General features: G+C 42.7%; 1 protein-coding gene and 2 long non-coding RNA genes across 3 annotated transcripts; 2 read left to right on the forward strand and 1 right to left on the reverse strand.

Moving 5' to 3' along the window:
• The first annotated feature begins 11926 nt into the window (after nt 1-11926).
• LOC309710586 lies at nt 11927-51558 on the forward strand. The gene is made up of 2 exons (XR_014277757.1): nt 11927-12107; nt 50250-51558. It is a non-coding gene; the product is annotated as an uncharacterized lncRNA (long non-coding RNA).
• Nucleotides 13586-25354, reverse strand: LOC309710587. Its single transcript, XR_014277758.1, has 3 exons — nt 25318-25354; nt 16066-16153; nt 13586-13894 (listed from the first exon to the last, which is right to left on the reverse strand). It is a non-coding gene; the product is annotated as an uncharacterized lncRNA (long non-coding RNA).
• LOC309710569 (zinc finger protein 277-like) lies at nt 45193-48971 on the forward strand. Its single transcript, XM_082540165.1, has 8 exons — nt 45193-45356; nt 45631-45719; nt 45833-45915; nt 46151-46242; nt 46599-46695; nt 47769-47811; nt 47897-48071; nt 48266-48971. Exons 1-8 carry the CDS (start codon nt 45304-45306, stop codon nt 48453-48455), a joined length of 822 nt encoding a protein of 273 aa, XP_082396291.1. The 5' UTR covers nt 45193-45303; the 3' UTR covers nt 48456-48971.
• Nucleotides 51559-56998: the final 5440 nt, after the last annotated feature.

Consider the following 56998-nt stretch of genomic DNA (forward strand, 5'->3'; position numbering starts at 1 on the left):
TCTGTCACCGTTTTAGGGAACATATTTAGTTTTAAAGTAAGTTTCCGGGCTTTTCCTGCCTTTCTGGAGGGATTATATTTCACTAAAAAACGATCTAATATGCATGTCCACATAATTATGCATTATTACAATATATTAAAACACACGCTGTATTTTAAAGAACATGCATTAAGAAGCAGATTATATTAGATTTATATTTTAAATAAGACAAAATTTGGATTTTACAGCAGTAAAATGATTGTATCTCTACAGTTTAAACATGTAATAAGCTTTGCCCTGCACAGAGTGGATAGTGAAACAAATGGAATCATCATAAATACCATCCATCCATCCTTTCGCTTCCACTTATCCTTTTCAGGGTCGCGGGGGGCGCTGGAGCCTATCCCAGCTGTCATAGGGCGAGAGGCGGGGTACACCCTGGACAGGTCGCCAGTCTGTCGCAGGGCCGACACACAGGGACAAACAACCATTTGCACTCACATTCACACCTAGTGACAATTTGGATTATCCAATTAACCTATCCCCTCAAGCTGCATGTCTTTGGACGGTGGGAGGAAGCCAGAGTACCCGGAGAGAACCCACGCAAACACGGGGAGAACATGCAAACTCCACACAGAAAGACCCGGCCTGATGTTGGAATTGAACTCAGGACCTTCTTGCTGTGCGGCAACAGTGCTAACCACCGTGCCACCGTGCTGCCCTCATCATAAATACATTATTTCATATTTATTACTTCCCCCTCCTCATTGCTTTATTATTGTAGCTCTAGTAATAAATAATAATGTAAGGATTCTGGATCAGCACCATGATGCCCATAGTATATACAGTATTCTGAAGAAGGTCTAAAATGTCATTGTGTGTGCATGTGTGTGTTTTATTTAGATGGATTTTTAAAAAAAATATTACTCATGATATAACATTGTCCAGACATGCCTGGTAAGGACATGAGGAGGAAACAGTAGGAGCTGTGTGAGGCTACTAAAGGCAGTGCTATAACATTTTTCTGTCATCATTTTATTATAGATTAAGTGCTGGAGTTGTTAGGTGTGGATAATTAGATTATAGTTTATTGCAATAGCAAGTTGTGCCTTGTTCTCAGATAGACAGCAAGTGGAGAGTGATATATGAAATGATGGAAGGAAGGAAGAAGAGAAGCAAAGAGTGATTCACAGGCAGAGCCTAAATTATTTCTCACAGTTTTTTGTTGCCTTATGGTTCCAAGCGCTGTCACCAATCTTTGCATTTTGTTATTATCTCATGACACAGCTACCATCTCTCCTATGGACTTTTTAATGTTTACAGTCTCAGATCAACACAGCCCTGCCCTCCAGCACTATCCACAGCACCCTCAACAGCAACATTGTACCCATCAGGTAAAGCATCGGCTACGTTTGCTTTGCCTTGTTGCCCATATTAGATTCTTGATGAATGTGTGTTGTTGTTATTCAGCCTGGTTCAATGTGCCCCTTTTTAACTTTGAGCACCTGCCCCTTTAAACCTCTCTGCATAGCCCTGGTTAAATGTCACCGTTATTATTAGCCGGCCCGGAAACAGCGTATTTTATTTATTGTATCTCAAATTATAGCGTCATAATGATTACAGGACATCAGATTACTTGTTCTTATCACTTAATAATGCAGAGCTCATCATATAGAAATAAAAAAACTGAAGTTGTGCGCTATTTGAACACCTTGCCTGCCTGCAGCACTAAAGGACTCCATGAGAGACGTCTGTCTCGCCCTAGCAGCACCTGTCCTGTCCTCCTCTTCAGTTCGTCTCAACATACACTCGTCATATTCTGTGATATGATTTACTCTGAGGTGTTTGACAAGGTTAGTGATATTGCCACAACCATACATGCCAACCCTCTCGATTTTTCCGGGAGAATCCCGGAGCCACCATTCTCCCGAATTTCCACCTGGACAACAAAATTGAAAAACCATATCGCAGAATTCATAGCGCCGCCGAGCCAATTCCAGTTTCCAACAATGGCGGCAGCTACTTAGTTTTAATATCACTCTTATTTCTCTTTCTGGGTCGCAAAAAGAAAAAAACAACTTTTGACATATTTTCAGGTGAGAATGTAGCTGTGTAAACTTCAAATATCTGAGCCGACACATCGTCTTCAAACCCCCGCGGTCTTTCACTACTCGGGTTAAACATGATATATAAGTCACTTTGATAACTTAAAAATGTTATTGTTTGGCTTTTTCAGTGTTTTATTTGTTCGTGAGTAAATCTGTTTGGCTGAGATTAAAGTTATTAGATTAGATTAAATTAAACTTTATTAATCCCTCGGGTGGGTTCCTCCGGGGTTTTCACACAGCTGAATAAACATCAAACAGAAAACTAATTAAAGAAAGTGTGAGACGGTCGAGAGTTTACGTCAGCGCCCGGTTATATTTTAGATAGCAAGGAACAGACGGCAGAGTTTCACTCCACCGAGGGAACTCGTGACGTACTACCTGGCTTTCTTTAGACCGCGAAGGCCGGGTCCTCAGGTGGAAGCAGCCTCTGAATTTGGACACCCCCGCTGTTTCGGTGATGGTGACATTTAACGTATTTTATCCGATAAATAAACACTGTAAAATGTGCCCTTTTGATTGTCTCCCTAATTCTGAGGTCTCAAGGTTGGGAAAGTATAGCCACAACACCTCACTCGTGGAGCACTTTTTTGCCACATGTATCCAAACCACGTCTCAGCTGTTTGTGGAGGTAAAATACGTCCGCACAATTAGGCTCAGCCATTGTTGTGAGTGCGCGCGCCAAGGGGCTGCGAGACATTTATACAGCCGTATTTCGCACATGACTATGAAAGGCGGAAGAGCAAGTAGATCCTTTTCTCTGGTCCCCTCCCCAATCAGACCAGGAGTGACATGTTTAGCCGCATGTTCTCCTTAAATTGCTGGCTGTCTGAGTGGTGTCCCAGAAACGATGTGGGCTTCATAGATAATTGGCAAACCTTCTGGAGGAAACCTGGTCTTGTTAGGAGAGACGGCATCCATCCCACTTTGGATGGAGCAGCTCTCATTTCTAGAAATATGGACAAATTTATTAAACCCCCCAAAATATGACTATCCAGAGTTGGGACCAGGAAGCAGAGTTGCAGTCTTACACGCTTCTCTGCAGCTTCTCTCCTCCTGCTACCCCCCCAAAAACCCATCTCCATAGAGACTGTGTCAGCTTCCAAACAGACAAAAAACAAACTAAAAACCAGCAACAAACAACTTAAACATAAACAATCACAAAGAAAGAACAATACAGTATCCACATCTGAACCAAAGAGTAAAACAGTGAAATGTGGATTATTAAATATTAGGTCTCTCTCCTCCAAGTCTCTGTTAGTACATGACTTAATAATTGATCAACAAATTGATTTACTCTGCCTTACAGAAACCTGGTTGCAGCAGGATGATTATGTTAGTTTAAATGAATCAACACCCCCGAGCCATTCTAACTACCAGAAATCTCGAAGCACAGGCCGGGGGGGCGGTGTGGCAGCAATTTTTCACACCAGCCTATTAATTAATGAAAGACCAAGACAGACTTTTAATTCATTTGAAAGCCTGATGCTTAACATTGTCCACCCCAGCTGTGAAACTCAGAAACCAGTCTTACTTGTTATCATCTATCGTCCACCTGGGCCTTACACAGAGTTTCTGTCTGATTTCTCAGAGTTTTTATCTAATTTAGTTCTGAGCTCAGATAAAATAATTATTGTGGGTGATTTTAACATCCATGTAGATGCTAAAAATGACAGCCTCAACATGGCATTTAATCTGTTATTAGACTCAATTGGCTTCTCTCAAAATGTAAAAGAACCCACCCACCACTTTAATCACACTCTAGATCTTGTTTTAACATATGGCATCGAACCTGAACATTTAACAGTGTTTCCTGAAAACCCTCTCCTGTCTGATCATTTCCTGATAACATTTACTTTTACAATAATTGATTACACAGCGGTGAAGAGTAGACTTTATCAAAGTAGATGTCTTTCTGAAAGCACTGTAACTAAGTTTAAGAATATAATCCACCCACTGTTATCATCTTCAATGCCCTGTACCAACACAGAGCAAAGCAGCTATCTGAACGCTACCCCAACAGAGGTCGATTATCTTGTTAATAATTTCACCTCCTCACTACGTACGACTCTGGATACTGTAGCTCCTGTGAAAACTAAGGCCTCAAATCAGAAGTACCTGACTCCGTGGTATAATTCTGAAACACGTACCCTAAAGCAGATGACTCGTAATCTGGAGAGGAAATGGCGTGTCACAAATCTAGAGGATCATCATTTAGCCTGGAGAAATAGTTTGCTGCTTTATAAGAAAGCCCTCCGCAAAGCCAGAACATCTTACTATTCATCACTGATTGAAGAAAATAAGAACAACCCTAGGTTTCTCTTCAGCACTGTAGCCAGGCTGACAAAAAGTCAGAGCTCTTTTGAGCCAACCATCCCTTTAACGTTAACTAGTAATGACTTCATGAACTTCTTCACAAATAAAATTTTTATCATTAGAGAAAAAATTACCAATAATCATCCCACAGATGTAATATTATCTACAGCTACTCTTAGTACCATTGATATTAAGTTAGACTCTTTTTCTCCAATTGATCTTTCTGAGTTAACTTCAATAATTACTTCCTCCAAACCATCAACGTGTCTTTTAGACCCCATTCCTACAAAACTGCTCAAAGAAGTCCTGCCATTAATTAATTCTTCGATCTTAAATATGATCAACCTATCTCTAATAATCGGCTATGTACCACAGGCCTTCAAGCTGGCTGTAGTTAAACCTTTACTCAAAAAGCCATCTCTAGACCCAGCAGTCTTAGCTAATTATAGGCCAATCTCCAACCTTCCTTTCATATCAAAAATCCTTGAAAGAGTAGTTGTCAAACAGCTAACAGATCATCTGCAGAGGAATGGTTTATTTGAAGAGTTTCAGTCAGGTTTCAGAGCTCAGCACAGCACAGAAACAGCTTTAGTGAAGGTTACAAATGATCTTCTTATGGCCTCTGACAGTGGACTCATCTCTGTGCTTGTCCTGCTAGACCTCAGTGCAGCGTTCGATACTGTTGATCATAATATCCTATTAGAGCGATTAGAACATGCTGTAGGTATTACAAGTACTGCGCTGCAGTGGTTTGTATCATATCTATCTAACAGACTCCAATTCGTGCATGTAAATGGAGAGTCCTCTTCACACACTGAGGTTAATTATGGAGTTCCACAGGGTTCAGTGCTAGGACCAATTCTGTTTACATTATACATGCTTCCCTTAGGCAGTATCATTAGAAGACATAGCATACATTTTCACTGCTATGCAGATGACACCCAGCTCTATCTGTCCATGAAGCCAGATAACACACACCAATTAGTTAAACTGCAGGAATGTCTTAAAGACATAAAGACCTGGATGGCCGCTAACTTTCTGCTTCTTAATTCAGATAAAACTGAGGTTATTGTACTCGGCCCTGAAAATCTTAGAAATATGGTATCTAATCAGATTCTTACTCTGGATGGCATTACCTTGGCCTCCAGTAACGCTGTGAGGAACCTTGGAGTCATTTTTGACCAGGACATGTCCTTCAACGCACATATTAAACAAATATGTAAGACTGCTTTCTTCCATTTGCGCAACATCTCTAAAATTAGAAATATCCTGTCTCAGAGTGACGCTGAAAAACTAGTTTATGCATTTATTACTTCCAGGCTGGACTACTGTAATTCATTATTATCAGGATGTCCAAAAAACTCACTGAAAAGCCTTCAGCTAATCCAAAATGCTGCAGCAAGAGTCCTGACAGGGACCAGAAAGAGAGAGCATATTTCTCCTGTTTTGGCTTCCCTTCATTGGCTTCCTGTTAAATCCAGAATTGAATTCAAAATCCTGCTCCTCACATACAAGGTCTTAAATAATCAGGCCCCATCTTATCTTAATGACCTTGTAGTACCATATCACCCTATTAGAGCGCTCCGCTCTCGCTCTGCAGGCCTACTTGTTGTTCCTAGAGTATTTAAAAGTAGAATGGGAGGGAGAGCCTTCAGTTTTCAGGCCCCTCTTCTGTGGAACCAGCTTCCAGTTTGGATTCGGGAGACAGACACTATCTCTACTTTTAAGATTAGGCTTAAAACTTTCCTTTTTTCTAAAGCATATAGTTAGGGCTGGACCAGGTGACCCTGAATCCTCCCTTTGTTATGCTGCAATAGATGTAGGCTGCCGGGGGATTCCCATGATGCATTGAGTTTTTCCTTTCCAGTCACCTTTCTCACTCACTATGTATTAATAGACCTCTCTGCATTGAATCATATCTGTTATTAACCTCTGTCTCTCTTCCACAGCATGTCTTTATCCTGTCTTCCTTCTCTCACCCCAACCGGTCGCAGCAGATGGCCGCCCCTCCCTGAGCCTGGTTCTGCCGGAGGTTTCTTCCTGTTAAAAGGGAGTTTTTCCTTCCCACTGTCGCCAAAGTGCTTGCTCATAGGGGGTCATATGATTGTTGGGTTTTTCTCTGTATCTATGAAGCGCCTTGAGGCGACTTTTGTTGTGATTTGGCGCTATATAAATAAAATTGAATTGAATTGAATTGAATCCTTTGAATGTAGACAGTCCGAATGTTATAGTTTCTTTCCACTACGTTGCTGTTAATGATAAACTACAAATTAACCCTAAATTACTAAAAAATATCGATATTTTAATGTGAGAATCGATTCTACAACATAAATGACTGGTATCGGAGGAATCGATATTTCAGGATCAATCCGCACATCACTAATACTAATCATCCACAACTATTTTCAGTTGCAGATGATAAAGGATTCAGAAAGTTTATTCATGCGGGCCCATATGACAGAGAAGGTGAATGTTCTTTTTGTTTTCATATTTTAATTTATATTTAATTATATTGTGTTGTTTCACTTTAAATTTGTAAAAGGAAAAAGCTGAAAATTTAAATAGTTAAAAGTTGAAATGTTGGTTTTTGTATTATATGATTTATTTATTACATTTTATGTGGAGTGAATAAATAAAAGTATATTTACGGTGGCCCCTAGAGACAAAGCATGTACAAACTCCAAAACACGGAAAAACTCGAAAAAACGTAAAAACTCCATAGCACGTACAAACTCCAAAACACAGGAAAAACTCAGAAGCACGTAAAAACTAAAAACACGTACAAAAGACAACAGAAGTGCTCCAGGATGCTCGTGCGCAGTGTTGAACTTTTGTTACCTAGAGGCTACACAAGCCAGGAAGTACCAACGACCAGATTTGGTGTGTGGTAGTAACAGGTAAATGAACATTTGTTTTAAATTATCTGAATGAGTGCTTGTGTATAAATACACAAACAATACACACATGCTTTCAATTGTGTAATTTAACTGATCTAGGTAGCTCTGTTTTGGAAGTTCAGTTAACGCTAAAAATGTGTTTTGGAGTTTGTACGTGTTTTGTCTCTAGGGGCCACCACATATATTTATATATAAACATATATAAATAAAACCACTTTTTTGTTTACCATTAGTAACTCCTTTTGTGCATAATTTTATATTATTGTTAATAATAAATTATTTAAAGCAACAAAACAACCTGAAGAGCCGGTTGGGAGCCAAAAGAGCCGGCTCTTTTTAGTGAGCCGAGCCGAAAAAGCCGGTTCTCTAAAAAGAGCCGGAAATCCCATCACTAGTTCCCACCTGTGCGTCCAAACTGCAAATGAACCGCGCATGAGCGAAGCCGCTGCTCCCACACTGACTGTAACACAGTCAATTCTTCCTTTACTCTTATGTTGTTTTGTGGATCACAAGGTTTAAAAACACACACACACACAAAGTAACTCCACCAGAGTGCCTATTTCGGGTCACTTTTGCCAGTCCAACACAGATGAAGGAGTAGGGATGGAATTGTGACATAAAAAAAAACCCAAATAAAAACCAATAATCACTAAAAAAAAATTTAATTTGTAGTTCTAAGTCACTTCTAAATGCATTTAGGGCATTTTTTACTCACTTTATGTCTCTTCTTTTTTTTTCTCACCTACAACGTGGAAAAATTAGGCGATGGTGTCTTTTAGCAACTTCTAGAGACTTTTAGGAAAGCCAATAGCGATTTTCCTAACCGAGGAGTTGGCAACACTGGCCAGGGGCTGCAACACTAGGTCCCCTAACTTTCAGAAGCTGTTGAAAGGATAAAGTTGTGGTATATCAGTGGTTAGAAATACCATTACTACTTTAGGATTAGTGTAACACAAAGTCAGGGCTGACCTGGGACCATGTCTGTGAGTCACAGTGCGCAGCATGTGCTGCTAATGCTAACTGCTAACTAAAAGCCAAAAATCCAGAATTTGTTACGCTGGCTGCTGGGCTCAGTGGGTTTTTGCAGCAGCTCTACCTGTACTAGATGCACCTGCTCCTTGTCGTTTCTATCTCTGACTTCATGTCCTCTACAAGAGTTTTTTTTTTTTAATCTTCAAATGTTCAATAAAAACATGTATCACTAATTCATAACGAAGAAAGCTTTGTAACTATCCCCACTGGTGAAGACTGTGTCATTTCCACAATACTGCCCTCACAAACGATTGGCTCCTGGGAAGTCGTGCAGGCCCTGAGATGTCGATTTGAATGTGCCAGTCCTCATAGAGTAGGAAAGAAGTAACTTAGCAGGAATATTGGAAAGTCAATATTCCCAGCTGGAAAAGCTAACCAAAGGTAAAATTCACTCAAAATTACTTGTTGCGCTACTAAGGCAAAGTGGCACAAACTTTAGAAAAACAAGAAAGAACACCCGGCAGAAACACAAAATTATAAACACACACACACAAAGAGGTGCTTCTGTAAAGTTATTAGAAGTTCAAAAACTTTTTCAAATACTGACTTCAGCTTCTTCAGCTATTTTCAGCTTTATGTTTTCAGCTGTATCTATGGCAGTCAAACAGCCTGGATTTGCTCAATTTGAATCCACCAATCAGAGCTGCTGCTTCTGTCTGCTTCATCAGGCTGTGTAGTTGTTCCTGTCAATGCAGCTGCATCCCTTGCTCAGTCAGTGCTCACACAGAAAGAGACACAGGCTGTCTGCAAAGTCATGACATGGAGCGTTAACATAAAATGTTAGGAAAAATTTTGTGACTTAAGACAAACGTAATAACTTAGCAGAAATACTATTATTTGGCAGAAATACTATGATTTGGTTGAAATACTATGATTTAGCAGAAATACGGTATTTAGCACAAATCCTTTAAAGTAGCAGAAATACTATGATTTAGCAGAAACACTATAATTAAGCAGAAATACTATATTTAGCACAAATCCTACAAAGTAACAGAAATAGTATAATTTAGCAGAAATACGGTATTTAGCACAAAAATTAAAAAATAGCAGAAATTCTATGATTTAGCAGAAATGCTATATTTAGCAAAAATCCTATAAAGTAGCTGAAATGCTATGATTTGGCAGAAACTATAATTACGCAGAAGTAGTATGATTTAGCAGAAATACGGTATTAAGCACAAAAATATAAAAGTAGCAGAAATGCTATGATTTGGTCGAAATACTTTAATTTAGCAGAAATACTATATTTAGCACAAATCCTATAAAGTAACAGAAATAGTATAATTTAACAGAAACACTATAATTAAGCAGAAATAGTATGATTTAGCAGAAATAGGGTATTTAGCACAAAAATTTTAAAGTAGCAGAAATTCCATGATTTAGCAGAAATACTGTATTAAGTAGAAATACTATATTTAGCACAAATCCTATAAAGTGTAACAGAAATAGAATAATTTAATAAAAACACTATAATTAAGCAGAAATAGTATGTTTCAGCAGAAATACGGTATTTAGCACAAAAATTTTAAAGTAGCAGAAATGCTATGATTTAGCAGGAATACTATGATTTTGTAGAAATACTTTAATTTAGCAGAAATACTATATTTAGCACAAATCCTATTAAGGAAACAGAATAAGAATAATTTAACAAAAACACTATAATTAAGCAGAAATAGTATGTTTCAGCAGAAATACGGTATTTAGCACAAAAATTTTAAAGTAGCAGAAATGCTATGATTTAGCAGGAATACTATTATTCAGCAGAAATACAGTATTTTACACAGGCATTAAAAAGTAGCAGAAATACTATGATTTGGTAGAAATACTTTAATTTAGTAGAAATCCTATATTTAGCACAAATCCTATAAAGTAACAGAAATAGAATAATTTAACAAAAACAACTATAATTAAGCAGAAATAGTATGTTTTAGCAGAAATACGGTACTTAGCACAAAAATTTAAAAGTAGCAAAAATACTATGATTTTGTAGAAATACTGTATTCATTACAAATCCTATAAAGTAACAGAAATAGAATAATTTAACAAAAAGACTATAATTAAGCAGAAATAGTATGATTTAGCAGAAATACGGTATTTAGCACAAAAATTTTAAAGTAGCAGAAATTCCATGATTTAGCAGAAATACTGTATTAAGTAGAAATACTATATTTAGCACAAATCCTATAAAGTGTAACAGAAATAGAATAATTTAATAAAAACACTATAATTAAGCAGAAATAGTATGTTTCAGCAGAAATACGGTATTTAGCACAAAAATTTTAAAGTAGCAGAAATGCTATGATTTAGCAGGAATACTATGATTTTGTAGAAATACTTTAATTTGCAGAAATACTATATTTAGCACAAATCCTATTAAGGAAACAGAATAAGAATAATTTAACAAAAACACTATAATTAAGCAGAAATAGTATGTTTCAGCAGAAATACGGTATTTAGCACAAAAATTTTAAAGTAGCAGAAATGCTATGATTTAGCAGGAATACTATTATTCAGCAGAAATACAGTATTTTACACAGGCATTAAAAAGTAGCAGAAATACTATGATTTGGTAGAAATACTTTAATTTAGTAGAAATCCTATATTTAGCACAAATCCTATTAAGGAAACAGAATAAGAATAATTTAACAAAAACACTATAATTAAGCAGAAATAGTATGTTTCAGCAGAAATACGGTATTTAGCACAAAAATTTTAAAGTAGCAGAAATGCTATGATTTAGCAGGAATACTATTATTCAGCAGAAATACAGTATTTTACACAGGCATTAAAAAGTAGCAGAAATACTATGATTTGGTAGAAATACTTTAATTTAGTAGAAATCCTATATTTAGCACAAATCCTATAAAGTAACAGAAATAGAATAATTTAACAAAAACAACTATAATTAAGCAGAAATAGTATGTTTTAGCAGAAATACGGTACTTAGCACAAAAATTTAAAAGTAGCAAAAATACTATGATTTTGTAGAAATACTGTATTCATCACAAATCCTATAAAGTAACAGAAATAGAATAATTTAACAAAAAGACTATAATTAAGCAGAAATAGTATGATTTAGCAGAAATACGGTATTTAGCACAGACCGTGGGGATGAAGGGGAATGAGGACCCAGGTGCGGAGCTTTGTGTGCAAACAGTGCGTTTATTTACAGTGACGAAACTGATACACAACAATACATTCCCGTGTGTTCCCAACTCGTTAGCAACCTCAATTACACTGGTAAGCTCACACTCACAAACAGACCAGCTCGAGAACTGACAGGAAGTCCCACACAATGATCCTGCGTTGGTGGGAGCTCAATCGGATTCTTAAATAGCTCCCCGACGAGCCTGATCAGCAGCAGGTGTGTGTGGGGCTTCAGGCGTGGCCAATCCTCTAGTGGGACCACACCCATCAGGCCTGCAGGTGCTTGACATCCACACACATATACGCACACATACAGACACCCTGTCTACACACACAATAAGTGGAACACCAAACAGAAGCATAGAATAACAAATACATAACACAATATAGTTCATAACTGCTCGGGGACCCTGGGTCACTCCAACTCAGGACCCTGACAGACTGGTGTTTTCTTGACCGAGTTGTGTGACATCGTGACTGAATTCTGTGCACATTTCAGTCACTCGTGCGTGTTCTTCGATGAGTCGTGTGTTTTGTTCAATGAGTCGTGCGTTTTGATGCCGGAGTTGCTCTCTCGTACGCTGCAGTGGGTTTGACCGATCTCCCTGTGACATTTTTGTAAAGGGTTAAAGCTCAAAGGGTAGCTGTGTCTCAAACAACTGTCTCTTTCTGCTGTAAACTGTTGAACGAGCTCCTATTTATAGACTCGGTGGGCGTGGCAGAGAATGCGATGTCGCTGTGACAAAACAATGATCCTTTGATCTTCTCAAAGGATCATTGTGATGTCGCCGTGACCTCACGATGATCGTTCGAGAAGATCAAAGGAGCGCTGTGGATCATTCTGCGCATGCTCAGATCAATGAACGGGAGAATTATTTGTAAATACTTTGCTAGCTAACAAAGGTGCTTTTAGCAACAGCTGGTGGTGGTTCGTCGCTATCAACCCTTAAACTCGTGAACTGGCTCTCTAGCTTTTCGATTGCTACTGTTGTCTATCACATATGTATTATTTGGAACCCAGCTTACCTGTAAAAACAGACACACAGCAGGTAACAGGAACTACTCGGTGCGCCAGCTCGGCACCACTAGGCTGTGTCCCAATTCAGGGTCTGCACGCTTGAAGTACGCGCACTACGCACGGTGCGTACTATAAGTATGAGAAGTGCGGAAGTGAGAGGCTTGTGAAATAGGACGGTCTTGCCTTCGTCGCGCTGTTCAGGTTGCCTAGCAACCATGATACTAACCGCGAGAAACGTGTCATACAGCTTTGTGTGACAGAAACGAAGGAGAACATGTTTTGTTCATTTGAGACCAAAGGACCGTAAAACATGATTGTTGGGCTTCATTCCTGTGCTGAACAGTCATTTAAGATTAGCTAGTAAATAACAATTAGCTGATGTTGGTCATGAGACTAAAGTCATCTCACTGTGGTAATGTAAATATAATATGGCCAATATTAAAGTTATAGTCAGATTATTATGATATATTACAGCAGTGAGCTTGAACAGTTGTTTATATGTCCTATCACCTTAAATCTTCACTCAAAGACGAGTATCTGTGACAGTGTGTATACAGATGTGTTATATATAAGAGACAAATATTGTTCGTTTAATACGTTGGCATTATTACATTTGGCTCAATGCTTACATATGTGTATAAAGCAAATGTACGAGCTGTGATAACTGTGTCTGATAGAATGAAGAGTAGACTGATATATGAAATATTCCTTTATTGGGTGAGAAAATCAGACCATGTCATAACTGCTGTAAGTCACACAGAATAGACATCAGAGCCTTAAACAGGCTGACGTCTGCTAAATGGGTCAAACTGGGCAGAAAGTCTACAAACACATAACATCCTTATAGAATATGATGTAACACTATAGATCAACTTAGCTCAGAATAAATAAAGCATATAAACAGTTACAGCAATATGATGCAACAAACACAGCAGCTACTGATCCAAAATACTCAAAGCTTCATAGAACTGAAACCAACATTTATTTTAGCTCCATTCTGCTGCTGATACAGACTTTAGGTTTCTGAACATTAAACTTGTTGCCGCCTTTCATGGTGTGTAACTTGAAGGCCCTGAGTACCCTGAGTACTTTCTCCCACACTGGAAACACTGGGATGATCACATTATGTGAACATTACCTAATAAGACTGATTCAGTACAGACAGTTCTGTTAAACTTTCCTAGCAGTCCTTCACAAACAGGGAACAGTCTGTCTATTCTCTCCATCTGTCAGCTGCTGCTGGCTCTTCCTCCTCCTCTTCCTCACACACTGCCGAGTTTGTCCTGGTGGATCATCAGGGGTGCAAAGCCTCACAGATGATGTGCAGCAGTGTGTCCCTCAGTCTGTCCTCACTCTGGACACTTGCAGTCGTCACACATGGACATCAAATGTGTGATAAGCTGCAGGATTCAAACACAAGTGTAACTTATAAACACATGTTCATACTTTTATTCCACAATCAGAGAGAAAGAAACAGAGAGAGAGTGCAGGACAGACAGACAGGTGACAGTCTCAGGTGTACACACTGCTACACAACAGCACAGAGAAGCAGGATTTAGTGTTTGTGTTATTACGAGTGTAAACAAGAAGAGTTCCAGATGGTGCAGTGGACACATGTGTGACTGCTGTGATTAAAGCATCTTTCTTTCAGCTTAACGAGTGAACCGTCAGCTCGTTCAAACACACGTTAAAGTCCGTTTGGCTCGACACCACCGAACAGAGGCAGCAATATAACACAGCTCACATTAACAGTGCAGTGGATCCTGCTTGTGCCGTGATATTCAGGACTGCAAACCGAGCAGCATCACTGACTTTCAGCTTGTTGTGTTTGTGGATATATGACTGACTTTAATTATCCACAAAATCATCAGATTCTCTGCAAGATTAAGGTCGACTATATATATATTTATATATGGGGCGATCGTGGCTCGACCCTATATTATCACGCCCAAACCTCGCAATAATAGCGGTGTAACAACTTGTTCTTTGTGACAAGATAAACATGTCTCCTATACAAGATAAACACACCTTTACAATATTGACCACAGAAATGTACAATCAAGAACATTTTAACTGCTGGAACCATCTATTAAACTTCTTTATACATAAGCCATTTCTGTGACACTTACAGTATGTCTCTACCAGCTTTGCACATCTACAGACTGAAATCCTTGCGCATTCTTCTTTGCAAAACAGCTCCACAACTGCTCTGTGATGGCCTCAGAGGAGAATATTGGGAGCAACAACACCATGAAGTCCAAAGAACACCCCAGACAGGTCAAGGATAAAATTATTGAGAAATTTAAAGCAGGCTTAGGCTACAAAAAGATTTCCCAAGCCTTGAACATCCCACGGAGCACTGTTCAAGCCATCATTCAGAAATGGAAGGAGTATGGCACAACTGTAAACCTACCAAGACAAGGCCGTCCACCTAAACTCACAGGCCGAACACGGAGAGCGCTGATCAGAAATGCAGCCAAGAGGCCCATGGTGACTCTGGACGAGCTGCAGAGATCTACAGCTCAGGTGGGGGAATCTGTCCACAGGACAACTATTAGTCGTGCACTGCACAAAGTTGGCCTTTATGGAAGAGTGGCAAGAAGAAAGCCATTGTTAACAGAAAACCAGAAGAAGTCCCGTTTGCAGTTTGCCCCAAGCCATGTGGGGACACAGCAAACATGTGGAAGAAGCTGCTCTGGTCAGATGAGACCAAAATGCAAAACGCTGTGTGTGGAAAACTAACACTGCACATCACTCTGAACACACCATCCCCACTGTCAGATATGGTGGTGGCAGCATCATGCTCTGGGGGGGCTTCTCTTCAGCAGGGACAGGGAAGCTGGTCAGAGTTGATGGGAAGATGGATGGAGCCAAATACAGGGCAATCTTGGAAGAAAACCTCTTGGAGTCTGCAAAAGACTTGAGACTGGGGCGGAGGTTCAGCTTCCAGCAGGACAACGACCCTGAACATAAAGCCAGGAAACAATGGGATGGTTTAAAACAAAACACATCCATGTGTTAGACTGGCCCAGTCAAAGTCCAGATCTAAATCCAATCCAGAATCTGTGGCAAGATCTGAAAACTGCTGTTCACAAACGCTGCCCATCTAATCTGACTGAGCTGGAGCTGTTTTACAAAGAAGAATGGGCAAAGATTTCAGTCTGTAGATGTGCAAAGCTGGTAGAGACAGACCCTAAAAGACTGGCAGCTGTAACTGCAGCAAAAGCTGGTTCTACAAAGTATCGACTCAGGGGCTGAATAATTACGCACACCCCACTTTGCAGTTATTTATTTGTAAAAAATGTTTGGAATCATGTATGATTTTCGTTCCACTTCTCACGTGTGCACCACTTTGTGTTGGTCTTTCACGTGGAATTCCAATAATATTGATTCATGTTTGTGGCTGTAATGTGACAAAATGTGGGAAAGTTCAAGGGGGCCAAATACTTTTGCAAGCCACTGTACATGCCAGCCGAGCAGCCTCAGGTAGTTCTCTAAAACATTTTAAATTATAAAGCTGGGTTTCACTACACCCTGAGAGGTCAGTGAAGGCAGCAGCGAGCTCATTTACCATCTTACAGTCTTCCAGTTTGATCTTCAGACACTCTGTCACCTGTCCCGACTGCTCCTGAGCTGCTGCCTCTTCTGGACACAGCACGCTGATCTTCACACACACACACACACACACACACACACACACACACACACACACACACACACACACACACACACACACACACACACACACACACACACACACACAGGTGAAATCTCTGGTATCTGAGGCACACAGTTGATGTAAAGGTAGGTTGGCTGTAAAAGGGGAGGAGCTAAAACATATTTGAACTGTGATTCATGCAAAGCTACTCTAGTGGAGCAGAAGTAGAAACCCTTGATGTAATTCCTGTCTTCATGCGAACGTGCTATAATTCAGTCCGCACACAAATGTCCCCATGTCTGCTGACCTTGCAGACTTTTGTAAAAACTTGTGCTGTCAGCGTTAATCTCGTTAAAATGATGCTAACGCCATAACCGCATTAACACGGCAAATCTGCCTTAGCGAGTTATCGCGGATCGCCCCGTGCGTGGGGCTACATGGCACTAACGCGTTAATGAGCTAACCGTGCTAACGCATTGCAGCCCACGCTAACATACATATATACATATATATACGTGTATGTATATATATATACACAAGGAGTGCAGAATTATTAGGCAAATGAGTATTTTGTCCACATCATCCTCTTCATGCATGTTGTCTTACTCCAAGCTGTATAGGCTCGAAAGCCTACTACCAATTAAGCATATTAGGTGATGTGCATCTCAAAAAATGAGAAGGGGTGTGGTCTAATGACATCAACACCCTATATCAGGTGTGCATAATTATTAGGCAACGTCCTTTCCTTTGGCAAAATGGGTCAAAAGAAGGACTTGACAGGCTCAGAAAAGTCAAAAATAGTGAGATATCTTGCAGAGGGATGCAGCAGTCTCAAAATTGCAAAGCTTCTGAAGCGTGATCATCGAACAATCAAGCGTTTCATTCAAAATAGTCAACAGGGTCGCAAGAAGCGTGTGGAAAAACCAAGGCGCAAAATAACTGCCCATGAACTGAGAAAAGTCAAGCGTGCAGCTGCCAAGATGCCACTTGCCACCAGTTTGGCCATATTTCAGAGCTGCAACATCACTGGAGTGCCCAAAAGCACAAGGTGTGCAATACTCAGAGACATGGCCAAGGTAAGAAAGGCTGAAAGACGACCACCACTGAACAAGACACACAAGCTGAAACGTCAAGACTGGGCCAAGAAATATCTCAAGACTGGTTTTTCTAAGGTTTTATGGACTGATGAAATGAGAGTGAGTCTTGATGGGCCAGATGGATGGGCCCCTGGCTGGATTGGTAAAGGGCAGAGAGCTCCAGTCCGACTCAGACGCCAGCAAGGTGGAGGTGGAGTACTGGTTTGGGCTGGTATTCAATTCAATTCAATTCAATTTTATTTATATAGCGCCAAATCACAACAAAAGTCGCCTCAAGGCGCTTCATAGATACAGAGAAAAACCCAACAATCATATGACCCCCTATGAGCAGCACTTTGGCGACAGTGGGAAGGAAAAACTCCCTTTTAACAGGAAGAAACCTCCGGCAGAACCAGGCTCAGGGAGGGGCGGCCATCTGCTGCGACCGGTTGGGGTGAGAGAAGGAAGACAGGATAAAGACATGCTGTGGAAGAGAGACAGAGATTAATAACAGATATGATTCAATGCAGAGAGGTCTGTTAATACATAGTGAGTGAGAAAGGTGACTGGAAAGGAAAAACTCAATGCATCATGGGAATCCCCCGGCAGTCTACGTCTATTGCAGCATAACTAAGGGAGGATTCAGGGTCACCTGGTCCAGCCCTAACTATATGCTTTAGCAAAAAGGAAAGTTTGAAGCCTAATCTTGAAAGTAGAGATAGTGTCTGTCTCCTGAATCCAAACTGGAAGCTGGTTCCACAGAAGAGGGGCCTGAAAACTGAAGGCTCTGCCTCCCATTCTACTTTTAAATACTCTAGGAACAACAAGTAGGCCTGCAGAGCGAGAGCGAAGTGCTCTAATAGGGTGATATGGTACTACAAGGTCATTAAGATAAGATGGGGCCTGATTATTTAAGACCTTGTATGTGAGGAGCAGGATTTTGAATTCAATTCTGGATTTAACAGGAAGCCAATGAAGGGGAAATCTGCTCTCTCTTTCTAGTCCCTGTCAGGACTCTTGCTGCAGCATTTTGGATTAGTTGAAGGCTTTTCAGCGAGTTTTTTGGACTTCCTGATAATAATGAATTACAGTCGTCCAGCCTGGAAGTAATAAATGCATGAACTAGTTTTTCAGCGTCACTCTGAGACAGGATATTTCTAATTTTAGAGATGTTGCACAAATGGAAGAAAGCAGTCTTACATATTTGTTTAATATGTGCGTTGAAGGACATGTCCTGGTAAAAAATAATGGATTGGATTTATATAGCGCTTTTCAAGGCACCCAAAGCGCTTTACAATACCACTATTCATTCACTCTCACATTCATACACTGGTGGAAGCAAGCTACAGTTGTAGCCACAGCTGCCCTGGGGCAGACTGACAGAAGCGAGGCTGCCATATCGCGCCATCGGCCCCTCTGGCCAACACCAGTAGGCATGTAGGGTAAAGTGTCTTGCCCAGGGACACAACGACCAGGACAGAGAGCCCAGGGATCGAACCGGCGACCTTCCGGTTACAGATGCGATTCCCAACCCCCTGAGCCACGGTCGCCCAATAAAAAAATGACTCCAAGGTTCCTCACAGTGTTACTGGAGGCCAAGGTAATGCCATCCAGGGTAAGAATCTGGTTAGATACCATATTTCTAAGATTTTCAGGGCCGAGTATCATCAAAGATGAGCTTGTGGGGCCTTTTCGGGTTGAGGATGGAGTCAAGCTCAACTCCCAGTCCTACTGCCAGTTTCTGGAAGACACCTTCTTCAAGCAGTGGTACAGGAAGAAGTCTGCATCCTTCAAGAAAAACATGATTGTCATGCAGGACAATGCTCCATCACATGCGTCCAAGTACTCCACAGCATGGCTGGCAAGAAAGGGTATAAAAGAAGACAAACTAATGACATGGCCTCCTTGTTCACCTGATCTGAACCCCATTGAGAACCTGTGGTCCATCATCAAATGTGAGATTTAAAGGAGGGAAAACAGTACACCTCTCTGAACAGTGTCTGGGAGGCTGTGGTTGCTGCTGCACACAATGTTGATGGTGAACAGATCAAAACACTGACAGAATCCATGGATGGCAGGCTTTTGAGTGTCCTTGCAAAGAAAGGTGGCTATATTGGTCGCTGATTTGTTTTGTTTTTGAATGTCAGAAATGTATATTTGTGAATGTGGAGATGTTATATTGGTTTCACTGGTAAAAATAAATTGGGGTACTGGAACAAGAAGGCATCGGTGGGCAAGGGACGAAAACAGGGCGTTGTTGGAATGCTACTACGCAAGTAACCCCGGCGGAAGGGGCTACATGAATAGGATGAGGGACCTATGGATTCTTCGATACCCAACATCCACAATGACGGCGAAACAACTAGTAGCTCAGTGTTCCAACATTCGAAAGAAGGGACTGCTCTCACAGCTAGAGATTGACGAGGTACAACACAAATGCTACGGCAAGGAGGAGTCAGGACGCCAGGTCAGGGGGGAGATATCATCACCCCCACCCGAGATTGGGTACATAGCCCCAAGTGCGATAGGAGAAGGATCGTTGAGTGCGAGAGGAACTGACCTGAAAAATAGGATCATGGCCAAGCTTGAAACCTGGATCCCCCGTAGCCGGTTACCAAGATTACGTGAAGTACCCTCAGAAGGTCTGCTAGATGATGTTAATGCAGCACTACGGGCAATACCTACAACCACGATTACCGACACTAACAAGCTGATCTACAATACGGGATCAGTGAGATGCTTGGCTACAAGTTGAACAGCCACAAGGGGCAGTACCCTCCATGGAGAAGGAGGCTAGAGGGCAAGATCAAAGTAGCACGGAGGGAGGTTAGCCAACTAACGGAGTTGCAGAAAGGTGCGACAAATAAGGTGCCTAAGAAATACAGCAAGCTGTCCATACCTGAGGCCTTGGAAACTGCCAAGCAAAGACTCACAGCCTTGGCCAGCCGCTTGAGGAGGTACACCAGAGAGATAGAAGGCAGGAGAATAAACCAGCTGTTCTCCACAGAACCAGCAAAGGTGTACTCTCAGTGGCAAGGGAACAATAAGAGAACAGCACCACCAAGGCTGGAGACGGAGCAATACTAGAAGAGCATATGGGAGAAGGATACAACCCATAACGGCAATGCTCAGTGGCTAGAGGATCTGAGGGCAGACCACAGCGACCTCCCTGAACAGGGTCCAGTAACCATCACAGTGGCAGATATCCAAGAAAGGGTCTCCAGTATGAAGAGTTGGACAGCACCAGGGCCCGACATGGTTCACGCCTACTGGCTGAAGAAGCTAACTGCACTCCACGAGCGTCTGGCAGCACAAATGAACCAGCTGCTAGTTAACGAAAGACACCCGGAATGGCTAACTGAAGGCCGGACGGTCCTGATCCCCAAGGACCCCAAGAAGGGACCGGTCCCCTCCAACTACCGACCAATAACCTGCCTCAGTACTACATGGAAGCTCCTGTCAGGCATCATATCGGCTAAGATGAACAGGCACATGGGTCAATACATGAGCGGGACACAGAAAGGAATTGGCAAGAATACCAGAGGTGCAAAACACCAGCTACTGGTAGACAGAACAATCAGCCGAGACTGCAAGACCAGACTGACCAACCTGTGCACTGCCTGGATTGATTACAAGAAGGCCTATGACTCAATGCCCCACAGCTGGATACTGGAATGCCTAGAATTGTACAAGATCAATGGGACCCTAAGAGCCTTCATCAGGAACTCAATGGGGATGTGGCGTACAACACTAGAGGCCAACTCCAAGCCCATAGCACAAGTTACCATCAAGTGCGGGATCTACCAAGGAGATGCTCTGTCCCCACTGCTGTTCTGCATAGGCCTGAACCCCCTCAGTGAGATCATTAACAAGACTGGCTACGGATACCGACTACGGAACGGAGCAGTTGTCAGCCACCTCCTGTACATGGATGACATCAAGCTGTATGCCAAGAGTGAACGAGACATCGATTCACTCATCCACACTACCAGGCTATACAGCAATGACATTGGAATGTCGTTCGGACTGGAGAAGTGTAGTCGGATGGTAACAAAGAGAGGGAAGGTAGTCAGAACTGAGGGGATTGAACTACCAGAAGGCGACATAGAGGACAGTTACAAGTACCTGGGGATCCCGCAGGCAAATGGGAACCATGAAGAGGCCGCTAGAAAGGCTGCAACCACCAAGTACCTGCAGAGGGTCAGGCAAGTCCTGAGGAGTCAGCTGAATGGTAAGAACAAGATCCGGGCCATCAACACATACGCCCTGCCCGTGATCAGGTACCCTGCTGGGGTAATAAGCTGGCCAAAGGAGGAGATAGAAGCCACTGACATAAAGACAAGAAAGCTCCTTACCATGCATGGAGGGTTTCACCCCAAGTCCAGCACCCTGAGGCTGTACGCTAAGCGGAAGGAAGGGGGCCGGGGACTGGTGAGTGTCAGCACCACAGTCCAGGATGAGACAACGAACATCCAAGAATACATTGGGAAGATGGCCCCAACTGACCGAGTGCTCAGTGAATACCTCAGGCAGCAGAAACCCAAGAAAGAGGAGGGAGACGAGGAACCATCATGGAAGGACAGGCCCCTGCACGGTATGTACCACCGGCAGATAGAGGAGGTGGCTGATATCCAGAAATCCTACCAGTGGCTGGACAAAGCTGGACTGAAAGACAGCACAGAGGCACTAATCATGGCAGCACAAGAACAAGCTCTGAGCACAAGATCCATTGAGGCTGGGGTCTATCACACCAGGCAAGACCCCAGGTGCAGGCTGTGTAAAGATGCCCCAGAGACAATCCAGCACATAACAGCAGGGTGCAAGATGCTAGCAGGCAAGGCATACATGGAACGCCATAACCAAGTGGCCGGCATACTGTACAGAAACATCTGTGCCGAGTATAACCTGGAAGTCCCGAGGTCAAAATGGGAGATGCCCCCAAGGGTGGTGGAGAATGACCGAGCTAAGATCCTGTGGGACTTCCAGATACAGACAAAATGGTGGTGGCTAACCAACCGGACATAGTGGTGGTAGACAAACAGAAGCAGACGGCCGTAGTGATCGATGTAGCGGTTCCGAATGACAGCAATATCAGGAAGAAGGAACACGAGAAGCTGGAGAAATACCAAGGGCTCAGAGAAGAGCTCGAGAGGATGTGGAGGGTGAAGGTAACGGTGGTCCCCATGGTAATCGGAGCACTAGGTGCGGTGACTCCCAAGCTAGGCGAGTGGCTCCAGCAGATCCCGGGAATAACATCGGAGATCTCTGTCCAGAAGAGCGCAGTCCTGGGAACAGCTAAGATACTGCGCAGGACCCTCAAGCTCCCAGGCCTCTGGTAGAGGACCCGAGCTTCAAGGACAAACCGCCCGCAGGGGCGTGCTGGGTGTTTTATTTATATATAAATAAAAGAATTGGGAGAATTTAACAATACATACATACATACATACATACACACACAGACATATATATATATATATATATATATATATATATATATGTCTGTGTGTGTATATAATCGATGTATAAATGCTCAATCAACAATCCTTTATTCCATACAATTCAACACTTTAAGAGCACAAACCCTCCGGATGGGGAGACATGCATGCAGAGTGACACAGCAAATCTCAAACTGGTGGAGTGTTACTCAAGCTCTTATAGCCTCTAATGGGCAACACCTAGTCGTAAAGGCCTAAACATTCACATTCTTTCTCTCACACGGCGCCCAAGTTATGACCTCGGCTCATTGTTTTTCCTGCTCCCAACAAGGTGGTGGGGTGAACCTCCTGTGGAATGTGCTCTGTCTCCTCTGCTATCAGAACAGCAAGGCCCTGACTCTCTGCACACAATATTCTCTTCTTAACTCAGCAGTATAGTGCATCATAAAACAATATCATCATCATAATGTTCTAATATATGGTATACATATACATATGTGTATGTATGTGTATATATATGTATGTTTGTCATTGTTAACGTCACACCTAAAAACATAGCTTTTACTTTACGGTACAACAGGTATCATTTACCGTAATACCTGTTATATGCACGCGTGATACACAATAATAACACATAATAACCAATCAGACAGATTCATCAGGTAACATGAGAACATTCACTGCCTGGAACAGCGTATGGATGCTAGGGCTCCGGTGCACCGTCAGCCTCAGAATCTCCAGCTACTGGCTGCTGTGCTGCTGTAGATGGAGGGCAACCAGCTATGTGATGGTGATTAACTTATTCACCACAAGGTGTCACTGCTGTGCTTCCCAACAACACTCACGCTACAAGGTAAGAGTCCCCTTTGTTGTGTCAGTTAGTGATGGAGACATATACAGGTATTTGCAGCAAACTATAATTGATTGTTCTTCTCTCCTAACTTCAGTGCAGCTTGTAGAATAAAAATATAAATGAAACTGTTAACATTAAAGCTAACAGCTGGCTGCTTTCACCTTTACTTTGTGCTACATTCCTGTTCATCAAAACATCATTGCAGACAAATAAGGTCTCCATGTACCTGACCTGAGTGCATCTCTTAGAAACAAAATATCACCTCTCATTCTATTGGCTGTACCTTCCAGTGTTGGGTAAGTTACTTTAAATTAGTAACTTAGTTACATTACTAGTTACTTCTATCAAAAGTAACTCAGTTACTTCAAGTTACTCGTTACTTTCAGAGTAACTAGTTACTAGGGAAAGTAACTTTGGTTTTACTCAGAATTCTCTTGTTAATGTGTTGCTTCCGTAACTGGATACCCAGCCAGACTGTCAGTCTTCTAGCTTGCTTACTTGCCACAGTGCACTGTGCCACCTACCAATAGAAAGGAAAAAAATAATGTGCACATTTCCACGAGAGAAATCCCACGCCTGATTCTATCCTATCCTGCTTTTTACATCCAACACAAAAACTGCAGTCGTGGTGCTTTCGATTGTACTCAGAACTCGGAAATTCTGCCTTCTGAATAGGAAGATGTAGGTAACACCAGACTGCAGATGAGCTGCTTACAGGGCTGGACTGGGACAAAAAATCGGCCCGGGGAATTTGACTAGAGACCGGCCCGCCATTATAGGAAAAATCATAAAGCCTTTGAATGAAAATAAACCCTGTTGTGACAGTGATGTACACTGTTCTGATGGTATATATGCATCAATCTATCAATCGTTTGTTGTAAGACTCAGATAATTATTTTTTTAAAAGCGAGACATTTTAAATGATAATAAGAAAGAAAAGTATTTCTTTGTGCCCCCCTCTCCCTGTTAATGCCCTACATGGCCCCCTGGCAACACTTTGCTAGACCCGCCCCTGCACAGTTACCAGCTGTCAGCTACTTAGAAAAGGATCCTGGTGTTATTTGTCTCTCAGAAACAGTTCATAACTTCAACTCATTCATGTCACCTAAAAGGTAAACCTGTTTCTCCATCACCTGTTCAGCTCTGATGGTTCAGTAAGGACATCTCCTGGTTTCATCTTCATGTTTCCCTCTCACCACATAACCAAACCATATCATGACCAGCAGCTTTACAGCTGTGGCTCCAGCAAACATCAGCTGATACTAGAAAGTAATATTAAATAAATTCTAACAACAGCTGATCAAGCTTGAACGTGCTGCTGTTGTTTATCCACTGGTTTCCTCTTTCTGGCACAAAGTGGGCGATAAACAAACAACAGAGAAAAGCCGATCAGCTGATCATTGATCAGTTTCATGATTGAAGTAGAAACAGGAGAGGGAGGGGGGAGAATGAAAGAAGAAGAGGCAGCTGTGCAGCAAAGACACAGAATAACTGCAGCTTTGTCTTTTTCATTGTAGCTGAATTACGGGACAAACTGTTCCTTTTCACCTCAATAAGAAACGCGTAATATTTTCTCTGAATACCAGACGATTCTGTTTTTTACGGGACGGTTGGCAACTCTAATAATTAATCTTATGAACAAAATAAAGTTCAACATCAGTAACATAGCACCACCCAGCTGTATAGAAACCCTGTCATGCTAGCTAGCACGCAGTACGAAAAAGTCAGCACAGCTAAAATAAACTCCACCTAAACTTGGTTCATATCTGACCCAGAGAGACTGCAGGTCATAACCTCTTACCTGAAGTTCAGTTCACCTGACACTCTCGGACCAGCGGCTGCTTCGGGTCTCTCCTCCTGTCTCCCCTTTCCCTCCTCCACCTGCTGCCTCCACCACTTGCTAATGTTATTGAATCTGTGGAAGCTCCGCGATGCCACCACACGAAAGAATAACGTGCCTATCTAAATCCCAGTAACGAGTAACGCGTTCCTGGTTTTGGCATAATAACTAGTTACCGTGCTACTTACCACAATAATAACGTAGTTACTGTAACGCGTTACTTAATAACGCGTTAGTCCCAACACTGGTACCTTCATGATGTAAACAATGACGTGCATGCAGCGCAGGTATCGCCTCCAACTGTGCAGCCTTACTGGGTTTGCTGTGAAATATTTAAAGAGATCAAATATTTGCCGCTCACATCAAACTGGACTCTATGAACTAGAATTAGTTCAAAAACAATTGGTTAACATTTCTGTTTTTACATTTACGATTACCAACACACACCACAGAAACGTCTTTTCACAGAGGGCCACTTCCTGTGTGGATGAAGCAAACCGACAGCAGGCAGTTGTGATTCGCTGGCTGTGACTCACCTGAAGCGTTACAGGCCTCTCTGCTTGGACTGTTGGGCTGAGGCTCACCTGGGTCAGGATTGGACCGTCTGTGCTCAGAACATCGGCTCACTCTGATTCAATTCATGTCAGAACAAAACCAAGAACAGCTGGGTGGTAACTAAGTACAAAATACTTAAGCATTCCAGGTATCCGTGCTTTACTTTGAAGTATTCTGCTGATAATAAACGGGGCTAACGCAGATCGTTGTGTCTGTTGCTGTACGTCAGCACAGAGATGTTTCAGATAAATCACCTAAAAAACTCACAAGAATGAAATTGACATTCATTTTCCTCAACACCTGAGCAGCAACACTTGTGACCTCCACTGACTGGTAAATACCCAAACTCTTTACTCCTCTGCTCCTGTACGATGGGAGATTTTACCCTGGAGTCATCTTTGTTAAAACCAGCAGCAGTTTAATATTTTTAACTATGCTTTGAAAGTGTTTTCTTCAAATGGGAATTTAGAGTTGAAACGTGTTGTATTCAGCAGCCAGAGGCTAAATCCTGCCCTTCACTAACTTTAATACATTTTGACCTGCCAGGTTGTAGCTGTGGTCCGGTGCACAGAAGAGTGCACCTCTGCTGCATTTGCAATAAAAAGCTGACCAACGCAGAATGAAACTTAAAGGGAAGTTGGTGCCGGAGACAAAGAGAAACCTGTGCATGGATCTTCTCTCTTGATTTGTTGCAGGGAGGCTGCAGGGAGTCACTGAGCTCAAAGGAGTGTGTAGCTACGGCACAACAAGCAGTTTCTTTGAGCCGAATATAAAAGTGACGGAGCTTTATGTGCAGGTAAGTTGTAAGACTACGCCCGTTGTCCAGCGTGCTGTTGCCTAAATAACAAAGAAAACAATGACCCTGTCATGTCTGCGTCAGTCTTGAAAGGACAAACAGCATAATTATGCAGTTGCCACTTTAAAATAATCCTTCTTGTCAGTGGAAATTCTTTGTCATTTCCCAACACGGACACTTGCAGCATGCTCTCATTTATGAGAAACTGGTGGAGTTTCTACGCCCAAAGATAACGATCTTTCCTCAAATGCATTCTTTTGTAAAAACAAACTCACAGTGAAGAATGTGAAGGTGGACACGTATCAGTGCCACTCTGTTAACCTGCTTAACCTGCAGTAACCGAACATTCAAGAGATTCCCCACCCCACCCCCGAATGCACAGACCGAGTGGATAGCTCACAAAATGTGTCTTTTTTCACAACAAATTCTCTCTTAATGTCCATGAAAGAACTAGAAAAGCTGATCGCGTCCTTGATTGTTAACGTGAGCTTGTCCATTGCTCAAATGAGCTGAGCTTTAAATCAGCAGAAATAAAAAGCTAAGTGTTTCTTTAATACAGCAGTTAAATGTGGAATCAGCTGCTGCCACTGGGTCCAGTTTTACACGTTTGTATGAAAGTATATTTAAAGCTCCAGAAAAGTTTCATTTACCCCTAAAGATGCAAAATGCTCTTCATGCTTCGTTAGAAACTGCATTACTTATAAATGTGGAAATTATATATTTATTATTATTTATTTTTTAAAAAGGAGAACACTGAGGTCGATTAGCTCAGAACTTTGTTTTATATCTTCTCTTTGAACAAGATAGAAATTTAGGGGTAACATGGCCTTACAAACCTATTACACACAGCCTATTCAGTTCATAGGCTGTGTCTATGAACTAAAATTAGTTGAAACAATTGGTTAACATTTCTGTTTTTACGTTTGACTACGCACGTTTAGCTTCATTTCTGCAGTTCCACAATAGTATGTGTGTTTTATCCTTGGTATGAAAAATGTTCAGCTGCTGACGGGACAGAGTTCTTTGGAGTCGTGATGCAAAAACAACCTTTATCTTCACGGCGATGTCACACAGACACACTGAACACTGATTCTGAGGAATGCTTGACTTAACAAACACTGGTTGTTGCACAATCACAAAGCAGAACATGAACATATTTCAGTCTTCTTCTTCCTCCTGCTCCCTTCAGGGGGCGCCACAGCAGATCATTAGCCGCCATCTCCTCCTATCCCAGCATCCTCCTCTGTCACACCAACCCTCTGCATGTCCTCCGTCACTGCGTCCTTTGAGGTCTTCCTCTTTTCCTCCTGCCTGGCAGCTCCATCTTCATCACTCTGTCCAGTATATCCACTGTCCTTCATTCCCTGCTCGGTCATCTCTTTTCACTTCCTGTGTCATTGTCTTTTATTTTCTTATCTCTAGTCTACGTCAGAGCGCCTGTTTCCAGGCCCCGTCTGCGGTCTCCAGTTCCTTGTGCCTTTGGATTTTCTCCCTTTTGGACTTTTCACTTTTGCCCATTGGGACTTTGTTTTGTTTTCTCATTGTTTGTTAAATCTCACCTGTTTTCCATGTCTGCATTTTCACATCTCAAAGTGATATTTGAGTCAATTTCAGGGCCTGTAAAGAAGTTTAATCAGTAATTCAGCTTCTACCAGGTTCTGACTGTGAGCCTCAATTACACATACAGTCGGGGAAGATGGCCCCGCCCCTCCCTGAGCCTGGTTCTGCTGGAGGTTTCTTCCTGTTAAAAGGGAGTTTTTCCTTCCCACTGTCGCCAAAGTGCTGCTCATAGGGGGTCACATGATTGTTGGATTTTTCTCTGTATGTAGTATTGGATTGTCTACCTTAGAAGAGGAAAGCAGGTATTTGTTAGACCTTTCTCAACTTCAACACATTCTGTATACATGTTCTTCTACATGAGGTGTATATGTACAGTGGCAAGTGTTCATATTTTCTGCTTGTGAAGTTGTGTCTCATTGTTGTTTTATAAATTCTTCAAATGCAGTCATCACTTCAAACTATTCACAGTAAATGATTTTTTGTTTCTATGGGCGGAGTCTCCAACTTTGTGATTGCAGCCTTTTCTTAGAACATAAATCTGTGTGTAATCCACCAGTTTAACGTATCCTTCCAGTTACTTTGGAAGCTCTCACACTCAGACCTCTGAGCCGAATCTGAAACTTCCTTTTTGAGAGATTTCAGGTTCAGCTCATCAGAGCTTCCAGATGAAGTTCATCCCAGTTTAATTCTGATACCACTTACAGGGACGCTTCCCCTGCTCTTTGTGATAAATCCTTAAAGTATTTTTCTGGAAAGATCTCAGCTTTAAGGGCTTCTCATCCATCTCACCCATCATCAGTTTTAGACCCAGTTCCAGCCTCTGAATGCTTGACTGTCTTCCAACAGTTTGAGCCAGTGTCTTATTCTGCTTTAAAAGATATAATTGATCATCTCAAAATCTCTGGTTCCCCGCATGATATTCTTCCTTCTCGTTTCTTTAAGGAAGCTTTACATGTTATTGGTCCTTGTATCTTATCTCTGCTGAATGCATCATTGTCATCAGGTTGTGTACCATCTCTCTAAGCATGCTGTTGTGCAACCTATTATGAAAAAGAAAAATCTTGACCCTAATGCTCTCACTAACTACAGGCCGATCTCTAAACTCCCTTTTATTTCCAAAATATTGGAAAAGGTAGTTCTAAAACAACTTCAGGCCTTTTTAGATGCAAATGGTATTAATGACAAGTTTCAGTCTGGTTTGAAACCTCGCCCCAGCACAGAGACAGCCTTACTTAGAGTTTTTAATGATCTTCTTTTAACTGCTGACTCTGGATATTCTGTGGTCGTAGTTTTACTTGACTTGACTGCTGCTTTGGTTAACCACAACATTCTTCTATCAAGAGTGGAACATGTTGTTGGTCTCAAAGGTTTTATCTTGGTTTAAATCCTATCTCTCAGAGAGGTCGTTCTCTGTTGCTATGGGGCAACACTCCTCGGCTTCTGCCCCTATTTACTGTGGTGTGCCTCAAGGGTCCGTGCTCGGTCCTGCTCTCTTCTCTTTGTACATGTTGCCCTTGGGATTAATTTTTAGTAAATACAACATCTCCTTTCACTGTTATGCTGATGATATCCAGATTTATTCACCTTTGAAATCCGATGTGACTGCTTCTTTGCAACCTCTGTTCAACTGCTTGCATGAAGTTAAAATTTGGTTATCACATAATTTTCTTACATTGAACGAGACCGAAATCATAGTCTTTGGTAGTCACACTCCGCTAAACCAGTTAGCTGATGCCCTAGGCCCTCTCGCTAGCCATCTCTCGCCCACTGTAAGAAACCTGTGAGTGTTCCTGGAGGGCTCTTTTAAACTCGAGAAACAGGTCTCCACTGTGGTAAAAAACAGCTTTTACCAGTTGCGTCAGATATCCAAAGCAAAGCCGTTCCTTCCTTTAAAAGACCTTGAAAAGCTTATCCACGCATTTATTACATCCAGATCGGACTACTGTAACTCCCTCTACTCGGGCCTCCAACACTCCTCTCTTTGCCGGCTTCAGTTAATTCAAAATGCAGCTGCGCGTCTTTTAACAGGTACGAGAATTCATGAACACATAACTCCAATGTTAGCCAAATTACATTGGCTCCCTGTTAAATATCGCAAAGATTTTAAAATTCTTTTGTTCACTTTTAATATTCTGAATAATTTAGCGCCCAGCTATCTGAACTACTCCACTCATACAATCCCAACAGAGCAGATCGTCCAATCACAGGCTCCTAGCACAACCTAGGTCTCGAATGAAGTCGAGAGGTGACCGGGCCTTTGCATCCGTGGCACCCAGACTCTGGAATAACCTCCCTGTTCATGTTCGTACTGCCGAGTCGATCCAGTCTTTTAAATCACGTCTTAAAACTTATCTTTTTACTTTGGCTTTTGATTCTAACTAGTTGGTCTAGCTTGTTGTGTTGTTACCTATTGTTTGTTGTCCTGTTTTATTGTTTGTTTTAATTGTCTCATGCTTATACTGACTGTGAAGCACTATGGTCAACACTGTTGTTTTAATATGTGCTATATAAATAAATTTCGATTTGATTTTGATTTGAATTCAGTCTAGTTAAGTTTACTTCTCCATGGCACCGTTACAGTTCTGTTACCTTTCTTTCCTTACAGTTCACCATGGATAAGCTGGTCTCCGAACTTTTCGGCCTCTGCCCAACCATCATCGAGATGTATGACAATATGAAGGACAATGACGAACGCTGCAGGCGGATTGCTGACAGGGTCAGAGCTTTGGAGGGACTGGTTTTAACCGTCAAAGAAAGGGGATCAGGCAGAAACTCTGGCGCTGTGGAGAAAGCGCTGAAGGAACTCCACACCATCTTGAAACATGCTGAGAAACTGGTGTCAAAATTCTCAAAAAATAATCGGCTTAAGGAGTTCATGATGTCAGGCAGCATTGGAGCAAAGTTCAGCGAGGTGAACCAAAGACTCACTGAGAACTTCCAGATGCTTTCTGGAGCTCTGCAGGTTGAGCAGAGCGACATACTGCACAAGGTGTATGAAACTGTTTTAGGGTGCCCCTACACACCGCTGCCTAACCCCCCATGTCCTATGTTTTCCCCAGCAGCACCGCCTATCCCCTCTCCTCCCGTGTCTGCCGCCTACATCATGGCACCCATGCGGGCTTCGACGCCTGTTCTGGCCCAGCCTTTCTGCAAAACTACAACAGTTCGCGTTCTTGTCTCCAATAACATGCCCCCGATGCCCGTCATTAGGACCATCAGCCCTGTTTCTGTCGTCAGAACTGTTTCACCGATGGGTTTTCGGCTCTACTAGTTTGGCCAGTCGCTTTGCATGATTTGTGATCAATAATAATCCCTATTTAATCCTCATGGGCCTTCATTCCTCCTGGAAGGTCTTCTTGACTGGGAAGCTGTGAAGGTAACTTTCATTCTCGAGAAATTCTTTTGTAAAAGAAATACTACTTTTTTTTCACGATTAAATAGATTTGAGAGGGATTCAAAAACAAACAATTTTAATAAAGTTTTGTGAAACAATGAAATTATTCCTTGCTGAAATGAGTGCACACATATTTATTCTCTTTCACATTGTTATGTAATTTGTGTCCTCTTGTCCTAGTGCTAAATGAATCTCTAATAAATCAAGGAGCCTATGTGTGTCTGTGTGGTTTTCATCTAATTTAACAATCGTTCATCTGATCTGCTTCAAACTGTGCAGTCTGAGGATGCAGCGTGGTGATCAACAGTCATGTCATGGTCCTGCGGCCATGACTCAGTGACTTTGTGTTTATGTTCTTTATTGTTATTATTCTCTTTATTATTCTTGGGCTGTTTTGGGATGGTTTGTGTTTTGGGATTTTAGATACTGGGTTTTGGGTTTGTGCTCCCTCTGTTGGTCCCTGGTGTTAGTGTTCCCCTGTCTCGTCAGGTTAATCAGGTCCAGCTGTGTCTCCCACCTGTGTGTGATTTCCCAGTGTCTCTTTGTGTACTTATAGTGTGTGTTTTCCTCTGCTCCTCGTCGCGTCGTCTGTGTTCATACTCTGTGAAATCCCCTGCGTGCTCTCCCTGCTGTTCTCCCTTCATGTTCAGGTTTGCCACTCCTTTGTGTAGTTTCACCCAGTTTAGTTCATCCTTAGTTCTGTTTTGCCATCTCCACTTTATGTTTGATATTGTCAATAAATCGCCTTCACATCTGAGTAAGTGCTGAATTTGAGTCCTCCTTTCCACTCTTCACACGGCCGCTGCCCCGGACCGTGACAAGTCATTGGCTAATAACGTAGCACTACACCCTCTCGTCCAATCGCATAAGCCCATGAAATGTCCCCTGGCTTCACGGACAGGGTTTACGTTGGAATAAGTTGGACAAATCTTTTAAAAGTTGCCAAGAAATATCTCCCACTAATGTTTCTGTCGCATCGGTGAGCTGAAACGCCAAACTAGTCGGATCGAGTGTTCAGCTGTTGCAGAGAAACACTGAGCCGGATGAAAAACCTTTCCTGCGTTTCTGTTTTCTTCTTCTTTTCTGGAATTAAAATTCACAGTGAAAACACCACAAAGATCAAGAATAATACATTCGTAGGACTTTTATACTTTTACACATCACATATAAATCAAGTTGAAGAATGAAGCACATCATGAGCTAGTTAATTATAATAATCTCAAATATTTTAAACTTTGTGATTTCAGAGGTTTAACAAAGTTTCCTATAATGTGTGGTCTGATCTTCATTGCAGGACACAGTAGAACGTGTTATTTTCTTGGGCTGAATTTGATGCCACTCCTTTCTGTGTCTCCTCCAGTGTCTCCTCCTGCTCTGCTAATTTTGCCTCCAGCTTGGACATTTTTTTCTCGTTTATCCAGCTTCATCTCCCGATCGATGTGTAGAGCCCCAGACAGCGATATGTAGTCATCAGTGAGGCTCTTGTTCAGATTTTCAAACTCTTCCACATCTGATTCATCTTGTGAGCCTCTGTGAATTTGATGTTCAGTAGTTCAGCTTTCTGCAAAGTCTCTAGGAAATTCTCCAGAGCTTTTTTCACATCAGACAGCTGAACTTCCTTCCTCTGGTCGAGGAAAAACACCAGTTTCCACAGAGCTTCAAGTCTTTTCACGACGAGGGGAGCCTGGATCTCCAACTTCCTAACTGGCAGACCACAGGCAGTAAGGATGGGCGGACATGTCTCAGCCTCCACCACTCTCAGCACTGGAGCCCCCCAGGGGTGTGTTCTGAGCCCCCTGCTGTACTCTTTGTACACATATGACTGTGTGGCCACTACCAGCTCCACCACCATCATCAAGTTTGCTGACGACACCGTCGTGGTGGGCCTGATCTCTGATAACAACGAGACGGCCTACCTGAAGGAGATTAGGAATCTGGAGAACTGGTGCCAGAGGAACAACCTCCTTCTAAACGTCAGTAAGACAAAGGAGCTGATAGTGGACTTCAGCACTAAGCAGGAGAGGAACTACCAGACCCCCGTCATCAACGAGTGCCCAGTGGAGAGAGTGGACAGCTTCAAATACCTCGGAGTTCACATCACGCAGGACCTGTCATGGTCCTGTCACATCAACACCGTGGTGAAAAAGGCCCGATAGCGTCTCTACCACCTCAGACGCTTGAGAGACTTCCAACTGCCCTCCAAGGTGCTCAGGAACTTTTACTCCTGCACCATAGAGAGCATCCTGGCGGGAAACATCTTAACCTGGTTCGGGAACAGCACCATGCAGGACAGACGAGCTCTACAGAGGGTTGTGCGGTCAGCTGAGCGCACCATCCGCTCCGAGCTCCCTGACCTGCACTCAATCTACAGCAGGCGGTGCCGGACCAAGGCCAGGAAGATGGTGAAGGACCTCAGCCATCCCAACAACAGACTGTTCTCTCTGCTGAGGTCAGGAAAGCGATTCCGCTCCCTGAAGACCAACACAGAGAGACTGAGGAGGAGCTTCTTCCCGCAGGCGATACGGTCTCTCAATCACACCACCACACAGTACTGACCCACACATACAGTTCTTACACACACTGGACTTTCTGGACTTTGTTTTCACTTCATTACTTAAATCACGCTGCTGTTATTGTGTATATGCTGCTGTTATTGTGCATATATTTATTTATATTTCTTCATACATTCTTATATAGTTCTATATTGTGTATTTTGTTGTACAGTTATTTTATTTTCAACTTTAATTTATATATTTTATTTTATTCTTCCCAGTTAAATTTACCCTTCATTCTAATTTGTGTTGTACAGTTATTTCATTTTTAACCTTAATTTATATTTTATTCCTTCCTAGTTAAATTTACCCTTTTTAATTTTTCATATTTATTTCCTATCTTATTCATAGCCTTTTCCTTTTTTGTTTTCTTTCGGTCACGAGCAGTTGTCCAAGCATTTCACTACATATCGTACTGTGTATGACTGTGTACGTGACAAATAAAATTTGAATTTGCTGGACATTATCCTTCATCTTCTCAATCGTTCTGTGAACATCCTTGAATGTCGTCATTATTTCCTTGTTCAGCTGAAGAGACATGTGCCAGGGAACAAAATGTTTTTATTCAGCCCTCAATGAGTCACATTCAAATTATAATGACTAGGATTGCTGAATCTCTGAACCTCACGTTGAGCGCACATGGACTCCTCAGCGACCACTTTCACAAAGAAAACAGTTTCCTGCTCTGCTTTTGAACGTCTGGTGTCCTGGTGCAGCCACAACAACCTGGTGCTGAATGCCCAGAAGACAGTGGAGATTATTGTGGACTTCAGGAAGCACACAGCTCCACTCCCCCCCATCATCCTGACTGACACCCCCATCACCTCTGTGGACTCATTCCGCTTCCTGGGTACCACCATCACTCAGGACCTGAAGTGGGAGCCCACCATCACCTCCGTCATCAAGAAAGCCCAGCAGAGGATGTACTTCCTGAGGCAGCTGAAGAAATTCAACCTGCCAGCACGGACGATGATGCAGTTCTACACCGCAATCATCGAGTCCATCCTCACCTCCTCCATCACCGTGTGGTACGCTGGAGCCACTATCAGGGACAAACAGAGACTGCAGCGTGTTGTGCGCTCTGCTGAGAAGGTGATTGGCTGTCACTCTAAAAAGTAATTAATGGGATCTTTAGTCATTACTTACATATATATGTTGTTGTGAAATGAAAAATCAAGTTCATAAATACTGTTAGACTTCCTAATTAAAATTTTTATTTTATTGAGTTCGGGTGACACATAAATTATGCCTCTTTACTCAATATATAATTGTGATTTGTCTGAATTTAAAATCTTCTTTTAATCAAAAAACAATATAATTTTAAGTTCTGTCGATGTAAAATACAACTTGATGACGTGTAAACAGCTCACAGTTCCCTTCTTCTACACAAGCGGACATATTCAACAGCACGTGTTCAAGGTTTATCAAGAGCTGTGTTCATCGCGAACGGTGAGTAATTTTATGCGAAATTACACATATCTGCAGTCGCTCTGGATTTTGTTAGTTTACTTTAAAACAACGACGTAACATACATAACATACATCTTAGCTTGCCCCCGCGTTTGTGTGAAAGGCTAGAAGACCTTCAGTCTAGATCGAGAAGGAGAAGGAGAAGAGGGCAGTTCGGTAATGAGCTTTGTTGAAAATGTGATCAGAAGAGAGAGGCTAATACCTGATGGCACTGACCCACAAATACAACGGGCTCACCGATCCCTCGGTCCTAAGCCAGGTGCTGATGCCGCTCTCCGTTCCATTGTCGTCTGTTTTCTTCTGTTCAAAACAAAGGAAACCGTCCTCAGAAACGCATGGCAGAAGAAGATCCTCGTCAAAGACAAACCCATCGATTTTGACCATGATTATACTGCCACGGTAGTACAACAGCGCCGTGCACATAGAGAAGTGAAAAGCGCACTTAAACAAAAGGGCATACGATTCCAATTCTCTCCAGGGTTTAATTAGAGCCCCCGGGCTCGGTGTGAATAATGCAGCACCTGAACGCACCTGAGCGGCCTGCTCGAGCAGAACGAGGAGCCGCAGGGAGGCCGAGAGAGCACCACCTCCAGAGAGAGAGAGAGGGTGGTGAAAGGGTTTGAAAGAGTAACATCATAACATCTGAAGGTTTTCATGTCACTCTAATGATGTCCTGACAGAACCACGAGGGGCATCAGAAACATCTGTGTCACACCTGTCCATCACTACATCTGTGTTAGTGACACTGCTGGAAGAATCCAGATTGCTTTGATTATTGTTTCCTTCCATTTTGTTTGCACTAACACTGCAAGCATTTTTGGGGACTGTTTTGACAGCGCTGCTGGACGTGCGGTCGGACTTTGAAACCGTTGGGATTAGGGGCTCTGTTTGCTAGAGGATTTTGTTTTTGCACGGAGAGTGCGGAGACTCGGGAGCAGAGTACAGACACTTGGGAGAAGGCGCGACACGGGAGTCGTGGGAGCGCACTGGAGATTTGTTGTGTGTTACATTTACTTCACTGTAAATCAACGCACTGTTTACTGCACAGAGTCCAGCATTTAGGTCCTTTCTCCCCCACAGTCTGCCACACAGACCGTGACATTCTCAGGTCTCAGTATTGCAGCATGCTACCAAACAACGAGTAAAACATTACAAATAACTACAATTAATAGAACAAGAAATTCTCAAAAATAAGTACTGAAATATGCAAAAACATAAATAACAATCACAAATATATAATATTTATATTTGGTTCTTCTTTATTTTAATGACTATTTACAGATTTTCACTGGAGGCATCAAAACTATGGATGAACACATGGAATTAAACCCTCGGCCTTCTCTCAGCGAGCTTCATGCTGTAGTCACCTGACATGGTTTCACTTCACAGGTGTGTTAACTCCAAAGCTGGAATCCTGGAATTTCTTGCCTTCTGAATCTGGTTGGGACTAGAAGTCAGGGTGGCACGCAGTAGGGCTGCACGATATTAGGAAACCCTGCGATGTGCGATAACTGCGATCAATATTGCGATAACGATATGACTTGCGATAAAATAAATAGCAAAACAAACAAAAAACTCCGAATACATAATTTCCGTTTTACTGCAACAGTTTTATTTAAAGAAAGCTGCTGTATTAGCAGTGTAACAACAAAGTGCACTTTAACATTGAAACATTGCCCCCATAAAAATTTTTGGGTCTTCTTTAAGATCCCAGCTGGCCAGCACCTCACGTAATACACGGGCTATATTTTCACTAGTGTGAGAGTTTGGAAAACACACAGTCTCTAGACACCGTGTTTTCAGTTCAAAGTCTTCGGTGAGGAAGAGCACTGTGAAACTCATATATGGCTCCGTTGTACGACTTGATCATAGGTCTGTAGCATAGTTTTCAGCTTGGCTCAGTTCAAATGTGACGGTCTTGTGTAGGGCTGGGTATCGTCCATGATTTCTAGAATCGATTCGAATCCGATTCACAAGGTCCTGAATCGATTCGATACACGATTCGATTCAATTTGATTCGATTCGATTTAAATCTGGGAAATTTTGCCTCAGTCAGATTATAATTCAGATCAGCACATTTACATATTTTTGTATCTATAAAAAGGAAGCTGACACACGCAAGACTTTATCACAGGTGTGAGCGTCACAGCAGAGGCCTTTGTGTCAAAGTAGCTGAAGATAAAACACAGAAACACATGAAGGTGGTTTTCCTGGCCTGGATTTTATAAAAATATTCTGCAGTACATCAAAAACGAAAGAAAACCATTAACCAGCTTATGAACATTGCCTCTGAAGTTACAGCGGTTTTATTAGAGACAGCGTTTTGCATAATTTTAAAAAGTTTACATTTGTTCAGAAGCCTATTGAACGGCAGAAATTAGGTTTTCTTTTTGGAAGTAAGTAAAAAAAAAACATCGGCCGACAGGCTGTAAACAACAGTAGACTTGTGCGTAACAACCAAGCAAATAATGCAGAAAACAGATTTCGGGGACAGACGGGAAACTGTTCTTGAAGTACAGAGAGAGAGAGAGAGCTGTGCATGAAGTGTGATTTTATCCTGGTGGAAGCAAAACAGCAACAGTCAGAGTGAATTCATGACGATGTTTATGTGAAGCGTTTGGATCTTCTTTTGCTGCTGGTTCGGTCAATGTTGTTTGGAGAGAGATCAAACTAACAGCTTTAGAATCTGTGCAAAAACGGCGTGAACACAAAGCGCGGACCCGCCGAAACATCAGAATCAGCGAGCTGTCGGCTTTCAGCCCCGAGCGTGTCCGTGCCGTCGGGTGAGAAAGTCACATCTCACTGATCCTGATCCGTCGGCGCTTTGTGTTTACGTCTCTGTGCAGAATCTGTGTTCCTGCTCTCATTCACTGTTTTAAATGTTTGGTGGTTGTCAAAATTTTGTGAAGTTTCACCTGAGATTCTGGAATTTCAGGCAAAATACATTTATATTAAAAAAATCAATTCAGGATTTTAATGAATCGATATCACGTTATCCAAGCCAGAATCGATATTAATCGATGAATCGATTATTAAAACCCACCCTAGTCTTGCGGCATGTTTCGTACATTTGTGGAATGGCGACATGGGAAAAGTAGTTTCCTGAGGGGATGCGGTATCTCCGGTCCACTTTATGTATCAGACTGGTGAAGCCGCCTCTGCTAACTGTATTTATAGGCAGAGATGGGCAGTAATGCGTTACTTGTAACGCGTTATTGTAATCCGATTACTTTTCTCAAGTAACTAGTAAAGTAAGGGATTACTATTGCAAAAACAGTAATTAGATTACCGTTACTTTCCCGTAGGAACGCTGCGTTACTGCGTTACTAAAACCGTGATTTTTTTGCGAGAATGTCTCATGACAGTGACGTAAGCGAGTGCTACGGTTGTGACAACAGCTGTGTGCAGATCAACAATGGATCATATATCGAGTGCAGAGAGAGTATGAGCGTGCAGCGTTTAAAGCGTGGAAGTACTGACCTTACTTTGAGTTTGATTCCATAAAAAGTGACAAAAACATTAGTGTCCATTAGCATTGTGCGTGGGAAGAAAACTTCTTTTTACAGCGAAAAAAAACCCCTAAACTTCCAAGCAAGCTCCGAGTGCGCTATGACGTAATGGAAAATTCACAGAGAAACTGCCGTATCCTTCCACTGACCGCTGCGGCACACCTGCACCAGGGTAAACCTCCGCCTACCCAACTCCTGCTGTACAGGTGAAAATAGAGCAACAGGACCGCTAGTCTTTGATTTTATTTATTTTCTGCTGTGTTTTACTTGCATCTATTTGAAAGACTGAGTGTAAACACAAAAAAAATATATATTTTATGTGCTGGAATGTGCAGAAAATAGGTTTAAATATTAAACAAATTTCTTCCAGTCAGAGAATGCTGCATATAATTAAATTTTTGCTTGATGCATAAAGTTAAAAAGATTAAAATTAATAAAACTATAAAAGTTTTAAAAAGAGACTTTTCCATTTGATTACATTTTGTATGATGGATTATGCAGAAAAAGTAGAATTGGGCTGAAAGATCTATCGCTTTATCACCTATTCAGGTTGTAAATCGTGTTTTTAAAAAGTAACTAAGTAATTAATTACTTTTGAAAATAAGTAATCAGTAAAGTAACGGGATTACTTTTTATGGGGAAGTAATCAGTAATTAGTTACTGATTACTTTTTTCAAGTAACTTGACCAACACTGTTTATAGGCATCATGTCTTTGTCAAAAAATGTGTAATGGCCTCTGTTATTTCTTTGTAGCGCTTCCACGTTTTCTCATAAGGAGTTCCACTTTAAAAACTCGGATACAGAGACGGCCGTTGGACTGCGGCGCTCTTTGTCTTAACATTAGCAACATTAGCTAGCCCTGTCTTTCTGGAACTCTTCAAACAGTTCTCTGTGGTCGTGTTGAAGATGATGGTGGAGTCGTGTTTCCTCTGGTGGTTGCCACGAGTGTTCGGCAAGTTTTGCAGAGCACCTGTGTTTGGAGAACGTCGTCTTTACCAAATCCAAAGTACCTCCAAATAAGCGAGGTACTATTTTTTAGCCACGAGTTCATAGTCAGTAGCGTTCTCGTCATGCGTCTCGCTCTCAGCCATTACAACTCCGACTCGTCGCTGCAGCGTTGTTCGCTCCCCACCTACATAGGAGGCGGGCCTCTAATCCATTTGATTGGTTAATGCCGTGAAGGGCTCTGTTCGACTGGTCAAATGTGTAAAGGGGTTTCTTTGATTGGCAAATTCTTTAAAGCACGTGCGTAAACATTTTAAGGTACCCAATTATCGCAGTTTGCGCCGTCTTTTGCAATGGGCCCATCGCACAGGCTGATATTGCGATGACAATAAATTTTTTATTTATTGTGCAGGCCTAGTACACAGCTGACAGCTCTATTTGACAACTGTTAGAATTCATATTATGGCAAGAACCAATCAGCGAAGGAAACAACAGTCTGTCATTTCTTTAAGAACTGAAGGTCAGTCAATCCAGGAAATTGCAAAAACTTCACAAAAACCATAAAGCGCTACAAAGAAACTGGCTCACACGAGGACCGCCCCAGGAAAGCAAGAGCCAGAGTCCCCTCTGCTGCTGAGGATACATTCATCCACCAGCCTCAGAAATCACAAGTTAACAGCTACTCAGATCAGAGCGCAGATAAATGCCACATAGAGCTCCAGTAACAGACACACTCTACATCAGCTGTTCAGAGGAGACTGTGTGAATCAGGCCTTTATGGTCAAATAGCAAGCAGAGGAGATTAGTTTGGGCCAAGAAACACAGGGAATGGACATTAGACCATCTGTGCTTTGGTGTGATGAGTCCAAATCTGAGATCTTTGGTTCCACAAAGGTGAACGATGGTCTCTACATGCATGGTTCCCACCATGAAGCATGGAGAAGGAGTGTCTGGTAGTGTGTGCGCCAGTGAACATGAACTTTTAAAACTCAAAATATTTTTTTATATACTGGTTAAAAGTGTTTGTGAAATACTTTGTTCTTTATGCTGGACTAACAAACTGCAGTCACAAAGACTGACTGTGAGCACTTTTCGGTGATTACAGAGTCATAATAACGTGTCATATATGAGATTATCACCATGGCATGACATCACATCATGTATGTATTTGCAATATTTAAAAAAAACAGCTGACAGTGTGTTTTCATATTTTCATTCTGTGCTTAAAGGGAGAAAGGTTTATTATTTCTGCAGTATTGCTGTCATTGCTTTTATCTATAGTTTTTTTTGTTGTTGTTGAGAATAACAGAGTGAGTCAGACTGCAGGATGAACACTGAGCTGTTTGTGCCCCCCAGTGGTCTTTGACCACAACGTGCTTCCAGTGAATTCCCGAATCCAAGCTGTGTGTCATCAGCAGCCACTCCACCTTAAAACTGACTTCACGTATAAAACTTGGGTCATTTATTTAAGAATTTGCACCATATCCAGCCTTCTTGTGCCCCCCTGTACAGAAACTCAAATGTTATTTTCAGACTTTTATTTTAGGGAGCCTTACACCTGTACACATGGTACACATTCACAAATAACGTTTCATTTAAAAATTTGTAATAGAGGGGAGGACACATATGCTAATGTAATGTTAATAAATGGGTATTTATGAACACTAAACTTTCATGTTCAGAGAACACGCTCAGGTATATCTTGAGGATCTGAGTGTTCATGTGATTTATATTCTTTGCTATATATATGCAACAACGTCCAACGTTACATGTTAGTCAACTTCATTCACATTAATTAACCTTCAGCTATCGAAACTTGAGTTTTTATATTTCCTTGAACCACTTGAATGCACCTTTTCTAATTCGTGTTTTACCGGGGGTCCGCGAAGGCGCTTCGTTGGCATTTTACGGCCTCCGATTGGTACGATTTGTGTTATTTGCACCACGTGACACCAGACATGGCCGCCAGCGAGCCGAGTAAAGACGGTAAGTGTGACCTTTTAAACGTGTCCGCGGCTTTAATGCTGATATCTGGTGGTCTGCGTGCAAAGGTTTGGGTGTCGGTGACTCTCCGAGTCTGTGGGAATCCACAATCAGCAGAAAAAAGGCTAAAAAAAATCAGAAAAGCAGGCGGGAACCCGCCCGGCTAAGCTAGCAGGCTAGGAAATAGCTGGGCTGCTAACTGTGATTATACAGCAATCTCTATATTCAGTCAGTACTCAGTCTGACAGCTGTGAAGTTTATTCAGGATTTAACAGCGTGTAAAGTCTGAGTTCGATTAATGAGTTATTTAATTCATTAATTTATTTATTTTTTTACTTTTAGATCATAGTTTTGTCCCCACGGGTGATGAAAATAATTGTATACAGACAGATTTTTGTAGATCAGAGGGAAATGCTTCTTCATGCCAGGCTGTACATTCTCGCTTCCGCTTGGTTTTGACTCACCTGGTCTGGAGTAGAGTGTGTGTGGTATATAAGGTGTAGTCTCTCTTCTGCTTTCTCAGGTAAGGACAGCATTCTGGAGCCGCTGTGTTTCCCCGATCAGCCGGTGTTCCAGATCAACTGGCGTTTAGATCAACTGGCGTTGGTCGAACAGATGTGTGGCAGTCTTGCGTTTCAGGAGCTGCTACCGACAAACCAGCAAAAAAAACGCCAAATGTGTCACCTGTGACACTTGTGAGGTTGTCTCAAACACACTCAGTCAGTCGTGATGCTGTTGAACAACAAAATGTTTAAAAATGTGGCGAGTTTACCTGGTGATATCCCCATGCGCGACGCGATCGCGAAAACAGCAAACAAGTAACACCACGCCGATGTTGTTCACAGGACAGCAAGAGTAAACGATCGGGAGACTCTTGTCGTCGTTATCGTTCCCCTCGCACGGTTTATTTCTCCGGTTTCAGCGTTTTTGCTTCACAACTAAAGCGAGCAGTTTACTTTGTGCACTAACATGGAGTCGAGTCAACCAGCGCCACCTCTGGCCAAGTGCCACAGCCTACAGCCAGATCAACCTGTGACACACATCTGCACCACATTTGAATTCGTGTCATGCACATTTGTACCTTTCAATTGTCTCTGTTTGTGCGTCATGCAAATAAACCTTTGAAATGAATGAAATGATATCATATATTCCTTATTGGCCTACATTTGTACAAAATTCCAAATTATATACACAAAGTCATAGAAATCACCACTCCAATTGGTCATCATGATTTTAATATTCTCTTTTCCCATAACAATGAAATACACCTTGGAGAAATATGACACATCGATATTTCATTAGTGTCGTCACATCACATCCTGTAAGCATCATCTGCCTGTGTCCCTTCCCTGGAAATTAATATTTCCAGCCAATATAGGCAATTCATCAACATGGCTGGAGAGTTGGTAGTTATATATAAAGTCAGTGACTCAGGTGTGTCGCTTGGTTTGTCATCTGTTTGTGAGACTGGAGGAGACGCAATCTTTTGTTTTAAATCTTAGTTAGGAAGATTCCTGTTTGAAAACAAGCATGTATTGTGAGAAATGCAAGAAGTACATCTGCAGAAAGCACACAGTTACATTCTGTCCATCATGTGGACAAAATTGAAAATGTTGAGCATTGAAAAACTGAGAACGTTGGGCAAGTTCAACAGAAATGTGTTTGTAAGAACGAAAAACCAAATTGTTCCTAAAATAGTTATGGAAAGTCTAACTGTTGTATGTCTGTGTTCTACATGTTTATCTGATGGGAAATAAAGTTGCTATTGTTTCATTGCAGTTTTTGAACAATCCTGAGTGGATTTACACAGTACGGATCTAAATGACCCGCAACAAAATCAATGTCATTTTTTTGTTCTTCAACATAATACAAGGGTTAATTTCCAAAACTTGCTTATGATCTTCAATTTGTAGCAGATCCACTATCACACAGCAGCTGGAGCAGTTTCAAATGGAGCTCAGTCCACTGCTACCACAGCCCACTACTAGATTAACTTGTGACACATCTGCACCTGCTGCTATGATGACATTGAGTAGAGGCTGAGTGGCTGCACTTACCCCTGGTACATCCAAATCTACCCACAAACATGTTGAAAGATGCAATGGCAGCAATGTGGATTGTCAACACTAAAAACAATCAGTAAGCAAAGACAACAGGGATCACTTTTTACTGTTTATTTAGCACCCACAACATTTGTAGTCGCCTTCTGCACAGGGAAAGTCCACACACACTGTGTGGTACCACTTTCCACAGAAGGTGCATTCAGTCTGCAAGATTGAATGAGATTGTCAGAGTCATTGTCTGACTGTTTATTACTATTCACCTGCGGTACATTCACAGTAACTGCCATCTCCTTACAAATGTTTATTAGATTAACCACACTTATACAGACTGTATATCACAACCAACTCTAAAATGTTTTTTCTCAGAGAAAAGACACAGACAGACTACGCTAACGACATGTGATGTTACAACACTGGTGAAATATCAGTGTCATTCCATTCTTTTCAAAGGTTTATTTGCATGACGCACAAACAGACACAATTGAAAGGTACAAATGTGCAAGAAACGAAATCAAATGTGGTGCAGATGTGTGTCACAGGTTGATCTGGCTGTAGGCTGTGGCACTTGGCCAGAGGTGGCGCTGGTTGACTCGACTCCATGTTAGTGCACAAAGTAAACTGCTCGCTTTAGTTGTGAAGCAAAAACGCTGAAACCGGAGAAATAAACCGTGCGAGGGGAACGATAACGACGACAAGAGTCTCCCGATCGTTTACTCTTGCTGTCCTGTGAACAACATCGGCGTGGTGTTACTTGTTTGCTGTTTTCGCGATCGCGTCGCGCATGGGGATATCACCAGGTAAACTCGCCACATTTTTAAACATTTTGTTGTTCAACAGCATCAAGACTGACTGAGTGTGTTTGAGACAACCTCACAAGTGTCACAGGTGACACATTTGGCGTTTTTTTGCTGGTTTGTCGGTAGCAGCTCCTGAAACGCAAGACTGCCACACATCTGTTCGACCAACGCCAGTTGATCTAAACGCCAGTTGATCTGGAACACCGGCTGACATCTCCAGCTCTCCCGGTGTTCAATGTCCCGGCTCCGAGCCGCTGGTCTGCCTGTTCTGCTCTGAGTCCGTCCCACCGCCGCGGAAAGACGTCCTCCTCAGACACCTGCTGATGGAGCACAAGCTTGTCATCGCCGACGTCAAACTCATCGCAGACGTCCCAAAGTACGAGCCACACATGCTCCGGCTCACTCGTTTAACTCTCGGGAACACGTTTGGATGTTTTTAGCATTTGGAACTCGATCATTTCACCAAAGACTTCCTGTAATTATTTGGGGTGATGGGGGGAAACCCTTACCTTACAAGTATAAATATATACAACAAGTCCAGCATGTCCACGCCTGCTAGTGTGCTGCTTTTATGAACCGTGACGAAGTGTTTCTGTGCGCCGGTAAACCTGGCTGTGAGTCGGTTTTTACTGACGAGTTTCCTCCATCAGGTACTTGCTGTACTGGAAGGGCAGATTCCTCGAGCAGCCGCTCACAGATTTCTGCAGCGTCATCAAAACCAACTCCACGGGCCCAGTCGGTGAGTTCACTCAAACCCACAGAGGACCTGACCTTTCAAAGTGAACCACGTACACTTCCTCCAGCTCTGATTAATGACTCATTAAAAACTCTTCTTCCTCGCTGACCTGACAGAGAAGCAGGAGGACTACTTCCTGCTGTGTGACGTCCTTCCAGAAGACAGAGTCCTCCGAGAGAAGCTGCAGCAGAAACGACTGGTGAGGAGACGTGACACTCGGAGCATCCTGAGTGAATCTTGTGCTGCTGGAAGTTTCGTTTCTTTTAAACTTTGTTTTGAGGCAAAGTCTGAAAATCAGGAAAAATCAGAAAAATTGCAGATTTGAGTGATTTGACACGCTTTGTGTCGTTGTAACCTCTGCACTTTAAATATCTGAGCACTCTGAGGTAGTTTTCTGAAGAATTCCTCTGAGCTCTTCTTCTGTGCTCCCACAGGAGGAGGTCCTGGAGCAGCAGCAGAAGGAGCGAGACGACAGCAGCTTCCATCGTCTCTGCATGTTCTGCAGCGAAGAGTTCACGGGAAACAGGTAACGCGCCGCGGGATTCCCATCAGTCCTGGAAACCTCACGTGTGTTAGATGAAAGCAGACAGAAGGTAGAGCTTCCTGAAATCATGTGACTAAAAGCTTCTTTGCTTCCTGTAGTCATCTCTTATGATCCAACCCCCAAAAAGCTGCTGTTTACGCATAATTCCATAAACATCATTCAGTGACATGTCTGAGCCTGAACCAAGATACTGAACCTTGGATTGTCCGTCCTGATAATATTCTTATTTACTGTGTCAGCCTGGATGCAAAAGTTTCAATCAAGTCCACTTCCTAGTCCTCCTCTGATCCTGTGTGAATGCTTTCAGTCTGCTCGTTTCATCTCTGTATCGTCCGCAGTGATTGGTCGGACTGGCAGGCTCATCCGGTCTCTGCAGTGTGTCTGTTCTGTGATCACCAATCGGAGACGTTGGAGCAGATCTACGCGCATATGAAGGTACGGGAACGTAGAAGTTTCAGAGAAGGAAAATATCGTTTTCTGCTTTTCATCCCTGAAACGATTCTGCAAAGGCTTCTGGGAGAACGGAGACAGTGCACACTAACAGGAAACGATCTGCTTCCTGAGGTCTCTGCAAACATATGAATCCATCGTTCGCACAAAACATGGATTTTACTCAGAAAGTGCCCTCACACACAGACGGACCGAAGCTGAAGAGCTTTTAAAATGAAGCGCCTTTTATTTTGAAAAGTTTCCAAATAAATACATGATTGTCAAAACTTTAACGAGCAAATAAAAATGTTTCCTCGTTGTTGGGTCTGTTTCCACAGGCCCCGCTAGTTTAGAGACTTATGTCTTGTTTCCTTCATGATGAATAACAGAACATCTTCAACCGGTTTTTCACTCGCTAACGAGGGAAGTCTTTGGTCAAGAACCAGCTCTTGGAGCCCACGCCCCTGTCCTGTCTCAGGCCCGAAGTCCTTCAAAGAGCAGCTTCCCCCGTAGCTATTTATTGACATGGCAGTTACAATACACAATACAACACAAGCACCTCCCACGTAAAACCCCCCAATGGTTCTAAGACGTGTGTGTGTGTGTGTGTGTGTGTGTGTGTGTGTGTGTGTGTGTGTGTGTGTGTGTGTGTCATAAAAGCAGGAAGCTTACAACAGAAGAAACAGATCTGTCAGGATGCATCTGCAATAAAAGCTCCCCCAGCACAGAGTGGCTGGAGAGGTCAGAGACAAAGGAACGTCTTGATCCTATAGGTTGAACTCAGACCGTACAAATTTAAGAAACACGATGACAACATTCAACAATTAGACTTAACACTCGTGAACAATAAATAAATCTAGGATTGGACGTCGACTGCAGTCCGATTTTGTCGTTGATTAAACGTTCTGGTTTAAAGTCAGAACCAGTTTCCCAAACGTGACTCTAAGTTTGTGCTCACGAGTGACGAGTTTACCTGAGAGGCAGAAAAGTTTCTCTCTGCTTTCTGGTTTTGTTATTTATGAAGTCTGTAACGGGCGTCGCGTGCGTGACCCTGACATCTTTCTGTTTTGTGTTTGCAGGAGGCTCACGGCTTCGACCTCCACCTCCTTAAGACCGAGCTCAGTGGGTGAAATCGCCGTGGTAATTCGAGCGCAGTTTGCTTCTATTTCTTCCTTCTGAGTGTTTCTAATGTTCTGTCCTCCCTCAGACCTCAAGTTCTACCAGCAGGTCAAACTGGTGAACTTCATCCGGCGGCAGATCCATCAGAGCCGCTGCTACGGCTGCACGCGGATGTTCGACTGCCGGGCGGACGCCCTGCGTCACATCGCGGCTGAAGGTCACGTGATGAAACTGCCGGAGATGTCCGCCTGGGACCAGCCGCAGTAGGTTTAACGAAGCGCCTGCAGAATTAACCAATGAGAGCGCGGGCTTTAAAGCTGGCGTACAGCTGCTGATGAACGTGGTCAACGCCACAGATGTTTACACTTCATTTGGAGTATTTTTATCAGCTGATGAAAATGGCGTCCTTTTTGGGACTAATTTGAGCCTGAGCACTAAACGTCGTCTCGCTCCGCAGGTATTACTTCCCCACGTACGAGAACGACGCTCTCCTGTGCACGCTCTCTGACAGCGAGGAAGGCGACGGTGACGAGGAGCATCGCGGCGAGGAGATCCCGGTCATCGCGGAGGACATCTCTAACCTGAGAGCGCTGAAACAGTCCAGTGTCCTCAAGCAGCTGCTGAAGGAGCGAGGAGGCAGCAGCTAGGACCACAGACGGACACGTGTCATACGTTTGACTCAAAGGCGTCTCTGACGTCGGCTGAGCTCAGCTCATGGTGACCACATGCCACATGGCTGGAACGCAGCGGCACGGGTTTGAGTCCGGCCCTTTCCCTCTCAACTATTTCCTGTACGTCTCTACTTAGTAAAGATAAGAAAGGCAAAAGAAGAGTCCTCTCCACAGCTGGACACGCGGACGCCATGATGTCCGCTGAAACGTAATTGCTCTGCCTCGTGCAATGAAGCTGAAACATGCGTTTTCTTGAATATGAATTTTAGTACTCGAGTAAAAATGATTTTCTTTTGTAACTTGTAACTGAGCTGGATTCAGTGCTGTGGTGGACGAGCTCATCGTCAAGATGAGACGAGAGACTCTTTATTGTCATTGCACAGTCACACTTAGAACAACAGCACTACACAATTGCAAACTGTCCCGCGTCGGCACTACGCACAACACAAACAACACAACACAGGAACTTAATAAATGAAAAGAATGAGTGTATGTTTTACTGCACATTGTTATTATTATTGTTGTTGTTGTCCCCTCAGAAAGCCCAGGGACGTCTCGTGCCTGAAACATCTGTCCTATTTGGTGTTTCTGTTGTTTTTCTGCATCGCTTTGCTGAGCGACACCTGCCGTATGGTGGAGCCGAACTGCAGCGCTCAGAGTTTTCACCGCGTCCTTCGCGTCCAGGCTCACGTTCACGAACATGCAGCACTGAGGAGAGAAACGAGAGGTCGCTGCAGGAACTCACTGCTGTCAAACTTCCTGTTTTATCCTCATTTCGTACTCTGGCAGGCTGTAGGACATTTTGGACAATCTATAATCTTCTAACACAAAAACATACAAGTGTTCACTGAAGTAAACACACAGAGCAGTAGCAGATTTTTTTTAAGTGTTTTATTTATTTTCATTTGCTGCTAACTGCCTTGTTTTCATTTGTAGTTTTTGTAGTAGGAAGAACTACAAAATCTACAAATAAACAAAGAGCAGTTAGCAAATGTAGTGCTCTCCACTATGTGAAGCCCTCACATGAATTTTTAGATTTTTCAGTTTAAGCCAATTAAATGAAATCCAAAAATTCAGCCCCAACAATCAAATGATCCCCTATGAGCAAGCACTCTGGCAACGGTGGAGAGGAAAAACTCCCTTTTAACAGGAAGAAACCTCTGGCAGAACCAGGCTCAGGGAGGGGCGGTCTTCTGCCATGACTGGTTGGGGGGTGAGGGGCAAAATTAAATCAAACATAAAGGAGAGCACAGCGTATTTATGACAGGTCGGTGGACTGTGGCTCGAGTTCAAAAGATGCTCGAATCCCGCCTGAGGTGGTATGGACACCTCACTCTTGTTCCCGTACCGCTGGGCGCTGAAGATTTTCCACAGTTTGTCTGAGTTCTGCCATCTCTTGCCTGAGTTGTGTGTTTTCTCGACAGAGTCGTGTGTTTTTTTGAATGTGTCGTGTGACATCGTTACTGAGTTCTGTGTGTTCTTGTCTGAGTTCTATGTAGTTTTCACTGAGTTGTGCGTTTTCTAGCTCGAGTTGTGCGTTTTCTAGCTCGAGTTGTGTGTTTTCTCGACCGAGTCGTGTGTTTTCTTGAGTGTGTCGTGTGACATCGTGACTGAAGTCTATGCACATTTCAGTCACTCGTGCGAGTTCTTTGGTGAGTCGTGCGTTTTCTTTCCTGAGCTGTGCGTTTTGATGACGGAGTTCGTCTCTCGTACGGTTCAGTTGGTCTAACGGATCTGCTCTTGCCTGTGACATTTTTGTAAAGGTTTAAGGCTCAAGGGTGTCAAAGGGTAGCTGTGTCTCAAACAACTGTCTCTTTCTGCTGTAAACTGTTGAACGAGCTCCTATTTATAGACTCGGTGGGCGTGGCAGAGAATGCGATGTCGCTGTGACAAAACAATGATCCTTTGATCTTCTCAAAGGATCATTGTGATGTCGCCGTGACGTCACGATGATCGTTCGAGAAGATCAAAGGAGCGCTGTGGATCATTCTGCGCATGCTCAGATCAATGAACGGGAGAATTATTTGTAAATACTTTGCTAGCTAACAAAGGTGCTCTTAGCAACAGCTGGTGGTGGTTCGTCGCTATCAACCCTTAAACTCGTGAACTGGCTCTCTAGCTTTTCGATTGCTACTGTTGTCTATCACATATGTATTATTTGGAACCCAGCTTACCTGTAAAAACAGACACACAGCAGGTAACAGGAACTACTCGGTGCGCCAGCTCGGCACCACTAGGCTGTGTCCCAATTCAGGGTCTGCACGCTTGAAGTACGCGCACTACGCACGGTGCGTACTATAAGTATGAGAAGTGCGGAAGTGAGAGGCTTGTGAAATAGGACGGTCTTGCCTTCGTCGCGCTGCTCAGGTTGCCTAGCAACCATGATACTAACCGCGAGAAACGTGTCATACAGCTTTGTGTGACAGAAACGAAGGAGAACATGTTTTGTTCATTTGAGACCAAAGGACCGTAAAACATGATTGTTGGGCTTCATTCCTGTGCTGAACAGTCATTTAAGATTAGCTAGTAAATAACAATTAGCTGATGTTGGTCATGAGACTAAAGTCATCTCACTGTGGTAATGTAAATATAATATGGCCAATATTAAAGTTATAGTCAGATTATTATGATATATTACAGCAGTGAGCTTGAACAGTTGTTTATATGTCCTATCACCTTAAATCTTCACTCAAAGACGAGTATCTGTGAGTGTGTATACAGATGTGTTATATATAAGAGACAAATATTGTTCGTTTAATACGTTGGCATTATTACATTTGGCTCAATGCTTACATACATGTGTATAAAGCAAATGTACGAGCTGTGATAACTGTGTCTGATAGAATGAAGAGTAGACTGATATATGAAATATTCCTTTATTGGGTGAGAAAATCAGACCATGTCATAACTGCTGTAAGTCACACAGAATAGACATCAGAGCCTTAAACAGGCTGACGTCTGCTAAATGGGTCAAACTGGGCAGAAAGTCTACAAACACATAACATCCTTATAGAATATGATGTAACACTATAGATCAACTTAGCTCAGAATATATAAAGCATATAAACAGTTACAGCAATATGATGCAACAAACACAGCAGCTACTGATCCAAAATCCTCAAAGCTTCATAGAACTGAAACCAACATTTATTTTAGCTCCATTCTGCTGCTGATACAGACTTTAGGTTTCTGAACATTAAACTTGTTGCTGCCTTTCATGGTGTGTAACTTGAAGGCCCTGAGTACTCTGAGTACTTTCTCCCACACTGGAAACACTGGGATGATCACATTATGTGAACATTACCTAATAAGACTGATTCAGCACAGACAGTTCTGTTAAACTTTCCTAGCAGTCCTTCACAAACAGGGAACAGTCTGTCTATTCTCTCCATCTGTCAGCTGCTGCTGGCTCTTCCTCCTCCTCTTCCTCACACACTGCCGAGTTTGTCCTGGTGGATCATCAGGGGTGCAAAGCCTCACAGATGATGTGCAGCAGTGGGTCCCTCAGTCTGTCCTCACTCTGGACACTTGCAGTCGTCACACATGGACATCAAATGTGTGATAAGCTGCAGGATTCAAACACAAGTGTAACTTATAAACACATGTTCATACTTTTATTCCACAATCAGAGAGAAAGAAACAGAGAGAGAGTGCAGGACAGACAGACAGGTGACAGTCTCAGGTGTACACACTGCTACACAACAGCACAGAGAAGCAGGATTTAGTGTTTGTGTCATTACGAGTGTAAACAAGAAGAGTTCCAGATGGTGCAGTGGACACGTGTGACTGCTGTGATTAAAGCATCTTTCTTTCAGCTTAACGAGTGAACCGTCAGCTCGTTCAAACACACGTTAAAGTCCGTTTGGCTCGACACCACCGAACAGAGGCAGCAATATAACACAGCTCACATTAACAGTGCAGTGGATCCTGCTTGTGCCGTGATATTCAGGACTGCAAACCGAGCAGCATCACTGACTTTCAGCTTGTTGTGTTTGTGGATATATGACTGACTTTAATTATCCACAAAATCATCAGATTCTCTGCAAGATTAAGGTCGACTATATATATATTTATATATGGGGCGATCGTGGCTCGACCCTATATTATCACGCCCAAACCTCGCAATAATAGCGGTGTAACAACTTGTTCTTTGTGACAAGATAAACATGTCTCCTATACAAGATAAACACACCTTTACAATATTGACCACAGAAATGTACAATCAAGAACATTTTAACTGCTGGAACCATCTATTAAACTTCTTTATACATAAGCCATTTCTGTGACACTTACAGTATGTCTCTACCAGCTTTGCACATCTACAGACTGAAATCCTTGCGCATTCTTCTTTGCAAAACAGCTCCACAACTGCTCTGTGATGGCCTCAGAGGAGAATATTGGGAGCAACAACACCATGAAGTCCAAAGAACACCCCAGACAGGTCAAGGATAAAATTATTGAGAAATTTAAAGCAGGCTTAGGCTACAAAAAGATTTCCCAAGCCTTGAACATCCCACGGAGCACTGTTCAAGCCATCATTCAGAAATGGAAGGAGTATGGCACAACTGTAAACCTACCAAGACAAGGCCGTCCACCTAAACTCACAGGCCGAACACGGAGAGCGCTGATCAGAAATGCAGCCAAGAGGCCCATGGTGACTCTGGACGAGCTGCAGAGATCTACAGCTCAGGTGGGGGAATCTGTCCACAGGACAACTATTAGTCGTGCACTGCACAAAGTTGGCCTTTATGGCAGAGTGGCAAGAAGAAAGCCATTGTTAACAGAAAACCAGAAGAAGTCCCGTTTGCAGTTTGCCCCAAGCCATGTGGGGACACAGCAAACATGTGGAAGAAGCTGCTCTGGTCAGATGAGACCAAAATGCAAAACGCTGTGTGTGGAAAACTAACACTGCACATCACTCTGAACACACCATCCCCACTGTCAGATATGGTGGTGGCAGCATCATGCTCTGGGGGGGCTTCTCTTCAGCAGGGACAGGGAAGCTGGTCAGAGTTGATGGGAAGATGGATGGAGCCAAATACAGGGCAATCTTGGAAGAAAACCTCTTGGAGTCTGCAAAAGACTTGAGACTGGGGCGGAGGTTCAGCTTCCAGCAGGACAACGACCCTGAACATAAAGCCAGGAAACAATGGGATGGTTTAAAACAAAACACATCCATGTGTTAGACTGGCCCAGTCAAAGTCCAGATCTAAATCCAATCCAGAATCTGTGGCAAGATCTGAAAACTGCTGTTCACAAACACTGCCCATCTAATCTGACTGAGCTGGAGCTGTTTTACAAAGAAGAATGGGCAAAGATTTCAGTCTGTAGATGTGCAAAGCTGGTAGAGACAGACCCTAAAAGACTGGCAGCTGTAACTGCAGCAAAAGGTGGTTCTACAAAGTATCGACTCAGGGGCTGAATAATTACGCACACCCCACTTTGCAGTTATTTATTTGTAAAAACTGTTTGGAATCATGTATGATTTTCGTTCCACTTCTCACGTGTGCACCACTTTGTGTTGGTCTTTCACGTGGAATTCCAATAATATTGATTCATGTTTGTGGCTGTAATGTGACAAAATGTGGGAAAGTTCAAGGGGGCCAAATACTTTTGCAAGCCACTGTACATGCCAGCTGAGCAGCCTCAGGTAGTTCTCTAAAACATTTTAAATTATAAAGCTGGGTTTCACTACACCCTGAGAGGTCAGTGAAGGCAGCAGCGAGCTCATTTACCATCTTACAGTCTTCCAGTTTGATCTTCAGACACTCTGTCACCTGTCCCGACTGCTCCTGAGCTGCTGCCTCTTCTGGACACAGCACGCTGATCTTCACACACACACACACACACACACACACACACACACACACACACACACACAGGTGAAATCTCTGGTATCTGAGGCACACAGTTGATGTAAAGGTAGGTTGGCTGTAAAAGGGGAGGAGCTAAAACATATTTGAACTGTGATTCATGCAAAGCTACTCTAGTGGAGCAGAAGTAGAAACCCTTGATGTAATTCCTGTCTTCATGCGAACGTGCTATAATTCAGTCCGCACACAAATGTCCCCATGTCTGCTGACCTTGCAGACTTTTGTAAAAACTTGTGCTGTCAGCGTTAATCTCGTTAAAATGATGCTAACGCCATAACCGCATTAACACGGCAAATCTGCCTTAGCGAGTTATCGCGGATCGCCCCGTGCGTGGGGCTACATGGCACTAACGCGTTAATGAGCTAACCGTGCTAACGCATTGCAGCCCACGCTAACATACATATATACATATATATACGTGTATGTATATATATATACACAAGGAGTGCAGAATTATTAGGCAAATGAGTATTTTGTCCACATCATCCTCTTCATGCATGTTGTCTTACTCCAAGCTGTATAGGCTCGAAAGCCTACTACCAATTAAGCATATTAGGTGATGTGCATCTCAAAAAATGAGAAGGGGTGTGGTCTAATGACATCAACACCCTATATCAGGTGTGCATAATTATTAGGCAACGTCCTTTCCTTTGGCAAAATGGGTCAAAAGAAGGACTTGACAGGCTCAGAAAAGTCAAAAATAGTGAGATATCTTGCAGAGGGATGCAGCAGTCTCAAAATTGCAAAGCTTCTGAAGCGTGATCATCGAACAATCAAGCGTTTCATTCAAAATAGTCAACAGGGTCGCAAGAAGCGTGTGGAAAAACCAAGGCGCAAAATAACTGCCCATGAACTGAGAAAAGTCAAGCGTGCAGCTGCCAAGATGCCACTTGCCACCAGTTTGGCCATATTTCAGAGCTGCAACATCACTGGAGTGCCCAAAAGCACAAGGTGTGCAATACTCAGAGACATGGCCAAGGTAAGAAAGGCTGAAAGACGACCACCACTGAACAAGACACACAAGCTGAAACGTCAAGACTGGGCCAAGAAACATCTCAAGACTGGTTTTTCTAAGGTTTTATGGACTGATGAAATGAGAGTGAGTCTTGATGGGCCAGATGGATGGGCCCGTGGCTGGATTGGTAAAGGGCAGAGAGCTCCAGTCCCACTCAGACGCCAGCAAGGTGGAGGTGGAGTACTGGTTTGGGCTGGTATTCAATTCAATTCAATTTTATTTATATAGCGCCAAATCACAACAAAAGTCGCCTCAAGGCGCTTCATAGATACAGAGAAAAACCCAACAATCATATGACCCCCTATGAGCAAGCACTTTGGCGACAGTGGGAAGGAAAAACTCCCTTTTAACAGGAAGAAACCTCCTGCAGAACCAGGCTCAGGGAGGGGCGGGGCCATCTGCTGCGACCGGTTGGGGTGAGAGAAGGAAGACAGGATAAAGACATGCTGTGGAAGAGAGACAGAGGTTAATAACAGATATGATTCAATGCAGAGAGGTCTGTTAACACATAGTGAGTGAGAAAGGTGACTGGAAAGGAAAAACTCAATGCATCATGGGAATCCCCCGGCAGTCTACGTCTATTGCAGCATAACTAAGGGAGGATTCAGGGTCACCTGGTCCAGCCCTAACTATATGCTTTAGCAAAAAGGAAAGTTTGAAGCCTAATCTTGAAAGTAGAGATAGTGTCTGTCTCCTGAATCCAAACTGGAAGCTGGTTCCACAGAAGAGGGGCCTGAAAACTGAAGGCTCTGCCTCCCATTCTACTTTTAAATACTCTAGGAACAACAAGTAGGCCTGCAGAGCGAGAGCGAAGTGCTCTAATAGGGTGATATGGTACTACAAGGTCATTAAGATAAGATGGGGCCTGATTATTTAAGACCTTGTATGTGAGGAGCAGGATTTTGAATTCAATTCTGGATTTAACAGGAAGCCAATGAAGGGAAACCAAAACAGGAGAAATCTGCTCTCTCTTTCTAGTCCCTGTCAGGACTCTTGCTGCAGCATTTTGGATTAGTTGAAGGCTTTTCAGCGAGTTTTTTGGACTTCCTGATAATAATGAATTACAGTCGTCCAGCCTGGAAGTAATAAATGCATGAACTAGTTTTTCAGCGTCACTCTGAGACAGGATATTTCTAATTTTAGAGATGTTGCACAAATGGAAGAAAGCAGTCTTACATATTTGTTTAATATGTGCGTTGAAGGACATGTCCTGGTAAAAAATGACTCCAAGGTTCCTCACAGTGTTACTGGAGGCCAAGGTAATGCCATCCAGGGTAAGAATCTGGTTAGATACTATATTTCTAAGATTTTCAGGGCCGAGTATCAGCAAAGATGAGCTTGTGGGGCCTTTTCGGGTTGAGGATGGAGTCAAGCTCAACTCCCAGTCCTACTGCCAGTTTCTGGAAGACACCTTCTTCAAGCAGTGGTACAGGAAGAAGTCTGCATCCTTCAAGAAAAACATGATTGTCATGCAGGACAATGCTCCATCACACGCGTCCAAGTACTCCACAGCATGGCTGGCAAGAAAGGGTATAAAAGAAGACAAACTAATGACATGGCCTCCTTGTTCACCTGATCTGAACCCCATTGAGAACCTGTGGTCCATCATCAAATGTGAGATTTAAAGGCGG

Source organism: Aulonocara stuartgranti, assembly GCF_965226115.1.
Source record: "Aulonocara stuartgranti genome assembly, chromosome: 7".
Lineage (NCBI taxonomy): Eukaryota > Metazoa > Chordata > Actinopteri > Cichliformes > Cichlidae > Aulonocara > Aulonocara stuartgranti.

Excerpts from the sequence above, each read along its gene's own strand:
- LOC309710569 (XM_082540165.1), top strand. The coding sequence starts at position 45,304 with ATGGAGCACAAGCTTGTCATCGCCGACGTCAAACTCATCGCAGACGTC. Across the intron at positions 46,243-46,598 it reads GAAGAGTTCACGGGAAACAG|TGATTGGTCGGACTGGCAGG; the intron begins GTAACGCGCCGC and ends TATCGTCCGCAG. Across the intron at positions 47,812-47,896 it reads CCTCCTTAAGACCGAGCTCA|ACCTCAAGTTCTACCAGCAG; the intron begins GTGGGTGAAATC and ends GTCCTCCCTCAG.